General features: G+C 41.3%; 2 long non-coding RNA genes across 2 annotated transcripts; one reads left to right on the top strand and one right to left on the bottom strand.

Annotated features, from left to right (window-relative positions):
- Positions 1-47,651: 47,651 nt before the first annotated feature.
- LOC143976196 (uncharacterized) lies at positions 47,652-48,318 on the bottom strand. Its single transcript, XR_013272560.1, has 2 exons — positions 48,029-48,318; positions 47,652-47,876 (listed from the first exon to the last, which is right to left on the bottom strand). It is a non-coding gene; the product is annotated as an uncharacterized LOC143976196 (long non-coding RNA).
- A 1,791-nt stretch (positions 48,319-50,109) lies between these two features.
- On the top strand, positions 50,110-50,764 carry LOC143976195 (uncharacterized). Its single transcript, XR_013272559.1, has 2 exons — positions 50,110-50,387; positions 50,540-50,764. It is a non-coding gene; the product is annotated as an uncharacterized LOC143976195 (long non-coding RNA).
- The last annotated feature ends 21,325 nt before the right edge of the window (positions 50,765-72,089 follow it).

The raw sequence follows: 72,089 nt of genomic DNA, 5'->3' as shown, positions 1-72,089 counted from the left end.
AGAACTAGCTCTTGAGGGAGTCTATTCGACATTTTTAAAGCATCTTAACGTAAAGAAACCTTTCCGCATTTGGACATTAAATCTCTTCCTCCAGATGTAAAGAGTGCCCCCTTGTCCTCTGTGATGACCTTACAGTGAATAACTCAACATCAAGTTCACTATATGGATCCCTTCCGTATCTATACATGTTGATCAAATCCCCCCTTAATCTCCTCAAGACATAATAAATTCAGTTCCTCTAATCTTTCCTCATAGCTGACCTCCTCCATGCCTCTTATCAGCTTGGTTGCCCTTCTCTGCACTTTCTCCAGTTCCCCCGATATCCTTTTTATGAACTGGTGCTCAAAACTGAACAGCATATTCCAGATAAGGTCTTACTAATGATTTGTACAGGGGCAAAATTATATCTCTCTGCAGTCCATGCCTCTCTTAATACAGCAAAAGGACTTTGCTCTCATTGAAAACCGCAACTTGGCATTGAATGCTATTATTAAACTTCTGATCTACCAGAACACCCAGATCCTTCTCCACCATTAATTCCCCCAGTTGTACTCCCTCAAGTATGTATGATGCATGCATATTCTTAGCCCCCAAGTGCATAACTTTAAATTTATCAACATTAAACCCCATTTGCCACAAATGTGTTGGGTTTTCCCTTTCACCTTATCACTAACTAATTAAGATTTTTTTGGGCTCGACATTGCTTATAAGAAGTTTCCTTTGCTGTCTGCTAGGGAGATTTTGTTCTAGTGACCCTTGTCACAGAGAATACCTTTCACAAACCACCTTCCAAAACAGCAAAGGGCATATGGACCGTTATCGTCATGACTGTATACAATTTAAATATTTGAAATACAGCACTGATAATACAAAGAAAGAAAAAAATCTGCCATACTCAACATTGTTAGGCAGTGACTCCATTCATAATGTGTACTGATTAAAGTGCACAGGGTAGAGCCACAAAAAAAAGGAAATGCCTTGAAAATCTCAATGACCTTTTTTAACCAGCAGCTTTGAAATACTTTTGCATTATCCTTAAAATTAGCTGTGCGATATCCATCTCTCTCTATGGTGATTTGCTCTTTATAAACCCTGGATGGAGTGAAAATTCTAAACTCTTCTGCGTAATTACTTCTACGTGGATCTAAAAAGAGACTTATCTAGCGAGTTCTAACCTTTTCGCTTAAATTTGCATGTTATTTTTATGTAATTTTTACTCTATGGTTGAATTGTACTATAGATTGTCATGTTTATTAAAATCATAAAATGATAGTTTTATCTATGACTTCTATGTCTCAGTTGGAGAAAAATGAATTCTTTAGAAATGTCATCTTTGTATGTCTGCTCTGGTTTGGTATTATTAAGAATTTAAAATAGATGTAATAGACCAAATAACCATACAAATAATGTAAATGGCAGTTATTAAAATCATTAGGGAATTAGACTATGTCAACCAATTTGAAATAAGCTTGGAAGTACTAATAGTATAAAAGTTAAAGTAGAACTAATGGCAAAACTTTTTGTTTATTTTATTTTTATTTCGGATAGAGTTAGGGACCCCTGTCAGTTTATTTTATTGTTTGTTTTTTTGTTTGTTTTTGCTCTTTTTTTGGGGGGGGGAGGGGTTTCTGTCATCATTGTCCTATTGAATAAATTTACCCTCACTTCCTGTCCCATAGCCAAAATAGGAAGTTAGAAGAAATCCCTGAAAATTCAGGGAATTACACCCACCCACCCTGCACTCCCCACTTAAGGGAATTACAGAATAAATTAAATAGTTCAGCGCCTCTATACCGCACATATACTGTAGCCCAGTGGTTGCTCTCTATGGCAGGTGATAGCTTGTGCACTGTACTGGTATGGTGGAAACATTGTCAGGCCTTGCTCAGACCATAGCAGTGAAAACTTCACAAAGCTTTCTGTTTTTGTAAAAAGAAGTAATGACACAGGCAAGGCGAGAGGCATGTGGGGGGTGCTATGTACTGTGTAATACTGCTTATATTTTAAAGCAGTAGTTGTCAACGTATAAGTGTAGGGGTCTCAATAGTGTAAAAAACTATTAGATAAGCACCTGAATGACCAAAACATACAGGAATATACAATGTAATACTGACTTATAATCATACACATAGGTTGGACTTGATGGACTTGTATCTTTTTTCAACCTTACCTACTATGTAACTGCGGCCCCCGACATCATCAAAGGGCCACACATAATGTTTGGTATATTTTATGCTAGAGGGAACTGTCAGAGACATACTAGAACAGACATTCTCAATCAGAGTTCTGCGGAACCCAAGGATTTCACCAGAGGTTCCTAGGGGTTTCTTATACTGTGGCTGATTGACCTCCCTTTGCTCAGTGCCTGCATAGTTCCAGAATTATTACCATTTGGCACTGAGCAATCATCTTGACATCAAATATCTTTTTAGCTGTATGTAAAGGTGGCATTTTGACTATCATTGTAAGGGTTGCATTTGTCCAAATGACCACCAATGTAAAAGGCAGATGAATTGGTTTAATAACGTGTGATGGAGACCTAAAAACAATTTTAGGGGTTCCTTTGCAATAAAGAAGTTAAAAATTAAATGCCGATGAAATGATGGTCAGAAACTGTAGATTTGCTATAGGTGTGTTTGAAGACTGCAGAAGACAGCCAGAGACTGAGGACATGTTACATTGAGCTAGTAAACATTACTGCTATTTCCAAGGGCTGCTCAAGTACTAAATGCTTACATGTTGCCTTTCAGCTTAGAGCTTTAACATATATCCATAACCAACACTTTTGGTTGGTTCATGTCTTTATGGACCTTGCTTTGTGCACTGGTCCAAATAATTTGGTGGAGGTAGGGTTGTGGTGTGGAGTTGTTTTTCAGGGGTTAGGCGTGGCCTCTTAGTTCCAGTGAAGGGAACTCTTAAGGCATCAGCATATCAAGACGTTTTGGACAATTTCATGCTCCCAACTTTGTGGGAACAGTTTGGGTATGGCCTCTTCCTGTTCCAACATGACTGCGCACCAGTACACAAAGCAAGGCTCATAAAGACATGGATGAACGAGTTTTGGGTGGAGGAAATTGACAGGCCTGCACAGAGTCCTGATCTCAACCCTATAGAACACCTTCAGGATAAATTAGAACCGAGGCTGCGAGCCAGGCCTTCTTGTCCAACATCAGTGCTTGGCCTTAGAAATGCGCTCCTAGAAGAATGGTCAAACATTCCAAAAGAAACACTCCTAAACCTTGTGGACAGCCTTCAAAAAAGATTTGGAGTGGAAAAGACACTTCGTACCACGTGCGTCAAAAAACCAACCTCCCATCTTTATGACCATTTGATATTTGTGTCTCTCCCACCCATGGATAAACTCTGGTCCTACTGGCAAAGAGACATTCCAACTCTGGACAACAATGACTGGGATGATGTGTGGGACTTCCCCTTTAGCTCCCTGGTTTCACTAAGAGACAGACTTGTGCAATGTAAAATAGTGTATAGGGCATACTTTACACCATATGGACTTCATGAAATGAAACCCGAACACTCCACAGAATGCTGGAGGTGCTAGGTATGATTACTCTGATTGCCTCGGTTACAATACCGATGAAGATGGAAGTTTGACTTTTGGGCCTGGTAAAGACAATAGTGCCAACTGTTGCAAAAATAACTTTGATTGGGTTGTTGCTCTTTTATGCTATGCACTGCAAAAAACCTACCGTACCTTCCTTGGCTCAATGGAGATGTCTCATAAATGAGAGCCTTCCACTATACAAAGACACATACATAAATAGAGGATGCCCCCTGAAATATAATACAATTTGGCATACATGGCTTGCTGGACCAACTACGGCTTGAAGGCAGAGAGAAGAAGATTACAAATAACTTATAAATATAAGCATATTCATATAAACATACTCAAATATGTCTAAATACGGAAAGAGAGGACAGTATGCCTGAATAGGCAATAGCTGAATCCGAAACTATAATGAGACACTAGTAATCCTAGTTGCCTAGCAGCACACCAAGTAAACATAAGGGGAGCCATAAATGATTTGACAACTTTTTAACCATACAGACAACTGTTAAGCACTCAATGGTTGATGTTTATGTACGATTTTTGTAAAAATATATAAATATGGCACTCACAGTCATAATATAGGTGAAAAAATAACAAATTGTATAAATATAATGAACAAAACAAAGTCCAGATAAAGTGACCAAAAAAGTGCTCCAATCCAAGGTGAAGGAAATACAAGAAGTATTTCCTTCACCTTGGATTGGAGCACTTTTTTGGTCACTTTATCTGGACTTTATTTTGTTCATTATATTTATATTTATACAATTTGTTCTTTTTTTCACCTACTGCATATTATGATTGCAAGTGCCATATTTCTAAATTTTTTAATTTTTTAAGTGATTAGCACCTTGTGTATGTTTCGCGTTGTTTTGTATACCACTAGCACGAGTTTATATTTAGTATATTTTTTTAACGTTATTCTATGTACGTTTTTTGTTTATCTTTGTTTTTCTTTGTTTGTTTGCTCGAAAAATACAATAAAAAAAAAAAAATAATAATTTGGAGTAGTTGTAGCTCCAAAGTATGGGCCAACTCAAGACTGAGCCCTATGGACTAACGCTGGGATGCCATTAGTTAATGTGCATGTAAAGAAAGGTGTCCCAATACATTTTGTAATATAGGGTGTGTGTGTGTTAATGTGTGTGTGTATCTATCTATCTATCTATCTATCTATCTATCTATCTATCTATCTATCTATCTATCTATCTATCTATCTATCTATCTATCTATCTATCTATCTATCTATATAATGCATGTGGAATTGCCTACCCAAACTTTCCATATAAAAGACAACATAAGCTGACAGAAGGGCTCCCCAATGACATAGCAAGGAAGATCTAAGCCAGAAAAAACTTAACAGGACCAAAGAAGGAACTTCACTTGAGGATAACAGTAGTGCCCGGTTTCTTGCAATCACTTGTAGAGCAAGCCTGGAGCCTTGGTTGCCTACAGAGATCGTGAAGCTGCTATAACCTGAGCTAAGCAACTATTAGCATATTCCTATTGCATAGATAGGTAGTTGTGCTTTCTTGTTGTATGTATTTCCATGAGTCATGTATTGTATTTCTATAATTGTAATAGTTTGTATGTATAGCATTTTGTTTAGTAAAAGCACATTAATACATTACAGGGGTTTTATTGCTTCCATGGCTTTACCGCAAAGAACCTTCAGCTCAGGTTCACACTGACAGTGGGAATGAAATTGTATGAGTTCAGCTGAAATTGCACGATTTCCTACCAGCATGTCAGTCCGATTCGGGGGGGGGGGGGCAATTTCAAAGGGTTCCTGCACAGATGTCTATTGAAATTGCACCCCAATGTCGCCAAAAATAGTACAGAAACTACTTTTGGGAATCTGTGCGGCGCCACAAAGTTCAGCTGAAAACGCACAATATTATACCCACATGTCAGTCCGACTTCGGAGGGCAATTTCAGAGGGTTCCTGTACAGATGTCTATTGAAATTGCACACCAAAGTCTCCAAAAATAGTACAGAAACTACTTTCGGGAATCCATGAGGCACCGCAAAGTCAGTGTCGCACCAATTAGGACGGTGCCATTTTCGGTAATAGCGGCCGATTTGGCAAATTGCATGCCAAATTGCTGCAATGTGAATCTAGGCTAAAGGACGCAAGGGAAAACACGTGCCAATCCATTCTGCAACAGTCAGCAGCCTAAGGTAATGTCTGGCACTTTCAAGTGTTAAGGAAAGAAACATGGCTACTCTTAGCTTACATTGGGATTTTTTTCACTGCTGTTGGCTGATCAGAAAAGAGGAGTGCAAGAAAGTTAAGTATATGTTGCAGGTTCTCTTTAGATAAGATTATCACATTAAAATTATAAAATTAAATAAATAGATTGCAGATTTTCGTTAACATATTAGTCAAAGAAGATAATACTAAACTATGTATATCAAAGCCAAGCACAATAAAAATGTATGCATCTAATCCATTCCAATTAGATCTCCTAGCATCTGCTGTATCAAAAATGCTACAATGAACAGCCTTGGATTGAGAAAAACAGTGGAAATCTATGGATTTAAATATATCATTTGCATATTCAACAAAAAATTATTTTCGCAAGAATATTGTCATTGGTTTTTGTCCTGCTTTTCTGGGAAATATAATTGTTGAATGATTGATGAACATTATAGTAAGTAATTTGAACAAAATAAATATCCCCAAAAAAAAGAAAATTTGCATTTTGTATCCAAGCAACTTTATGAAAAGTGGAGTGAAAAATGGAAAAACTTGATGGAGGAAATGCAACACAGGGAGAGAGGAACTTAATCCTGAAAAGGATACAAAGAGATGATGGGAGTAGCCTTACAATGACTATCCTCATTGGTGGGAGTGACCTTGAAATGATCATCCATGTGGGCGAGAGTGGCTTTCAATGGGCTACCCTATGAGTGACAAACGAGGCAAATTAGCTCATGGGGCATTAACGCAAATAAGCTCATGGGTTAACAATTAACCACTTCCCGACTGGCGCACGCGGATGTACGTCGGCAGAATGGCACGGGCAGGCAAATGGGTGTACCTGTACGTCCCTTTAAATTTTCCACCCTGCCATCGCGAGCATGTGATTGGAGCAGAGATCAATGTTCACAAAAAGAAAGCCCAACCCCCAAGAGTTAGTAACACGCCCCTAGGAACACTTAACCCCTTCACTGCCACCCACTGGTTAACCCCTTCACTGCCAGTGTAATTTACACAGGAATCACTGCATTTGTATGGCAGTGATTGCTGTATAAATGACAATGGTCCCAAAAAAGTGTTAAAAATGTCCGATGTGTCCGCCATAATGTTGCAGTCACAATAAAAATTGCTGATCGCCTCCATTACTAGTAAAAAAAAAAATATTAATAAAAATGCCATAAAACTATCCCCTATTTTGTAAACGCTATAACTTTTGCGCAAACCAATCAATAATCGCTTATTGCAATTTTTTTTTACCAAAAATATGTAGAAGAATACGTATCGGCCTAAACTGCGGGAAAAAAATGTTTTTTTTTCATATATTTTTTGGGGGATATTTATTATAGCAAAAAATAATGTTTTTTTCAAAATTGTCGCTCTTTTTTTGTTTATAGCGCAAAAAATAAAAACCGCAGAGGTGATCAAATACCACCAAAAGAAAGCTCTATTTGTGGGGAAAAAAAGGACGTCAGTTTTGTTTGGAAGACACCTTGCACGACCGCGCAATTGTCAGTTAAAGCGTCGCAGTGCCAAATCGCAAAAAGTGGTCTGGTCTTAAGCCAGCAAAATGGTCTGGGGCTGAGTGGTTAATGGCACGAAAGCTCAACTAGTTCATTGGTGTATAAAGGTGCCCATACACTATACAATTTTTTCTATAATAAAATAGAAAGAATGAAACTTTCTTCTAAAATTCGAATTTTGAATACAATAAATTTTAATTTGAAAAGAATAGATTAGAATAGAATAGAAAATAAAATAAAAGAATAGGGGAAAAAAAGCAAATAGAATAGAATAGAATATAACCATGTTCCAGAATTCTAATGTCAAATAGAATATATTTGAATTTGAAAAGAAACAAAAACAATAGAATAGAAAAGAATAGAATTTAACATTAAATAATGGAAAAGAATAGAATAGAAAACAAAAGATTAGAATAGAAGGAATATAACTATATAACCATCTTCCGAAATGTGAATTTCGAATAGAATAAATTTCAATTCAAATAGAATAGAAAATAATAGAACAATTAAAGAGGAAGTAAACCCTGATGGGTTTTACTTCCTCTTTGTTTCCCTGCAAAGGTAAAGCATAATGGGCTATATGCATCGCATAGTAGCCCATTATGTGTCACTTACCTGAAACCGAAGCCTGGGATGTCACCGCTGTCCCCTCTTCCACGAATCGCTCATCTTCTTTCCGCTTATCATGGCTCCGGCGCTCTGATTGGCCGGAGCTGCAATGACGTCACTCCGGGTGGAGCCCCCAGTCACGGCACAATCTCCTTTAGAAACGTCACGCTCACTGGTTCTAAAGGAGTCTAAAGTGCGCCTACGCCATTGTCTACGGTGCATGCGCCGTAGACAGCGCTCATCTCATTTCTTTCTTTCTTTCTTTCTCTCTTTCTTTTCCTCTCCTTTCTCTCTTCCCCTCTCTTTTCTCTCTTTCCCTCTCTCTTCTCTCGTTTCCTCTCTCTTTCCCCTCTGCCCCTATCCAATCCCTTTCTCTTTATTCTTCTCTCCCTCTCTTTTTTTTTTCTCTCTAATTCTTTACTCTCCCCTTCCTCCTTCCTCTTCTCTCTTCTTTCTACCTCCATTCTTCTCTCTTTACACTCCGTACTTTTCTCTTTCTCGCTCTTTTTTTTTCTTCTCTGCCCTCACAATTTTTTCTCTCTCTCTCTTTTCCTCTCTGCCCCCACCCCCAAACCCTCTCTACTTCTTCTTCTTCTCTCTCTCTTTTCCTCTCTGCCCCACCCCTAAATCCCCCTCTCTCTCTTTTTTCCTGTCTGCCCCACACCCCCAAACTCTCTCTCTACTTCTTTCTTTCTTTCTTTTCCTCTCTCTTCTCTCTTTCCCTCTCTCTTCTCTATTTCCCTCTCTCTTCTCTCTTTCCCCCTCTCTTCTATCTTTTCCTTTCTCTTCCTCATCCAATCCCTTTCCCTTTATCCTTCTCTCTCTCTCTCTCTCTCTCTCTCTCTCTCTTTCTCTCTCTCCTTTTTTCTCTCTAATTCTTTACTCTCCCCTTCCTTTCTCTTCCTTCTTCTGTCTACCTCCATTCTTCTCTCTTTACACTCCTTACTTTTCTCTTTCTCGCTCTTTTTTTCTTCGTCTTATTCTCTGCCCCCCAAACCATCTCTCCCTCTTTCTTTTCTTTCTTTTGTTTCTTTTCTTGTTTTCCTTGTTTTTCTTTCTTTCCCCTCTGCCCCCATGTCATCCCTCTTTCTCTCTTTTCCTCTATCTTTTTGAAGTGAGATTATCTCAATTTCCATCTACCCAAGGGTTTTACAATTAAATGACACAGGGCCTAATCTTGCTGCAAGACAATAATAATAAAAGACTTTGGGTCTGTAGCATCATAAAATGGAATTAAAAAGTTAAGCAGCACTTAGTCATATTCAAAATGTCATCTCTGTTTAGCGTAACTGTTTGATACCTAATGCTGATAGATGACCAGCACTGACTCCGCAAGGAAAAAAAGCTTCCCTCTTTATATCAGGTTTAAAAGCTTTTAAAATATTCCTGTCAAGGCCAATTGTGTTCTCTATCAATTGTGCTCACCAGCCATTACAGTGATGAAGGGAAGGAGGGTTAGATGAATAGGGACAAAAAAATGGCGTGAGTGAACAAATGGAGGTGCTGAGTGAAGGATTCTGGGATATAAAATTACTGCATAAGGCAGAGGTCTCCAGCCTTTGCCAGTGTTTAAGCCACATATGGGTATGTTGTTTACATAAGATCTACTTATACATTATTATAGTAAAGTATAGTTTTTTTTGCTCTCCAATTAACAAGCTTAAATGAAATGTATGGTGTTACGTTTTTCATATTATATTTGTAACTAAAAAAGAACATAGTAAAAATACACATATTTCCTAATAATACTATGCAGATATCTTAACAGCCTGAAGGTGGAGCTCTAGTTTGCTTTTATTGACGTCTGGGCATATGGATGGGTCAGGAAGCAAGGTGAGATCCTCATGTCTCAAAAGGGCATATCTGAAACAAAACATCTATTCCATGGGTCGAGGTGGCCTTGGAGGCAGTTACAAAGTTTGAAATGGTTACTATTTTCCACTCTTACTTCTAGTGCAGCTGGTCAGGAACTATAGCTGGCTTCGGTGTTCTTCCCATATAGCCGCCCCTTTCTCATAAACAAGCAGGACTTCCAATACTTTATTGTCCCCAGGACATATACACAATGCTATAGTGCCTGGCTACCACACTGGGGTAGGCACGAACTGAGCACAGCAAACAGGTACTTGCGGTTGGCAGACAGTCAGTGTGGTTCAATGACAGTCCAAGTACAAGGCAGGCAAGGTTCAGAATAGTCAAAGTCAAACCATAGTCAAAAAGGCAGGCAGGGTTCAGAGAATAGTCGGACTTCCAATTTGAGGTCATAAACAGGGGGATCCAAACAGCAGAGCAGGGCAGAGAAACAGGGAGCTTGGAGCACATGTTCCAAACGCTATCACAGGCATATGACTGCAGGCTTGGCTGGCTTAAATCAGGTTTGGTCTCCATCCAGAGACTGGCCACACCTATCACCTTACAGGTGGATATGTATACAGAGAGAAAGCATCACAGCCAAAAAAAACAGGATGCTGGAATGAGACCAGCAGCTATCAAGGGGCAGGAGTGTTACATGCTCCTGACAACTATTTAGTATGACCCAGCAAAAACATTCAGGCTTGGGCAATGCAAACATGCACATTGTTTGCCAAACTCATTTTAAAGATGTTTTTATAATTCTCTGTAATTGCACTATAAAGTCCTGCCTGGAGACAATCGCCATCATCCGGGAGACTTTACCTTGGCCATAAATTCTTCCCCAAGACTGACTGGGCATTGGGTTCCTACAGAGCTTAAAGTCCACCTAAAAAAAATTATTAAAAGCCAGCAGCTACAAATACTGCAGCTGCCAACTTTTAATAAATGGACACCTACCTTTCCTGGAGTCCAGCGATGTCGGCAGTCGAAGCTAAGCAATCACTCGACTCTCGGCTGCTGTCAGCACCATTCTTGGTGAGGGAATCAGGAAGTTGTGGCTTTACTTCCCGGTTCCCTACTGTGCATGCGCGAGTTGCTCTGTGCATCGTAAGTGGTCCCTGCTATCTCCCGGGACTTGTTTGTTTCCCAGGAGACAGCAGTGGGGGGGGTGCGGGAAGGGGCGTAACTCCCGTGGGAGTCTACTCCTGGAAGTGGGTGCAGATACCTGTATTATACAGGTATCTGCACCCCTGCCCCCTCTGAAAGGTGCCAATTGTGGCACCAGAGGGGGGGGTGAATCAAATGAGCGGAAGTTCCACTTTTGGGTGGAACTCCGCTTTAAAGTAAAACTGCAACCATTGTTCACTTGGTCTGTAACTGATTGAATTGGGTAATTATCATCTCATTCCTATGGCCACCTAAAGAGACAGTGGCCTAACAGTATAAAGATGAGCCACAGGTGTCCTCTCCACCCCGGTCATCATTTGGCAAAGCACACTCGACAGCATATTTGGTAAAACAATATACCTTAATGCTAATTGCTTGTGTCCTACCCTCCAAAAACAACCTATTAATTGTTCATTGAAATGTGAAGTTTGAGAAGATAAAGTGCAGCAGAAGAAGCACATTCAGTTGTCTGAAAGTTGTACATCCTTCTGTGATTGTCTCCTTGAGAACCCTTTGACCCTTCCACAGCGCTGTTCCATTTTTTAAAATCAAATTTAATTGCGTCTTGTTTATACTCCAAGTATTCCCTCGTATAATAAAATATTAAATAATTAAAAAATAGGCAAAAAAATATATGAGATTGATTTATACCCTTTAGCTGTTCTTGCCTTCAAAATTGCTCTGTCTCTGCTTACTATTCCTGAATAGTGACATTTTGAAAGAGCAAGGTATTTAAGCAATAATGACTTCCTTCCCATAAAACGCTAAAGCCTCAATTATTTATGGTTAGCTGAATTTTTATAACCCCCCATTCTAACAAGCACTGCCTTTTATTCTCTGCTATTAAATGCACTTTTTTATTTGTAAAAAGCGTCAGCTTTGTGTGATGGAAAATAGATTTTTTTTTTTTAATGACAAAGTACAGTATGTACGTTAAGTTCTTATTTCATATCTACTGCATGCACAGTAGATAGTGTTTCAACTCATTTTGTCATTTAAAGGAATACTCTACTTTCACTAGTCTCTACAACTTGTAAAGTTGCTAAACTAGTCAGTCTGTAATATAATGTTAATAAAATTCACCTTTCCTTCTCAATCTGCATAAACTTTGATTTTTTTTTTTTTTATTACCAAAATATTCATACACTTCTTCTTTGCAACTTGAAGGTACAGAGCACCGCCACAAAACTTATTTTTTTTCTGCATATAGTTGAAAGTCTGTACTAAGATTTTAGGCGTCTGGCTGAAATAGGAGTTTAATTTGTGGGAAAAACTTTCTTCCAGTTCCTAAAGGTATGCAGACATTGCAACTTTTCTCATTACAACACTAAACCAAGTTGGTAAAATAAAGATACACCTATCCTTCCCCTATTCAGAAACAAGTCGTTAAAAGTAACAGCAATTTAAAAATAGTGAAGGGTAAAATTGTGGAAAAAGGCGTTTAATAATATCCTTGAATTATATAAAGTTTGTTTAGAGTATATTATCTTCCTAAATATTACTTAAATTACATTTGTATTCTTTTGAGCATAAATATCTTCAGAAAGCCAACATTTTCCAAATCCTAATTAGAAGATACAAAAAAAAAGATCTGTATATAATTACAGTATATGGCTCATCATATTCCAATAGGATATGAGAATCCATATAAAGATATACATCCCAAACACAAATTTCCCAGCATGCTTACTGTATTAGCTACTAGACATGTGCATTCATTTTCATCCAAATGCATTTTCGTCCAAATTTCAGGTATTTTCATTATCGTTTTTACAAACGATAACGAAAGCAGTCCGACATAACGAAAGATCCGACATAAATAAATGCTTTATTTTCGTTTTGACACAGTTCGATACAGATAGGAGATTCGACGTGACTCTAACAATAACAATCTGTGTCTATTGAACTTGTATCATAACATTCCATTCATTCACACAGAGGCAACATGACTTCCAGCACGACTTTGGGAGGCAAGGCAACTTGGACACGACTTGAGTTTGAACCACAGCGTGACTTAAAACATGACTTTAATGTAAAAAAAATGGCATGGGTTCCCCTTCAAAAGCATACTAGGCCCTTCAGGTCTGGTATGGCTATTAAGGGGAACCCCCCGCCAAAAAAAAAAAATGGCTTGGGGGTCCCCCTCAAAATCCATACCAGGCCGTTCAGTTTTTTTGTTTTTTTTTGGCACGGGGTTCCCCTTAAAATCCATGCCAGACCTGAAGGGCCTGGTATGGATTTTGAGGGGGACCCCCATGCCATTTTTTTTTTGGCACAGGGTTCCCCTTAATATCCATACCAGACCCGAAGGGCCTGGTAGGGAATTTCGGGGGACCCCCACGCATTTTTTTTCTTAATTTTTTTTTACTTAATGTTAATGCTAATGAACCTGTGTGCAATGCAAATAGCCTTCAAAAACCCATACAAGACGTACAACATTAGAACCCTACTATAGCTTGTAGTCAAAATATTCGACCGGGAATGTATGATTACATCATCATAAGTGAGTTTCATTGCTCCGTCGAATCTTCTTTAAACATTCCGACAGACACCATAAGCCTTCAATGACAGATTTGACCTTAATTCATTTGGATTTTCAGACGAATGCAATTTTTTAACGAAAAACTAAGTAAATAAAAACTAATTTCGGGAGTAACTAAATACATTTATTTTTCAGATGAAAACGAAATTCTGAATCAAAATATTTTAGTATGCACATGTCTATTAGCTACCCTGCAAACAAACCAAATTGGCCCTGTCTAAGAATTCACGTTAAAAGCAGAGTCTGCGCTGATGTCATCACGCCACCTGAGCTAGCGGTGTTTGTATTCGATGAGTTTGAGGCTATTGTACACATTCTATTTTGTGAGTAGCCTTATAAATACAGTGCCTTGAAAAAGTATTCACACCCCTTGAAGTTTTCCACATTTTGTCATGTTACAACCAAAAACGTAAATGTATTTTATGGGGATTTGATGTGACAGATCAACATAAAGTGGCACATAATTGTGAAGTGGATGGAAAATGATAAATAGTTTTCCAAAAAAAAAAAAAAAGGAAAAGTGTGGCGTGCCTTTGCCCCTAACCCCTAACTAAAATTTAGTGGGACCAATTGCCTTTAGAAGCCAGGTAATTAGTAAATAGAGTCCACCTGTGTGTAATTTAATCTCAGTACAAATACAGCTGTTCTGTGAAGCCCTCAGTGGTTTATTAGAGAACCTTAGTGATTAAACAGCCTCATGAAGGCCAAGGAACACACCAGACAGGTCAGGGATAAAGTTGTGGAGTGAAGTTTAACGCAGGGTTGGGTTATAAAAAGAAAATCCCAAGCTTTGAACATCTCACAGAGCACTGTTCAATCCATCATCAAAAAATTGAGAGTATGGCACAAGTGCAAACCTACCAAGACATGGCCGTCCACCTAAACTGACAGTCAGGCAAGGAGAGCATTAATCAGAGAAGCAGCCAAAAACACCCTTGGTAACACTGGAGGAGCTGCAGAGATCCACAGCTCAGGTAGAAGAATTTGTCCACAGGACAACTATTAGTCATTCACTCCACAAATCTGGCCTTTATGGAAGAGTGCCAAGAAGAAAGTCATTGTTGGAAGAAAGTCATAAGAAGTACTGTTTGCAGTTTGCGAGAAGCCATGTGGGGGACACAGCAAACATGTGGAAGAAGGTGCTCTGGTCAGTTGAGACCAAAACTGAAATTTTTGGCATAAAAGCAAAACGCTATGTGTGGCAGAAAACTAACACTGCACATCACCCTGAACATGCCATCCCCACTGTGAAACATGGCGGTGGCAGAATCATGTTGTGAGGATGCTTTCCTTCAGCAGGGACAGGGAAGCTGGTCAGAGTTGATGGGAAGATGAATCAAGCCAAATACAGGGCAATCTTAGAAGAAACCTGTTAGAGTCTGCAAAAGATTTGAGATTGGGGCAAAGGGTCACCTTTCCAGCCGGACAGCGACCCTAAACATTAGACATGTGCACAATGAAATATTTTGTTTCGGAATTTTGTTTTTGTCCGAAAAATACATTTATTTAGTTACTCCCGTAATTCGTTTTTATTTATTTTGTTTCGTTAAAAAAATGCATTAGTCTGAAAATCTGAAATAATTAAGGTTGAATCTGTCATTGAAGGCTAATGGTGTCTGTCGAATGTTCTAAGAAGATTCAACGGAATAGCTTGTAGGTGAAAGATTCGACGGAGCAGCTAAATTGTAGCTAAATAATTCTAAGAATTTTCAAAACTCTGGTTCAGCTGCATCTTGTGTATGCCGTCCAGTTCTGGTCACCAGTTCTCAGGAGGGATGTGCTGGGATTTGCGTGTGCATCCACAGAAGGGGAACAAAACAAATAAGTAGGCTGGAGGATTTCAGTTATGACGAACTGGTACAAACATTCATTTTATTCTCGTTAGAAAATAGATGCTTAAGAGGGGATATGATAGCAGCATACAAATATTTTAATAGTGATTCCAACATTGGGAGGAAACTATTCATTCAGTCTCAGGTCACTCAAGAAGACATGTGGCCACTCAATAAAGTTGCATGAAAACAACCTTAAAGTGACACTAACGTCTTTTTTTTTTGTTAAAAATAACAAACATTTTATACTTACCTGCTCTTTGCAGCGGATTTGCACAGAACAGCCCCAATCATCCCCTTCTCGGGTCCCTCTTTGGTGCTCTTGGCTCCTCCCTCCATTCGGACACAGAACTGCGGCCCAACCCCAACCCCTCTCTCCTCATTGGCTCACTGGCTTTGACAGCAGTGGGAGCAAATGGCACCGTGCTGCTGTCTCAGCCAATGAGGATGGAGAGTCTGGGACAGCCGAGTCTCTTGTGCAACATCGCTGGATCGAGATGGGCTCAGGTAAGTATTATTGGGGGCGGGGGGGGCTGAGGGAGGCTGCTGCACAAAGAAGTTTTTTTTTTTTAATCTTAATGCATAGAATGCATTAAGATAAAAAAAACTTCTGCTTTTACAACTCCTTTAAATGGCTTAGAGCAGTGGTCACCAACCCTGTCCTCAGGGCCCACTAACAGCCAGGTTTGAAAGATAACTGAAATACATCACAGGTGATATAATTTGCTGCTTAGTGATTGCAGTATTCTACTCTGCATCTCCCCAAAGTAATACATAAGCCCTGGCCTGTTAGTGGGCCCTGAGGAGAGGGTTGATGACCACTGACATAGAGGGTTTTTTACCATAAGAGCAGTAAGGATGCAGAACTCCCTTCCACAATCAGTGGTTTCAGCAGGAAGCATCACTAATTTAGTTTTTTTTTTTTTTCTTAGATGGGTATCTTACTGAAAACCCACACCCACACAGGTTGAACTAGATGGGCTGGAGTCTTTATTCAACCTTACCAACTATGTCTAAAAATAGTTTATATTTATTTAGCACATTGGTATTGGATGTTTTGAGTGCTTCTGTACACACGTTTTATGATTTGAACACTAAGCTCGGTTGATTTAGTTTAAATATTTCACATTCCATTCCAAGCGAGATCAGGCTTCACTCTCCACAATTACATCTCAGATATTGGCTCGGTCTGTTTCCACCAAAGCAATCAATTGTACTGGCAACAAAAATGCACTACAACGAGATGCAAAATAATATTCTTCCCTTATTAAATAGCCAATGCAATTCCACACAGCTGAAAAACAATAAGAGAGATCAGAACAATATTTCATATGTGTTTTGGTCACTTTACCTTCTGCTTACTATAGGGCTTGTGTACACAGGTGTGTGTGTGTGTGTGTGTGTGTATATATATATATATATATATATATATATATATATATATATATATATATATATATATATATATATTAATATATATATATATATATATATATTGTGACAGTACGGATCCCTATCCTAGTTATTGTCACCCAGGATTCTCAAATAGGCAGGTTAATGTCTAAACCGCTGGAAACAAAAGTGAGTACACCCCTAAGTGAAAATGTCAAAAGTGTCAATATTTTGTCTGGCCACCATTATTTTCCAACACTGCCTTAACCCTCTTGGGCATGGAGTTCACCAGAGCTTCCCAGGTTGCCACTGGAGTCCTCTTCTGCTCCTCTATGACGATATCACAGAACTGGTGGATGTTAGAGACCTTGCGCCTCTCCACCTTCTATTTGAGGATGCCCCACAGATGCTCACTGGGGTTTAGGTCTGGAGACATGCTTGGCCAGTCCATCGCCTTTACCCTCAGCTTCTTTAGTAAGGCAGTAGTCGTCTTGGAGGTGTATTTGGGGTCGTTATCATGTTGGAATACTGCCCTGTGGCCCAGTCTTCGAAGGGAAGGGATCATGCTCTGCTTCAGTATGTCACAGTACATGTTGGCATTCATGGTTCCCTCAATGAACTGTAGCTCCCCAGTGTTGGCAGGACTCATGCAGCCCCAGACCATCACACTCCCACCACCATGCTTGACTGTAGGCAAGACACACTTGTCTTTGTACTCCTCACCTGGTTGCCATGACACACGCTTGACACCATCTGAACCAAATGAGTTTATCTTGGTCTCATCAGACCACAGGACATGGTTCCAGTAATACATGCCCTTAGTCTGCATGTCTTCAGCAAAACTGTTTGCAGGGTTTCTTGTGCATCATCTTTAGAAGAGGCTTCCTTCTGGGATGACAGACATGCAGACTAATGTGATCCAATGTGCGGCGTATGGTCTGAGCACTGACAGGCTGACCCCCACCCCTTCAATCTCTACAGCAATGCTGGCAGCACTCATAGGTCAACTTCCCAAAGACAACCTCTGCATATGACGCTGAGCACGTGCACTCAACTTCTTTAGTCGACCATAGCGAGTCCTATTCTGAGTAGAACTTGTCCTGTTAAACCGATGTATGGTCTTGGCCACCGTGCTGCAGCTCAGTTTCAGGGTCTTGGCAATCTTCTTATAGCCTAGGCCATCTTTATGTAGAGAAACAATTATTTTTTTCAGATCTTTAGAGAATTCTTTGTCATGAGTTGCCATGTTAAACTTCCGGTGACCAGTATGGAAGAGTGAGAGTGATAACAGCAAATTTAACACACCTGCTCCCTATTCACACCTGAGACCTTGTAACAATAATGAGTCACATGACACCGGGGAGGTAATATTGCTAATCGGGTCCAATTTGGACATTTTCAATTAGGGGTGTACTCACTTTTGTTGCCAGCAGTTTAGACATTAATGGGTGTGTGTTGAGTTATTTTGTGGGGACAGCAAATTTGCACTTTTATACTGTCTGTACACTTACTACTTTACATTGTAGCAAAGTTTAATTTCTTAAGTGTTGTCACATTAAAAGATATAATAAAATATTTACAAAAATGTGAGGGGTGTACTCACTTTTGTGGGCAGACATGAGATTGTGAGAAAGGGCGCTAGCTTCATAGCCCGAAACGTCGACTGACAGTTGTACCTGGTACTTTTTTGATATTTCTATCTGATGTAATCCTTTTTGGAAATAAAAAAAATGTGTGCAGCAATCTGCATTGTTGCTTCTACATATCTGTCCGTGGGAAGGACTAGATTACGTGCACTTCAAGGATTGTTCAGTGCATCTTACCTTTACAATTGCGATATATATATGTATATATATATATATATATATATATATATATATATATATAAAACAAACGCATTTCAGGGGCCAAAACATTCCCCTTCAACAGTGTTCAACACAGGGTAAGACTTGCATGGACTAGGGGGAAGCAGTGACTGCAAGAGTCTATATTACAGCACAAATAAAGTCCTACATACTTACCTTAGCTCCAATGGTCTGATGCCCTCGAGGTCCCTCACTGGCGCCAGCATCTTCCCCTCGGGTTATTCCCCAGTGCTGGTCTTCAGCCATCCTGATTGGCCGGCAGAGGATGACGTAACTCCTGCGCATGAGCAGGAGTTCAGTCATTTTGGAACTGCAAGCAGGCAGGTAGATTTATTTTTTTTGCAGGAGAGACTTTGCTTGATTTTTCTGCAATAAACAGTCTGCTTACTCACAAAAATAAAAAATCAAGTCCCGCTTTAAGACTAGAATTAAACATTCCCAAACAATGTAATCAATCCTGAGTAGCGATAGGTAAGGTTGCATTTGACTTGCTTTGCTTTTGTTGTTTTTCTTTAGACACAGCAGGTCTTTATGGACCGGAACATATGGAATCAGTAAGGCGTATGCCCAATGAGTCACCAAGGCTTGTGGTGTATAAACACCAATGAGATGGATCATCTACGCCTTTAGCTTCTGGGCAGAATGGGGGACGATCCCTCCATCCCTCAGAGGGCTTAAAGTGATAATAACCGGACAATCAGGTAGTCTCAAACAAAGAGTGGACCAAGTCTTCCCCATATACACACACTGTACACTTAGGGTCCTTTCAGAGGGGGCGGATCAGTGCTGATCCGCCCCGTGGATATCCGTTTGCTCAGCGGGGATCGCCGGAGCGACATGACAGGTCCGTCTCTGCACACTGCGCAGGGACGGACCTGTCACAGCGCCGCTCTCCCCTATGGGAGATCGGGTGACGACGGACCGCAGTGTCCGTCGTCACCTGATCCGATGGCGGATGGAAAAATAGCTTTTTCCTCCGTCACACTTTTTCAGATCGGAGCAGGTCTGATATTAGCGGACTTGTCACCGCTGACATCCGACGCTCCATAGACCTCTATGGAGCATCCGTTCAGGTCCGTCTGAAAAACTGACAGGCGGACCTGAACGGATCGTCCATGTGAAAGGGGCCTTACTGGAACTTACTGAGTCCATAAGCTCTGGTAAGACATTCTCAAAGTTTTTGGTGGTTGTCTTCTATATTCACGTGATTCCTGAGATTTACTGATACCTTAAGGACTGAACCTCCTTGTCTGGATCAACTTCAACACTTGTTTGTCACTCTGTGGACTGTTTATTTGTCACTACTAATTATCATCACTTTTATATGGACACATTCACTTTTGTCAAATTTTTTACATGGTTAATGTTCATTCATTATTAATGTGAAATGGTCATTCATGTCGCCTTCTAGAAATAAGTCTTTTTGGTACAGTATATTGTTTTCATTGTCACTTATATTGTCCTGTAGCCATAGTTACATTGGTCCAAGCTGGACCACCATAACTATTTATAAAATATCCATACCTGGAATTCGTCTTTAACTATTGTTTAGCAGATAGGATACGGGAGTGGGAGGGCTTTTAAGAGCTCATAAGTGGAACCAAAGAAAATAGCACAGCCACAAGGAGGAAAACATGTCTATTCTCTACAACTAGCAAAATGCAGAAGGCGAGTAGAGCATACCCAATGCCCTTTCCATCCCCCCCATTAATGTGAGGTTAACATTGTTTTTCTTCCTGGTAATGTAATCTCAAATGAAGACACACTGACCTGTTCTGATTACCCTTAAATTGTTCTTGAGGGCTGAAAAGACTAATTTATGGCACAATAAAGTGGCCCCGCTTTTCACGATTCCCCGTAGCTCTTTTCTCTCACTTTGTAAAACGACACGCTCGCTTTTCCTGGCAGATCTCCATCCCGTTACATATGGCTGCATTTGCTCACTTCATTATCACTTGTAAAGCTATTACCTACTCTTAAACAGCCATACTTCTCGGTGGCACTATGGAAATATTATCAAACATGTTTATTTTCAAACTAGCACTCTGCAGTCTGGACTGAACAGAAATGCGTGGCTCAAATTTAAAGAGAGCATAGTTTAACACGGTAATTGAACTGTACCAGAAAGTAAATCACAACAAGGCTTTTTACAGCATATTGGAACAAGTTTGCGTTTCAATATTTTGACTATTATCTGGCATTGTATAAATATCCCCCTAGTACACTCCTCTCCCCTCGTATAATTTACAAGTGTTCATGGGACAAAAAAAAAAGTTTTATAAATGAATAAAGTTCAAATAAATGATTATGTTTTACGTTGTTTTTTTTTTTTTTTTGGGGGGGGGGGGACTTGTGATTTTTTTGAGAACAACAGTAAAGGAACTTCAGTGAAACAAAACAAAGAAATCCAGTGGACAAGTGGCTTGAGTTCTTCCCTTACTTTCTACATTCTTGTTGAGGGCCAGTTTCTCAAAAACAATTGGATTGTTGGTGGACTTGCTCGTCCCTCTTGTTTGAACTGCTTGGGACGTTCCATGGTTACTGAAACCATTCCCGTGTGTCTTAATGAACCATAGAGAAAATAGAAATGTTGTACTTTCGCATAAAATACCTTTCTTTGGGTCCATTGAAGGACACAGGAAATTATTCACTAAGCAGGAGTATTTAAAGCCAAAACATCCAAAGTAGGTCCGGTAAAGAGACATCCAAATGTAGTTGATACAAGAGGGGCAGGCAAGCCAACCAACCAACAGACCTGGCATCAGATCAACTCATTTACCCAAAAACAAGACCTGAAACCATATCCCACAATGTGTACACCTGAGCAATAGACATCCCGAGAAAAATAGAACAGCAGATTTGGTGACACCAACGGGACCCCAGAAACAATTGGGAATTTGATTACCTGAAAAAATGTATGACAGATAACCAGCATGCCATGAAAGGAAATGTGACAGAGTATACTAGAAATTAAGCCAGCAATCAGAAGCAACAAGTTAGGCAAACATAGAATGACGCCAGTCACCATAAGCAACAGATGGAACCTGTGAGGAATAAGGCCACCTGTCAGTAGCAACAGATTGTGTGTTCCTGGAGTAATGCCAGCAAGAGTGACAGAAGGAATGTACCAGGAATGATGCCAGTGGTCTTTAGCGACAAAAGGAAGGTGTGGAGAAAGATGACAGTGGTCAGGTGACACAGGAAGAGCCAGGGCTGCCATCAGGGAGGGACAGCTCATACCCGGGCCCCAACCAAAGAGTTGTTTATTTACTCTATAGTAACAGCCAGGGCTTTTATTCTGTTGAAATGTTCCAGAACAGTGTTCTGGCACCCCTACGAGAGACAGTGTGGGAGAGGCACTCTCTGTATACTATTGCTTGAGTAGGGCAGCCACTGAGTGAGCCAATGCAGCTTACTTAGTTCTGGCTGCAGCCTGAGAAAGGGGAAGGTAGAGTGATATCATCTGCACTCCGCCTCTCCTTGTAGGCTGGATTCTGGTTTGGGCGTCAGTCACAGCTCAGCTGTGTGGAAGTGCTGAACTGCATGTAGCCTGCTTGACTGCTCACTGTGGATTGAAGACAAGTTGTTAGACATCACATTTTTGGTAAATTGATTGACAATGTTTCTGGATGTGGGCCTGTGTGGTGACTGTCTCTTTGTTGGATTGAGCTGTCTCTTTGCTTGATTGTGATGTCTCTGCTGAATTGGGCTGTCTCTTTGCTGAACATATGGATAGGCCTCTTTTTTGGATGGGGATCTCCCTGCTGGATTGGATTGCCTCTTTGCTATATGGGGATGTTTCTTTGCTGGAATGGGCTGGAATTTTTTCTGAACTGGGATGTCTCTTTGCTGAATATATGGAGGTGTCTCTTCTGGATTGGGCTATCTTTTTCGCTGAATATATGGGGATGTCTCTTTGTTGAATATATGGGGCTGTTGGATTCAATGGTATGGCCAGTGAGTGGTCAAGCCTGGGGGAGCCTAAAGCTGTGTAAGCCCCACATATTCTGATGGCTGCCCTGCAAAGAGCACATCTGGAGTAGCAACTCTGTTGACCCATTGGTAGTTCTGGAAGCGCATGGAGGCCATGAACAGTCTTAGAAATATATGTGGGAGGTCTGTGTCATGAGGACAAACTTTACATGTACATGTGCATGTACATGTACAGAAAACAGCCCTTTAAGATGACAGTAATGTGGTCCAATGTGACCACCAATGTGACATAGGCACACTTGTTTGGCCATGGCTGCAACACCCAGGCTAAAACCTAGAAGTGATCTCAGCTGTGAGGTCTGGAAGATTCTCCACTGGCATGGGTAAGATATATGAACTAACCCAGTGATACACTGGTGGTACTTCTAAAACCTTGAACAGCAGAGCTGGAAGGAAGCATCTATTTACCTAGGGCACTAAACTAAAAACGATGCATGCTTGGTAGGGAAGGGTGAACTAGGCCAGTGTTTCTAAACTCCAGTCCTCGAGGCACCCCGTCAGGTCATGGTTTCAAGCTTTCCATTATTTTGCACAGGTGATTTGATCAGTTTCACTGCCTTAGTAATTACCACATCCTTTTCATCCGAGAGAAACCCTGAAAACATGACCCGTTGGGGTGCCTTGAGGACTGGAGTTGAGAAACACTGAAATTGGCTATAAGTAATGGATTACAATTTTGTTGCCTATTATACAGTTCACCTGCCATAGAGACTATATAAACATGGCTATTGAATCAGTGGCCTTCAAAAGACAATAGAGAGATATTGAAGTCAGAGATTCTCTCAGTACACTTCTTTTATGCTAATTGTTTCAGTTTGCCTGGAATATAGCTTTAAGAATGAGTCTGCAAACATATATATCTGAAAATAATAATTTCTCCACATTCTCTATTCATTAAAATGTTTTCTACAGTTAGCACTTTTATGGAGTGGCTTTTAACTATTAAACACTTCATAAAAACAGCTTTTAAATTGTGCAAAATGCTTTCAGAAACATTATTTACTCCCTAAAGGACACGCTTTTCCCTTCCATCCCCATTATTTGTTACAACTCCATATATTGAACTCACATCCGGGGAGCGATATCAAGACAGACTTTGAAACTTCCTGCTTATTATTAATTCATAACCACCAATTCGCAACCTGGAATATCACATTTTGTTTGAAGCCTATCCCACGTGAGCCCTTTAATAGGAAACTAATAACAAAAGTGAAGTTTTTGAAGGTGTTGAGATATGCTATAGAGATAGAAATGACCTAATTAGTTGTGTGGGTTTATTAATTTATGCAGAAAAAAGAATAATATTTGTTTGGAACGTTGAGTAATGTTTTACTTATGATCACATAATAATTTCGTTGTCATCCCTCTTTTTTGTAAGCCCTTGTACACACGGTCGGACATTCCGACAACAAAATCTGTCGGATTTTGTCCAAAACTGGTGTTGCATACACACGGACGGACAAAGTTGTCGGAAAATTTGATCGCTCGTAACGTGATGACGCTATTTCGTTACGACGGGACTACGTTCAGGCTAGTAGCCAATAGCTTTGGTCTAGGAATTTGATCTGATCATGCCTGGCACTTTGTCCGATCGGAATTCTCTACAAACGATCAAACAAAGTCCGATCAGATCATGTTGTCGGAAAATTTTATAGCCCAGCTCTAAAGCTTTGTCAGTCGGATATTCCGACGGAAACAGTCTGATGGAGCCCACACACGGTCGGATTAACCGACAACACGTTCCGATCGGACATTTTCCATCAGAATGAAAAAATTTGCCAAAACTGGTTGATTGTGTTCACATTGGAATTAAGCTTTTGAATGTGTTTTCTATGTATTAGGATTTTTTTCTTATATTTTATTACCAACAAACAACCAAGTTATAGCAGCTCAACCCCAGTTGGCCATAAAAACAAATTAACATAAATTTAAATTTTGGTACATATACAGTGCCTTGAAAAAGTATTCATACCCCTTGAAATGTTCCACATTTTGTCATCTTACAACCAAAAATGGAAATGTGTTTTATTGGGATTTTATGTGACATAATTGTGAAGCGGAAGGAAAATTATAAATGGTTCTCAAAATGTTTTACAGATAAATATCGGAAAAGTGTAGCATGCATTTGCATTCAGCCCCCCTTTACTCTGATACCCCTAACTAAAATCTAGTGAAACCAATTGCCTTTAGAAGTCACTTAATTAGTAAATAGAGTCCACCTGTGTGTAATTTAATCTCAGTATAAATACAGCTGTTCTGTGAAGCCCTTCGAGGTTTGTTAGAGAATGTCAGTGAATACAGCTGTTCTGTGAAGCCCTTCGAGGTTTGTTAGAGAACCTTAGTGAACAAATAGCATTATGAAGGCCAAGGAACACACCAGACAGGTCAGGGATAAAGTTGTGGAGAAGTTTAACCACTTCAATACCAGGCACTTAGACACCTTCCCGCCCAGGCCAATTTTCAGCTATCAGCGCTGTCGCAATTTGAATGACAATTGCGCAGTCATGCCACACTGTACCCAAACAAATTTTTTTATCATTTCCCACAAATAGAGTTTTCTTTTGGCAGTATTTGATCACCTCTGCGATTTTTGCGCAACAAATAAAAGAAAGACCGTTAATTTTGAAAAAAAAAAAAAATTCTGTTAATTTTTTTGTAAATAAGTATGTTTTCTTCTTCAATGACGGGCACTGATATGGTTACACTGACAAGCACTGATAAGGCGGCACTGATGGGCACTGATGAGGTGGCACCAATGAGGTGGCACTGATGATGAGCACTGATAGGTGGCACTGATGGGCACTGATAGGTGGCACTGGTATGCGGCACTGATGGACACTCATAGGTAGCACTGATGGGCACTCATAGGTGGCACTGATGGGCACTCGTAGGCAGCACTGATGGGTACTTATGGGTGGCACTGGTGGGTACTTATGAGTGGCACTGATAGGTGGCACGGATGGGCACTGATAGGTGGCACTGGTGGACACTGATGGGTGGCACTGATGACACTGATGGGTAGCATTGCTGGGCATTAGTCATTGAATCTGTTACTTTATGGTGCCAGTCAGTGCCAATCTGTGGGCACTGATTGTCATAGATTGCGCATATTGGGCACATGTGGATGGCCATGGGGTACATACCTGGCCATCCACATGTGGCCCATTTCCCTGGTGGTCCTGGTGGCTTCCCTGGTGGTCCAGTGGGGGCATCTGAGGGGGGGCTGCGCTGATAAACAATCAGCGCAAACCCCCCCCCGTCAGGAGAGCCGCCGATCGGCTCTCCTCTACTCGCATCTGTCAGACGCGAGTGAGGAAAAGCCGATCAACGGCTTTTCCTGTTTATATTTTCTTGTCATATTTTTCATTTATTATATTTTACTGTTAAAGGGAAATTCCACTTTTTTATCCAAAAACAAAAATATTAGTTCTCAACACCCTCCACACTCCTCCAGTTCTTGCTGCACTTATTTGCTTTTTAGCAAGTTTACTCCCACGTCTGCCAATTTACCAATCCATGTCTCATTCTACATACAGTCCCAGGAACAATGCCTGAAAATGGTGAACGGTGATTGGTCAGTGCAGTCAAAAAAGTATCCTCTAGTGGTCAACAAGTTAAGGATATATTCATGAATAGTATTCTTTATTTTTAAACTAAAGTTTGGTGTCACTTTAAGGCAGCCATTCTCAGACATAGTTCAGTGGAACCCTAGGGTTCTTCTAGAGGTGGGTAGAGGTTCCTTCAGCTGTGGCTAACTGTCCTTCAATGTGATGGTGCCTGCATAGTTCCAGGTCTAACATGGAATAGCCTGAGGCATGACTGTAAAGCCATGGAATTTTGTTTGAAGGGTGTTGGCTCCAACTTGTCTTGCATACACACGGTCACACAAATGTTGGCCAACAATTACAAATGTAGTGACGTACAAGACGATATCTCCATTATGAACACTAGTTTTACAAGACCAAGCGCTTCTGGATTGTTCTTGATTCCGAGCATGCGTGTTTGTACTTTGGACTTTTGTCCGACAGACTTGTGTATACACGACCGGAAAGTCCGACAACACACATTTGTTGGCGGAAAATTTGAGAACATGCTAGCCAACATTTGTTGGTGGAAAGTCCAACAATAATTGTCCGATTGAGTATATACAAGGTCGGACTTGCCGCCAACAAGCTCACATCCATTTGCCAATCTGATTGTGTGTACACGGCATTATAGTGACATTCTGACCACTACTGGAAGGGGAACATTCTTCCCACTTACCACCACCAATGTAAGGGTAATATTCTTAATTACTACCAATGGACTAATCTTACCAGGTCTTCCCCTGAGACCTAAACATTATTACAAGGGTTCATTTGGGGTAAAAAAACAAAACAAAAAAACACATACTGTAGAAAAGCTCCTTTAAGGTTTGTTTTACCATAGTCATTAAGAGGTTAAACTCTACTGGGTTTGTAATTGCAGGTGTTACCTCCTTCCCATGACCACATGGCTGTAAAATGACCATTGCCATAAAGGTGACATTTGAACACTGACATTATACATCCCTGACAGTTGCCTGGGCATGTGAAAAACTGAAAATGCTCACACAATCTTCCCATCTATCAATCTTAAACCATTATAAATAGAAGAATTTTTTTTTATTATTTATAGCCCGGGATAGGCAGGCACTGTCACATGCGGCTGTCAAGTCAACAGGAAGAGTTGAGCATTTTAAAAGTATCCTGACAACTGCAAGACGGATCGAACATAAACTTTTTCCATTACCTTGAATGGCACGCAGAGTAAGTCTGGAAATGTTCCTCAAACTTCGAAAACTGAAAGGCGTTCAGCTTGATCGACACCATTTAGTGCAGTTGTGTATTTCATAGAAATAAACAACATATTTTTGAATACAGCTCGGAAAGGTATCCAAAAATGTCCTTATTTTAGTTTCCTGTGTTCTCTTATTATTATTACAGGTACTTATTATATAGTGCTGACAATTTACTCAGCGCTTTACACATATATTGTGTATTCACATCAGTCCCTGTCCATAAGGAGTTTACAATCTAAGGTCCCTAACATACATTCATACATATACATATTAGGACCAATTTTGAAAGGAGCCAATTAACTTACCGGCATGTCTTTGGAGTGTTGGAGGACACCGGAGCACCGGGAGGAAACCCACACAGGCACAGGGAAAATGTGAAAACTCCAGGTAGGTAGTGTCATGGTTGGGACTTGAATCAGTAACCCTAGGCTGCTAGACAGAAGTTCTTACCACTTAGGACTCTTTCACACAGCCATTGAATCTTAAAGCAGCCTTTAATACACAATCTATAGCGTTAATGAATGCTATGGACAGGTTGCACTGTATCATGAGAAGGTCGTAAAATACCCTCTGAGATTTGAAACGATCACTTTTTCTAATTCAAAACTGCACCTAACACTAAAGCCCCGTACACACGATCAGAATTTCGGCCAGTAAAAGACCGATGAGAGCTTTTGGTCGGAAAATGCGACTGTGTTTATGATCCATCGGACTTTTGCTGCCCGAATTCCCGCCAGCGAAAGATTGAGAGCAGGTTCTCAATTTTTCGGTCGGAAAAAGCTTTGACCGGGAATTTCCGATCGTCTGTACCAATTCCGACGCGCACAATTCCTACGCATGCTCGGAAACATTTTGACGCATGCTCGGAAGCTTTGACCTTGATTTCCACGGCTCGTCGTAGTGTTGTAGGTCAACGCGTTCTTGGCGGTCATGACCGTGTGTATGCAAGCCAAGATTGAGCTCATGTGTACGCGGCATTACAGTGCATTTATTGTGTGCTTGTGGCATGCTTCAGTAAAAGTGCTTTGCAGGCTGTGTTGAGACACTTTTGAACTGGTGGCCAGGAGGCACCGGCTATTGAGATCAATGGGGCTGCGCTGTAACCATGAGACACAACACTTGGCTTGGTGTTATGGCATGGACCTCAATTTAAAATTGGCAATTGAAAAAAGTTGAAAATGTAAAATCTGTCCATTAAAAACTAAAAAAAACAGGCATCAGAAGGCTGCAGTAGTGCCTCGTGAATGTCTGCCAGCTATTGCAGTCTGAAAAGTGATCTATCACAATCAAATGCTTGTCTTACAGTTGCGTCATGGTCTCGCGATGTAAACAAAAGAAAAAAAACAGATGTCAGGAGTGGGCGGTAGCACCTCCTGAACACCTGCCAGCCCCTGCTATATTGCCTTCTGAAAATAATTTCACCATCACTTATCAGAGGGTGGTAAGCTAACTGCCAATGTGGAAGAGTCCTAAGTTTTGCCATGCTGCAATGCCAATGTTGCACTGTGTACACCTCCAATCGTCCCCATTATAACAATTTTGGAGTGATGTTGATAGGTGGTAATGGTAAAAATGCAACCTGAATGCCTAATTTTAGTGCCAGTGTGAAGATCCCTTTCACAGGAGCACTAACAATGTGAGAGGGAGAGGAAATGAATGTCACCCATTGCAAAGATAAGATAACCACAAAAGTACCATCATGTTAGCCCTTGGGGCCACAGAGAAAGAAAACTGCTTTAGAAAGGGAACAATATTGAAAGACATTTTCCTAGAAGCTTATGTGTAAGCCTAAGTAATGTCTTGTCACATATGTGTTGGCCTTCTGCATGGTCAGCAGAGCACATTTTTGAGGCCAGCAATAATGTTAATGCAAACAAAGGTACAGTGCAACCAAATTAGTATATAAACTGATGGGGGTTTGCATTCAAGTGTTGTTTTTTCCATGAAATGGCCCTGAATACAGCAACTGATGTGGAATAAATACTCTATAATAAGTTAGAACTCTTTATTTATTAGACGTATTTTAACTCATCCCTTTTGACATAAGACAGTCAGGAATGATTTCCTTTATGTTGTCAGTCTAACGCTGCAAACATGGATTGTAGCTTTTCCTTTAATAAGATATGTTCTTTAAAGCTGAACTCCAGGCACACTTATTTTATTTACCGTATTTATCGGCGTATAGTATGTCCGGGCGTATAACACGCACCCCAAGTTTAGGACGGAATTTTAAGGAAAAAACTTTTAGGAGGGACGTTTAAGGGAAAAAAAACGTACATTTAAATGCCCATCAATGCAGCATTATTAGTGTCCATCTGCATCCTTGTCCATCATTGCACCCTTGTCAGTGTCATATGCAGCTTTGTCAGTGTCATATGCTGCTTTGTCATGCAGCCTTGTCCATCGTTGCACCCTTGTCAGTGTCATTTGCCGCCTTGTCAGTTTCATTTGCAGCTTTGCCTTTTAAAAATGGTGGCTTTCGGGCGTTCTTGGCAGCTTTCGCCCGCTCTCGGGGGCTTCGGGCCGCTCTCTGCCATTCTCGGCGGCTTTGAGCCGAAAGCCACCGAGAACACCCGAAGTCGGCCAAAAGCCGCCAAGAACGTCCGAAAGCTGACAAGAACGGCCAAAGGTGGCCAAAAGCCGCCGAGAAGGGCCGAAGGTGGCTGAAAGCCGCCCAAAGGCTCACAACGGTGGGGGATCAGCGTATAACACGCACCCACGATTTCCCCCTGATTTTAAGGGGAAAAAAGTGCATGTTATACACCGATAAATATGGTAAATATATTACTCAATAGCCAGAAAGGATATAAATCCATGTTATGTGCGCCAAATAGGGATGAGCCGAACACCCCCCGGTTCGGTTCGCACCAGAACTTGCGAACGACCCCCGCGTTCGGCACGAACGTTAGAACCCCATTGAAGTCTATGGGACTCGAACGTTCGAATTGGAAAGTGCTAATTTTAACGGCTAATATGCAAGATAGTGTGCTAAAAAGGGTTTGGCGATCTGCCTCCTGCCTCAGGGGACATGGGTCACTGCAAAAAAAAGTTTTAAAAACGACTGTTTTGGCGGGAGCACTGATTTTAATGACGATTAAAGTGAAAAAAAAAAAGTGAAATATTCCTTTAAATATGGTGCCTGGGGGGTGTCTATAGTATGCCTGTGAAGTGCCACGTGTTTCCCGTGTTTAGAACAGTCCCTGCACAAAATGACATTAAACGGAAATAACACCATTTAAAACTGCTTGCGGTTTTAATGTTATATCTGGTTCCTGTAATATGGTTGAAAATCATTCAGAAAAATGGCATGGGTAGCCCTCCCTGCCCATTACCAGCCTATTTGGGTCTTGTACGCATATTAAGGGGAATCCCGTACCCATATTAAAAAAAGGAAATGCGTGTGGCCCCCAGGCCCTATATACTCAGAACAGCAGTATACAGGCGGTGCAAACAAGACAGGGACTGTGTAGGTTTGTTGTGTTAAGTTGAATCTGTTTGTCATTTTCAAGCGGTACATTTTTAAAGTGTAGCTCCAGTCAAAAAAAATATCTTTAAGCTTTTTGGAAAACATAGGGAAGGGTTATCACCCCTGTATAATTTGTTTTGTCGTCCATCTTTTTTCATCTCACTTGCTGTTGTCTCCTTCCGTTTGCAAGTAGGAGATGTTTGTAAATTGGATGTTTGAAAGTAGGGGCCTGCCCTATATGCTCTGCAGAAATGGCGGAACAAGGTGTTGGTTTTGCAACAACATTGTAAGCCCTCAAAGTGACTCTTGGTGGCCGCTGGAGCGCCCTGCTGTGAACGATTATATCAAGAATTGTAATTACATGCCATTGTTGAACAGTGGTAGAAAAATTGACCTTTGGTGGTTGTGGTGCTGGTGCCACAACACTATAAGTCCTCACAGTTACTCTGGGTGGGCACAGGAAGGGGCCCTCCTGTGAAATATTATATCAAGAATTGTAATTACATGTCCCTGTTAAACAGGGGCAGAAAAATTGGGCCTTAGGCACTGGTGCCATCACACTGCAACCTCTGCCATACACTCTAGTTTTATTGCAGGAATTAGCCCTGCTGCAAAGCATTGCATCAAAAATTGTACTTAAACGCCCCTGGTAAACAGGGGCAGAAAAATTGGGCCTTAGGCACTGGTGCCATCACACTGCAACCTCTGCCATACACTCTAGTTTTTTTGCAGGAATTAGCCCTGCTGCAAAGCATTGCATCAAAAATTGTACTTAAACGCCCCTGTTAAACAGGGGCAGAAAAATTGGGCCTTAGGCACTGGTGCCATCACACTGCAACCTCTGCCATACACTCTAGTTTTTTTGCAGGAATTAGCCCTGCTGCAAAGCATTGCATCAAAAATTGTACTTAAACACCCCTGTTAAACAGGGGCAGAAAAATTGGGCTGCTGGCATCACCCAGAACCAAAAATGTTCTTCCAACATATCAGCGGAGGAGGAAGAGGATAGACAATCAACATAACAGGACAGTCACTCAGCATCAGCATAGGCAGTCTTGAAGGGATGTGGTATTTCAAAAAAAATTATTCGGTTACATCAGCTTCAGGTGCTTGGTAGCTGTGGGTGATCCAAGACTGATTCATCTTGATGAAGGTCAGTCGATCAACTGATTCGGTGGACAGGCGCACCCTGTGATCGGTAACGAAGCCACCAGCAGCACTGAAGGTGCGTTCCGAAAGAACGCTGGATGCAGGACAGGCCAGGAGCTCAATTGCATACTGTGCAAGCTCTGGCCAGTGATCCATCCTCAAGACCCAGTAAGCCAGAGGATTTTCAGTGGGAAAGGTGTCCAAGTCTGACCTTGCCCCTAGGTATTCCTGCACCATGTAAATTAGACGCTGGCGATGGGTGCTGGAACCAATCATACCTTGGGGCTGCGGACTAAAAAATTGTCTGAACGCATCAGTCAGACGGCCACCTTCTCCACCGCTCCTTCTGACTGATGCCTCAGCAACACGTTGTCCAGGACCAGGAGTTTGTGACCTCCCAGTCTCTGGGAACGCGTTGCACAGAGCTTTCTGCAAGGCCTCCCGGAGATGTCTCATCCTCTGCTCCCTCTGCGATGGCAAGATAAGGTCGGCAACCTTACCCTTGTACCGTGGATCAAGGAGAGTGGCCAGCCAGTAATGGTCCCTCTCCTTGATCCGAAGAATACGAGGATCCTTCCGCAGGCTTTGCAGGATCAGGGAGGCCATGCAGCGTAGGTTAGCTGAGGCATTCGGTCCGGAGTCCTCTGGGTCACTAAGGACAACATGATCCGCAGCTACCTCCTCCCAGCCACGTACAAGTCCACGTGTTTCTTGGGACTGTAAATCATCCCTATAAGACTGCTGCTGCTGATGCTGAGTGCCAGCCTCCACCTCCATGCTGACACAATCATCCTCCTCCTCCTCTTCCTCCTCCTCACCCTCTTCCTGTGTGATGGGTGGCACAGCAGGAACACTGTCTGGATAAAGGGGGCCTTGAGAGGCAAGGAAGTCCTCCTCTTCCTGCCTCTGTTCTGCCTCAAGTGCCCTGTCCATTATTCCACGCAGCGTATGCTCCAAGAGGTGGACAAGAGGTATAGTGTCACTGATGCATGCACTGTCACTGCTCACCATCCTTGTGGCCTCCTCAAACGGTGACAGGACAGTGCATGCATCCCTGATCATGCCCCACTGGCGTGGTGAGAAAAAACCAAGCTCTCCTGACCCTGTCCTGGTGCCGTAGTCGCACGGGTACTCATTGATGGCCCTCTGCTGCGTGTGCAGCCGCTGCAGCATGGCCAATGTTGAGTTCCATCTGGTGGGCATGTCACATATAAGGCGGTTCTTGGGCAGGTTCAACTCCTTTTGGAGCTCAGCCAGCCGAGCACAGGCATTAAATGATCGGCGGAAATGCACACAGACTCTCCTGGCCTGTTTCAGGACATCCTGTAAGCCGGGGTACCTGCCCAAGAACCGCTGCACCACCAGGTTAAGGACGTGAGCTACACAGGGCACATGGGTCAGTTGTCCCTGTCGGAGGGCGGAGAGGAGGTTGGTGCCATTGTCGCAAACCACCATTCCTGGCTTAAGCTGGCGTGGCGTCAACCACCTCTCGGCCTGCCCCTGCAGAGCTGACAAAACATCCGCCCCAGTGTGGCTCCTGTCCCCCAAAAAAACCAGCGCAAGCACGGCATGGCATCGTTTTGCCTGCGTACTTGCGTAGCCCCTGCAACGCCTACGGAGCACCGCTGGTTCTGAGGACAGAGCACTGGAAGAGGCCGTGGAGGAAGAAGAAGAGGAGGGGGTGGAGGAGAGAGGTGTGTCACAACCAATAGTAGCATTTTGGAGGCGTGGTGGCGGAACAACCTCCAATACTACTGCACCTTGTCCTGCATCCTTCCCAGCAGCCAGAAGAGTGACCCAATGGGCCGTGAAAGACAGGTAACGTCCCTGTCCATGCCTGCTGGACCATGAGTCAGCGGTAATATGCACCTTACCGCTGACCGCCCTGTCCAGCGAGGCAAGGACATTGCCTTCCACATGCCGGTAGAGAGCCGGAATTGCCTTCCGTGAGAAAAAGTGGCATTTGGGGACCTGCCACTGAGGAACCGCACATTGTACAAACTCACGGAAGGGGGCCGAATCTACCAACTGAAAAGGCAGCAGTTGAAGTGCTAGCAATTTAGCCAAGCTAGCATTCAACCGCTGGGCATGTGGATGGCTGGGAGTAAATTTCTTCCGCCGGTCCAGCAGCTGGGGCAGGGACATTTGTCTGCTATAATCGGACGTGGATGTACCACTAGCAGAGTTCCCGGAAGCACTTGGCTGTGACACACCTAATTCTACACCTTCATTCCTCTCAGAGCAGGTTTCAGAGAGGACTGAAGGTCTAGTGGGGTTGGAGATGCCAGCTGATGAGGAGCAAGGAGAGGTCCGCTTTGTTCTTTGGTGTGGGTCTTTGAGGTATGCTTGCCAACGAGCTGCATGGCAGGTCAACATATGTCTGGTCAAGCATGTGGTGCCCAAGCGGCTGATGTTTTGGCCACGTGAGATACGCTTGAGACATATGTTGCAAATAGCAGCGGTGCGATCTGATGCACTCGTCTCAAAAAAGGCCCACACCAAAGAACTTTTAGAATAACGCGCAGAGGAAGCGCTCTGCGCAGAGGAAGCGCTCTGCGCAGGCGGAGCTCTGCGGTGTGATTCAGTCGGTGTGCTGCCCCTAAGCTGGCCCCCGGAGGGCATCCTGCCTCGTTGGACATGTGCCTCCTCCTCCTCCTCCTCCTCCTCCCTCCTTCCAGGCACCCACGTGGAGTCAGTTCCCTCATCATCCCCTCCCTCTTCATCGCTGTAGCAAACCTGGCAGTATGCTGCAGCTTGTGGAACATTACTGCCAGATTGCTGTCCTTCTTGAGCATCCCCTCTCTCTGTGCTCACGCTACTGCCTTCCTCTAGCTGAGTGTCATCATCAGAGCCCACCAAACACTGGGCATCCTCCTGGAGCATGTACCCAACACTGTGCTCAAAGAGTTCAGGAGACTCCTCAGGAGGACGTGGTGGGTCTAGGGAAGGAGTCACTGATGATGACATTGAGAGGAGGGACGACGATGTGTTGGCAGCTGCTTTTCTACTACCCTGAGACTGGGTGAGAGAGGATGAGGAGGATGAAGAGGGCTTGGTCATCCACTCTACCAAGTCGTTGGCATGTTGCGGTTCAACATGTCCAGCTGCAGAAAAGAAGGACAAGCATGTCCCATGGCCACGTGCTGATGACAATGCACCGCGTCCCCGACCAGCACTGTTGTCTCTAGACACAGAGCCTGCTTGCCCTCTTTTATCGGCTCGCGCCTGTCTGCCTCTCCTTGCTGGCCTTCCAGACATGGTAATGGCCTGAAGGGAGTTGGGTAAAACAGTAGTTGGGTAGTTTATATTGTGCTGGAGGCACACAACACCCACTAACTCCTGCAGATGCCTTTTTTATAGAACAGCAGAGTTAAAGGGGTATATACAGATGTATACTGTGCTGTGCTGGAAGCACACACAACTTCCAATAACTCCAGCAGATGCCAATCGGGCCCAAATACAGAACAGCTATGTAGGTGGATAATAGCGGTATGTACTGGGTACAGAGCAGGCACACAGCACGCACTATCTCCTGAGTGACACTGCTGACTGCAAGCTCTATTGTTAAAGATGGACCACTAGCTATATAGGTGAGGTGAATATCACGGTGTATACTGCGGTCAGGGCACGCAGACAATAACAAGAAAACAGCAGAGTTAAAGGGGTATATACAGCTGTATACTGTGCTGTGCTGGAGGCACACACAACTTCCAATAACTCCAGCAGATGTCAATCGGGCCCAAATAGAGAACAGCTATGTAGGTGGATAATAGCGGTATGTACTGGGTACAGAGCAGGCACACAGCACGCACTATCTCCTGAGTGACACTGCTGACTGCAAGCTCTATTGTTAAAGATGGACCACTAGCTATATAGGTGAGGTGAATATCACGGTGTATACTGCGGTCAGGGCACGCAGACAATAACAAGAAAACAGCAGAGTTAAAGGGGCATATACAGCTGTATACTGTGCTGTGCTGGAGGCACACACAACTTCCAATAACTCCAGCAAATGACAATCGGGCTCAAATAGAGAACAGCTATGTAGGTGTATATAGTGGTATGTACTGGGTACAGAGCACGCAGACAGCACGCACTAACACTACTGACTGCAAGCTCTATTATTAAAGCTAGATCACTAGCTATATAGGTGAGGTGAATATAGTGGTGTATACTGCGGTCAGGGCACAGACAGTAACCACTACACAAGAGCAAAATAGTAAATCAGCCAAAAACGATTGGTGTGTAACTGTGTTGAAGGTACACAGAACACCCACTGCTTCAGATGCTAACAAACACTACACGAGGCCGCCTGAAAGGCAGCTTTATATAGTGTGGGGCGTGCACTACACTGTCTGAGCTATGATTGGCCACAGGCAGGATGCCTGTGACCAACCATTGCTCTTCCCGCTACTGGCGCTGCGATTGGCCAAGCATGCGGGGTCACAGTGCATGCTTGGCCAATCGTGAGACAGCAATGCATTGCGCCATCGCAGTGCATTGTGGGCCACACAAATTTTGCCGCGAACGGCCCAAACGTTCGGAATTCGGCGAACGCACGAACGACCGATGTTCGAGTCGAACATGCGTTCGACTCGAACACGAAGCTCATCCCTAGCGCCAAATGTCTTTACAAACCCAAATATTACAAGATAAAAGTACCATTGACCTCATTACTGTGCTATAAAGAGCAGTGGGCAGAGCTGTCTGAGGGGCCCAGCAGACTCCACCTACTACAGGCTTCCTGCAGAAAACTACAGGAGGGGCAGGGACCAGACCAGTCACCCTGCACAAGGAGAGAGAGCAGCAGTGACTGGTCTTTATTACAGCTGCTCCACAGTGACAATGTTTCATTATTGTACAGATCTGGAAGAAATACAAAAAGCACACCAGGATTCAAATAAGAATACACAGCTCTCAATATTTGTCGAAAGATGGCTATACTAAGGGCAAGAATTACACATCTCTTAGTAGGTAAAAAAAATATAAAATGACAAGAGCAAGACTATAAACTATTTGAGAATTTCAGAATTAGAAGTCCCTTAGTAGGTGGAAAAAAACAATATATACAGTATATATATATATATATATATAGAGAGAGAGAGAGAGAGAGAGAGAGAGAGAGAGAGAGAGAGAGAGACACACACACATGTGCCCATATTAGGTAAATTTTTGTCATGAGACATAGTTGACCTAAATTATTGCCTGCAGCCCACTGGCCCAACAATGACAGCTAAGGCTTGAGTTCCAATGAACGTGGGCTCAAACCAAAATCAAGCCAGAACCCATCATTTGTCACAAGTTTGGAAGTGCACAACTGTCTAAGCCCCTGTATACACGGTCAGAAATTCCGACGGAAACGATCCGACCGGATTATATTGTGGGAAAATCCGATCAAGTGTGGGCTCTATTGGACTTTTTCCGTCGGAAGCAGGATCTCAAATTTTCCGACAACAAAATCCGAACTGACTTTTTCCGATCGTTTGTAGACAATTCCGATCGGACAAAGTGCCACGCATGCTCAGATCAAAGTACGAGAGCAAAGCTATTGGCTACTAGGCTGAACGTAGTCCCGTTGGAATGAACGAACGTCATCAAGCTCCGAACGATCGGATATATGACCGTGTGTATGCAACACCAGTTTTGGACAAAATCCGTCTGAAAAAATCCGACGGATTTTGTGGTCGGAATTTCCGACCATGTGTACAGGGGGTAAGATGTCTTTGTATGCTGTAGTATTGAAATGGGCAAATTCAAAAGTATGAAGGGTTGTCTACATACTTTTGGTCTTTTACTATATAATAGTTTCTATTTTATACATTATTCTTAATTATATTTAGCTTGGTTTGATCATGTCTCTGCATCTATAAAACTTAAATAGAAACCTGCAAGTGCAATTAGAAAAAAAATATTATATACTATACATAACCCCCTAGGAATAAAATGCACTACCTGTAAGTGGTGTTGAATGGCTGAATCAGCCTTTTATTAGGCATAAGCTTTTAAATAACAAAACATAATAATAAACATATCAATCTAGATAACAATGGTTCCAGGTCCTTGACAGTACAATATAATCAAAACTTTGTGTCTTTAACACCAGAAAGCTAAGTTATGAACCCAGTCACCAAACACCACCTCGGGGACTAAAGAGGTTGTAAACTCGATCAAACAAATTAAATAAAAAAACCTTTAAGACATAGGCATAATGAGCTAGTATGCATTGCATGTTCCGATAAATGCCAGAAAATCTAAAGGGCTAATATCAGATATGTAAAAGTATATAATGGGAGCAGAACAGGAAGGAGAGGTGGAACCTGGTAACAGGGGGGGTAAATAGGAGAAGGATGTGGGGATAATAACAGAGGAGCAATGGAAGAGGGTCTTGGCATTAGGACCTAAGGTCTCGCTCTCCCCCTCGCAAACCATGTGCCATTTATACCTGGTACATAGGTCTTATTATACACCAGCAAAGCTGTCTTTGTATGGAAAGAATGTCAAAGGTGCGGCGATAGGAGGGGAGACCTGGTGCATATGATCTGGCGATGTCCCAAGTTAGGTATTGGAGAGGAATAATGGAAAAAATAAACTCTGTGTTTGGGACATCATTGGACACGGAGGTCAGGGTGTGCATTTTGGGCCTAACAGAAGAGGATGGTGTATCGGGACCCACACAGATAGCACTAATTAGATGTTTTTTTCAAGGAAGGAAACTGATAGCATATAAATGGCAGGAAAAAAATCCCCCAATGGTAGTAGAATGGGTGAAAGTGGTAAAAGATATGATTGGGAAAGAGAAATATATATATATAAGAAAAAATATGGAAGCAATGGTTGGAGTGGGAACACCCTGGAATATATGGATGTGACTAAGGGATGAGAGGATGAAGGGGTGTATAAGTGAGATGAATGAGAGGTATGCATGGGATGAGGGGAGAGAAGGGGAAGGGGTGGGGAGATAATGGAGAAAGTATGGTTTGTTTCTTTATTTTTTCTTTTCTTCTGCTCTTCTTATTATGAAATGTACATGTTTTAAGTAATGTTGTTATAAGAATGGAAAACAAATGTATTTTCTTAATTTAAAAAAACTGTAAAAAAAAAATGAATATTCCCCTACCGGTCATCAGTAGAACACCTTTGACATAAGGCAGCAAAGCCCTGCCTCTTTCCAAGATGGCCACTGTCGCAAAGAGACACCATACAGAATAAGGCATGGTAAGTCTATAACTGGAGGGAAAATAAGCTATAGGGGTACTACAGATAATACTGTTGACTAGTTCTTTGCCTTTATGGGGGGCAAAGCCTCCACAGTTTAGTTCTTTAAATGGGAATTCCACTTTTAATAAAATAAAAATTGGATGTGTGTGTGTATATATATATATATATATATATATATATATATATATATATATATATATATATATATATATATATATATATATATATACAGATATATTTTTTATTTTTTACATTTTTATTTTCAAATTACAAAAAAATCTTCAATTTGAGGCCACTGAAATTTTCTGTTTTCTAAAGCTGTCAAAGAAATGAAATGCAATATGACAAATTGTACATGGTTGTTTTACAGAATGCCCCTAGAAATGTAATTTCTGCTTCTGTAATCGTGACTGATTTTTCGCAGACCTCTGCACTGAGATACAAGTAAACTTTTTGGCATCCTCTGCAATTGAAATTACATTTTGGTGACATAAAAACTGAAACTGTACCAGATGGTTATAATGAGTGCAGACCCTCCCATTCAGGAATCAGACTTGAAAGGACACAGTGGCACAAACAGCTTTTTCTTCTTTTTTCTTTTTTTCGCTTTTTCTTAACACAAGTGGAGTTACACTTTAAGTGGAAAACTGTCACAAGTACAATAATAAATCTGGTGCAGATGTTTACAAAACTTTCATAGTTGGCGCCAGGAGTCACAAACACACAAGAAAGTCTTTGCTAGAGCTTCTTAATTTGTACCAGATTGGCCCCTGATTCTGTCAATGACTTGCTTAATAAACGTATTACAATCAGGATTTTTTGAATAGTGCAAGTTTCCCTGCAGTAGAAATTTTATTGCAAAAAGAGTGTAGCTATTTACACAGCAAAGTTACTACTGACATTTTTATTGAGTTGAGGTTCTCTTTGAGCGTAAAAAGAAAAATCTAAACAGCATTTACAGAATCCAGTTTGCTTTAGACTATTACCGGGCTGCCTAAATAAATTCTCTGAAGCCTAAGCTGGTATAAAGGATTAATATCATTATGACTGTCTTGTGTGGTTCGGCTTTAGACGTTCATTTAAATACCCACCGAGGCATCAAGAGAAAGTCAAGAGACAGAGAGGAAAAAAAAAAGGCCGTGGTTCACTTCAGGTGAAACCTTCATTTCAGAAAGCTACAGAAATAGCCAGTTAGCGAGACAAGCTGCATTTGGCGAGGTGCTTGCAGAGGAAAGCACTGTAAAACTAGCTGAATATGTTATGTTACAGCGTGACAAATGAGTACGATCTTTCAGCATGAAACCTGTCTCCCTCTGTCCAACGTTATAAAGGATATTTAGCTGTCCCGGCTAAAATATTGTCACTCCAGTGCCGACGCAGCAGGGAATATTTGGCTCAAATGTCTCTGAAACTTTGTAAAGCACAACACAAGTGTGTGATATTTACTGGAAAGAAAGCAGAATTTTGGTCATTAGTATATAAAAGTTGGCAAACCCACCCAACTCCGGGAACACAGTAGTTATCGGGAAAATGAAAGTTCAAGGAGATAATCCTTCTATCGCAAGCAAGCGGTAAATGGAAGAACTGCTTTTCTGCCAGTCTAAGTGCTGATCTTCCCTTTCAGCGGATATCACATGGCTAAATGCCTAGGCTTTTGGTCAAACAACAGCATAACAGTGAGCCTGGAGCAGAAAAGGTCCTTCAGCCCTTCTGTTACTTAGCCATCCAGAAATTCTGTTATCATAGCTTTAAAATGGAAGCAAAGAATACATTCAAAAGTTGAAATGTGAGATTTGTCTTATCTACCAGAAAGTTGTAGTTTTCTTCAAGCCTCTTACCTTTAATCTGGTCCAAATGTAAAACCCAGCAGGTACAAAAACTTGGTTGGCTTAACTCTTCCAGTTCTGACACATTGTATAGGGCTACTAACAGCTACTGGCTTGGTAACCCAACAGGTACAAAAACGTACTAAAGAGGCCAACTCCTTTCATCAACCAGCTACCTGTTGACTATTCAATATAGTAAAAGCTGGTTGGCTTGCTACCGCTTCGCTTCCTCTTGCAGTCTGAGTCAAGCTCAAACCCAGCAGGTACAAAAACCAGAAGGTATTAGGATGGACAAATATATCTCTAATTTAGACATCCATGCCTGAACTATGATCCCTCTTGGCCAAGCATCACCCTTGACACTTACTGGATGGTAAAGGATCAGCAGTGCACTGAAGAGGCCAACTCCCATCATCAACCAGTTTGTATATTATGCCATATAGTAGGCTTGATACCACTACTTCTAGTCCTGCCACATTTCATAGAGCCACTGACAGCTAATAACTGTGAAATCCAGCACGTACAGAAACCAGTAGGTATTAGGATGGTCAGATATATCTCTAATTCAGACATCCATGCCTGCATTAGCAATCCATCTTTGTCAAAGATCACTCCTACCTTTCACTGTATAGCAAAGGTGCAGCAACTCACTGAAGAGGCAAACTCCTTTCATCAACCGGCTACTTGTGGACTATGCAATAAAATAAAACCTGTTTGGCTGGCTACCACTCTCTCTTGCAGTCAGAGTCCAGCTACATTTCCTAGGGCTACTAACAGCTACTACCTCCAAAACCCATTGGGTAAAAAAGCCAGGTATTAGGATGGAAATATACGTCTCTAATTCAGAAATCCATGCACGGACTAGCAATTAATCTTGGGCAAGGATCACCCATAAATCTGACTGGATGATAAAGGAGCAGCAGCACACTGAAAATGCCAACTCCTATTATCAACCAGTTTGTGTATTATGCAATATGGAAAAACCTGGTTGGCTCAATACTACTATCTCTTCCAGTCATGCCACATTTCATAGAGATACTACCTGTGAAATCCAGTAGTTACAAAAACCAGTAGGTATTAAGATAGACAGATATACCTTTAATTCAGACATCCATGCCTGCATTAGCAACCCATCTTGGTCAAGGAATTCCCTACCTTTCACTGTATAGCAAAGGGGCAGCAACTCACTGAAGAGGCCAACTCCTTTCGTCAGACAGCTATTTGTGGGCTATGCAATATAGTAAAACCTAGTTAGCTTGCTGGTTAGCTACATTTCAGGACATCTGGATTACGGCCAAGCTGCAGCAACATAATCATACGTCTCTAAGGTCAGAGTCCTCAGTAATTGGAATCCTTCCAGTAGTCAGGGCAGAGCTCTACTGGATGGTTACCCTGCACAAATGTATTGTCACTCCATTGCTAAGTTCCTCTCACATCCTATTGCATCTTCGGCAAAAGAACTTATATCTCCACAATGGGACAGAGAAAGCAAAAAATAAACAGACAGGGCTTTTAATACTTCACTACACTACTCAAAACGTAAACTAAACTCCTCGTTGATTACACTTCTACTAAATCTAACCTAAAAGGCTAACCTCTAGTCCTAATTTTGACACAGCCTTTTAGAAAAGTTCAACAAGCTCAACAATGCCTGGCAGGTAATGTAACAGTGGGAATGAGGCAAAGTGCGGACACTTTTACGCACACTATGCATACAACACATTCCATTATCTATCTTGGGAGTGAGCAAGAAAGGGTGGCTGCATTTCTACATACAATGGGACCATGGGAAATGAACATAACCACCCTCTAAAAGGAAGTCAAATCACAGCAGCAGGAACTCACCCCTTTGAGTTAAGAATACTTCTTGAATAGATTTTTTTAAAAACAAATTTAGTGTCACTTTAATATCTTTTTTAGCTAGTGAGGGATATATTTCTATTAATGCTTTTGTGTCTGAAGCTTTCACTAATTTTACAAGTCTAGCAAATTGCTGACATGTCCTTATATAAAGTAATGGTATAATTTAAAAAATTTGTAATTGTTATAATTAAAAGCTGTCATTGAGCTCCAAAGTTTTATTTCCTAGACTGGGATGATGACATCAGTCTGCTGCAGTCAGAAGAAAGCATTCCCTTAGTCTCTTCTTCTCCTCGAGTGATCTGAGTAGGAGAGTGAAAGAGTGTACTAAAGGGTTATTTTTATTTTTTTAAATATAAACCCTATAGTTATTTTATGTACAGTATGTAATATCAATTATTTTCAAGGCATTCATACAGATATCTGTCAGATTGTATTTGCACTTATCTAATATTTCTCTTTTTTTGAATAGTTCCATTATTATAAAAGAAAATGCTGCAGCCAGTGTGGTGAAAATCAAACTCTAAATCTAAAATTGAAATATGAAGCAATGTTTGCAAACAATTTGGCTGTCCGTGCAAAACTGAAATTTGTAAAAACTTCAAACTTCAGGAACTCTGTCAAATAAATCTTGTGGACTGAAACTTTTTTCAAATACACATGATTTAATCTTGTCAGATCTGCTGACAGGGAGTTTCAAAACATTTCAAGATGTACTCATAGTGTCTCTGATATCCTTCCATAGAAAATAATTTTACTGCCTAGCAAACCTAACTAAGATGCGTTAAAATACATTATTCACAACTTTTTTTGTACTTTATTTTCTTATTACTCCTTGATATATATCTACAAACTACTCTAAATGTGCTTGTGAGAGATTGGCTCTTCAGACAGCTTCTATGGTTCAGCTTGGAGGCTGATTATTTTACATGGGTTACTGCCAGGGGAGAGAACATGCGGTAGGTTAGAGTAGCCTTTCTCAACCTGTTTACCCTACCCTGGTCATTGAACAGAATACCCCTCATAAAGTGGTTGTCAGAATTACACCCTTAGGGCTAGTTTATACTTGCTTCAAAACATAGCTTCAGACACGCTTTTTTAAAGCTCTCTGAATGCCAGTCAAAGCCCCTGTCACTAAATAAAATGGTTAGGGGGCGTGGCTTTTCACATGGAGCAGTAAGACATGCAGTGTCTCAGCTCCTGGTACCCGAGGCTCTACAGGGCTCCTACACAATGCAAAACTTTGTTCAGATTGCACCCATGGAGAAGGATACGTACAAAGACCAGAGGGGGACTGGGGGGTCTCAAAAGGGAGGTGATTTGGGGCATTTTTTTACCCAATCTTTGGCCGTGGACCAGCACCAGTCTGGATTCAAGATGGCACCAGCATCTCCATCCCCGGCCTGCTCTTAGTGCGCTCTGTCACATACACAGGCCAGCCATCCACCCCTGGAGACCAGGATCGATCCACTAGACGATCCAGGAGCAACTCCAACACCTCCCTGGGATCTGAGGATGGATGGGACATAGAATGCCAAATGAAATCCCTGCATAGCTATATGCACTCTCTCCTCACAAAAAACTACTTTGAGCAGTATGTAAAATGGATCGAAAAGACCTACAAGTGGGAGATCTCTTAACTTAAAAAAGGCATTGGTGCCCGCTTTGAGTATATAGAAAACACCACACAGGAACTCCATGCAGCTGTGCAGTCCCATGAAGAAGTCCTCAACACTCACACGGTCATGCTGCAGCACCTCTCTAACCAACAGGATGACACTGAGAATAGAAATAGGTGCAATAATATCTGCGTCCTTGGAATACCTGAGTTCATAGAACCCAAACATCTCCCTCAGCCCATGTCATCCATTTTTAATCTGCTATTACACCTGCCCAAGGACAATCAGCTTTAACATAGAACATCTGGCCCCAGAGAACCTGATCCCTCATTTGTGTGTGATACTCTCTGCAGGGTTCACTTTTGCAACCCTGGGGTAAAACCTTCCAGGGCTGAAGTGGTTAAATAGTATATAAGGCTAAAAATGGACAGACATTAGGTGAATGTCTTATAAAATCAATAATAAATGCCCCTTATGATTTTAGTCTTCAATTGGAAGTCCATGCAAAAATCTAAAATCTCTGCATCTATAGAAACCACGGATCTAACACTAACTTCTATATCCCTGTAAAGAAAAGTGGAGTCCACTTACCTTTTTGAAAGCTGATCTGACCCGCTCTGACCCGATCTCCAGTGCCAGAAGGTCTGCAGAAGACACGGAGGACAACGGCTATAAAATGAATGGGAAGTGACATCACCCATAGACTTACTATGGGGCATTCGTTGTCATCCGTCTCCTCTGCACCTGCCTCTACAGTGAAGCTGCGGCTGACAGCTCAGCATGGGATCCAGTCGGAATGTGTCAGAGGGGCTTCCAAAAAGGTATGTATACTCATTCTTTCTTTACAGGGATAAACAGGTTAGTGTTAGATATGTGGTATCTATAGATGCAGAGATTTTAGATTTGCATGGACTTACACTTTAATGTATATAACATCCATGTATCCAGGGTGTCAAGAAAGACCCCAAAAACCTCTAAGACATAGTTTATTTAAAATTGGTTTATAGGCCTTATCTTTTCTTAAATTGATATATAAATCCCTATAAAGTTTAACCGCTTCAGACCCGGAAGATTTGGCTGCTCAAAGACCGGGCCATTTTTTGCGATTCAGCACTGCGTCGCTTTAGCTGACAATTACACAGTCGTGCAACGTTGCACCCAAACAAAATTGATATCTTTTTTTTCCCACAAATAGAGCTTTCTTTTGGTGGTATTTTATCGCCACAATATCTTTTACTTTTTGCTATAATAAATATCCCACAAAAAATCTTTTTTTCCTCAGTTTAGGCCAATATGTATTCTTCCATATATTTTTGGTAAAAAAAAAAAAAGCAATAAGCATATATTGATTGGGTTGTGCAAAAGTTATAGTGTCTACAAAATAGGGAATAGATTTGTGGCATTTTATCTTTTTTTTTTACTAGCAATAGTGACGATCTGCGATTTTTATCGGGACTGCGACATTATGGTGGACACATCGGATACTTTTAACACATTTTTGAAACCACTGACAATTATACAGTGATCAGTGCTATAAAATGAGTACTGGGAAAATGTCAATGGCAGGGAAGGGCTTAACACTAGGGGGCGCTCAAGGGGTTCATTTTGTTCACTAGTGTGTGTTCTAACTGTGGGGGGGATGGGACTGACTGAGAGGAGGCAGAGATCGGTGTTCATACATAGTATGAACACACAATCTGTCTCCTCTCCCCTGAAAGAACCAGGACCTGTGTGTTTACACACACACACACACATTCTGGTTCTCACTCTGTCACGAGCAATCGCGGGAGACCGTTGGTCATCGCGCCTGCCGGGCACTCGCATTGGGGTTGGGTACATGTTGCACGTGCGCCCCATAGCGGCCAAAAGGCGAAGCGAGGTAACATAACATCATTTCGCCCAGCCGTGCCATTCTGTCGCAGTAAAATGCAACGTAAAATGGTTGGCAAGCGGTTAAGTAAGAGAGAGATAGAGAGTCTGAAAGAAAAACGTTTTTGCTGTGCTCGAACTTTTTTTTATCTTAGAAAACTTAATTAAGAAATAGAGATTACACATTACAGATCAAAAAATATCACTTGCAGACAGGGTTCAACTGCATCATACATCAAACAAATATAAAGCAGAGTAAATGACAGACCATTCGAGCAAGAAATGCAAGCATCAGCGCCAAGAGATATAGATGTTATATACCACCCCAAGGAGACATTTGACAGGATGACAACTAGCAAATGACAATATAGTAGGTGTTCTATAATGAGATCCACTGAAGGTAGGCCTAAGGTGTCTACCCATGGAGCCCATAACTTATTACATTTGCTGTAACACCCCCTGTACTGATAAATATAGCACTCAAGCCTTAAGGTGTCACCCATTTGGGATAGCCATGGATCAGTTGACTTCCAGTATTTTACAATATATTTATGGACCTGGGAAAGAACCTTAGCTGTGCTTTTTCTTTAGAAATCCATGTTGTTCAGTGACACAAGTATGATGGGTATGCCATTTTTTAAGGAATATTTTATAAAAATAGTATAAATAAATAAAGCTAAAACATCAACACTTGCACAAGTAAAAAAAAAAAATACCCATAACCCATTTAGCCTAATTTTGAATGCTTAATGCTCTGTGTATATATATATATATATATATATATATATATATATATATATATATATATATATATATATATATATTAATTTTTTTAATTATTTGTTATTGCTATAGATTCCAGTGTATCTATTTGAGACTACATAATGTGAGCCATTTACATATGATGTATTTTTTATTCTATCTGATCATGAATGGAAGGATTGTGGAATGTATGACCAGTCACAGAGAAATAAAGTAATGGAAAATCAAACATTTTTGAGGTTGTCAGAAGAGCAAGAGGTGAGAAAACAGGGGGTCACCTGTAGCTGTGAAAACTCTCTGAAATTAAATTTCAGTTTCCTGAAGGGAAATCTCCCCAGCAGTGCACAGGCAGCAACAATAATAATAACCCAATGGGATTGTAAGTGCTCCCTTTATGGCTTAAAATTATTGAATACAAAAAACGAAAGTATCCCCAGAGTGGGGTTTTTTAACAGCGTAAATTACCTGTGGAGGCTAGTTTATGTATATATGGAAATAAATACTGACATGTGGCAAAAAAATAATAATACAAATGTTTATTAGTAAAAAAGAGGATTGAACAGGTGACACAGTGGTCAGGGACTGAGCTCCACTAAGTGAATAAAAATATATGATATTACATGGATAAACAGAATACAATTATAATGCCTAGACCATAATACCACTGTAGATACAGTAAAAAATAGATAATGTGGACCCTTTACGCGTTTCGACCCTATCGGGGGTCTTCTTCAGAAGGTTTTTATCTATTGTAAAAGAAGGAAGACAAACATAAATACATATCCATACATGGTGCACTGTACTGTACTAGAAATAATCTGCTGTAAGCAGAATATACACCAAACATTGCATGGTTACATAATTAACAGTCAATTGGTATACATTGCATAATAGATACCTATATCATTCACGTAGGAGATCCTCTTTGAAAGACAGAAATAAGCTCCGCCATTTCTCCCATATCCTTCACAGATGCGCCAAACTTGCATAGTTGAAGTTGGTCGCTATGCTCTACCGAAAAGGGAGAGCAAGGGAACGGAGTTCAAGGGATAAATGACTTACAGGGGATCACATCGCTATTGCTACCTCCAATATAAAATAGTGGAGGAGGGTATAGGTATAGGTAGACAGAAGTCGGGAGGGGGACAACCTACAATAAAAACAAAAGAAGATATAAGGATGTATATATATATATATGAAAAACTCTAATCGTATATGGCATGCTACACTCAAGTAGTATGGCTTACCTCTATACTTATATACCCGTCATATTACATGTGGGTATATTTTCTGTCCCCCTATACAGGGGGGACAGCCCCTGAATAGGGATTTTTCATATATATACAGTGGTGTGAAAAAGTGTTTGCCCCCTTCCTCATTTCCTGTTCCTTTGCATGTTTGTCACACTTAAGTGTTTCGGAACATCAAACCAATTTAAACAATAGTCAAGGACAACACAAGTAAACACAAAATGCAATTTGTAAATGAAGGTGTTTATTATTAAAGGTGAAAAAAAATCCAAACCATCATGGCCCTGTGTGAAAAAGTGATTGCCCCCTAAACCTAATAACTGGTTGGGCCACCCTTAGCAGCAACAACTGCAACCAAGCGTTTGCGATAACGTGCAATGAGGCTTTTACAGCGTCCTGGAGGAATTTTGGCCCACTCATCTTTGCAGAATTGTCCTAATTCAGTTACATTAGAGGGTTTTCGAGCATGAACGGCCTTTTTAAGGTCACACCACAACATCTCAATAGGATTCAGGTCAGGACTTTGGCTAGGCCACTCCAAAGTCTTCATTTTGTTTTTCTTTAGCCATTCGGTGGTGGACTTGCTGGTGTGTTTAGGATCATTGTCCTGCTGCAGAACCCAAGTTCGTTTCAGCTTGAGTACACGAACAGATGGTCGGACATTCTCCTTCAGGATCTCTTGGTAGACAGCAGAATTCATAGTTCCTTTTATCACGGCAAGTCTTCCAGGTCCTGAAGCAGCAAAACAGCCCCAGACCATCACACTACCACCACCATATTTTACTGTTGGTATAATGTTCTTTTTATGAAATGCAGTGTTCCTTCTACGCCAGATATACTTGGACACACACCTTCCAAAGAGTTCCACTTTTGTCTCATCGGTCCACAGAATGTTGTCCCAAAAGTCTTGGGGATCATCAAGATGTGTTGTGGAGAAATTGAGACGAGCTTTGATGTTCTTTTTGCTCAGCAGTGGTTTTCTCCTTGGAACTCTGCCATGCAGGCCATTTTTGCCCAGTCTTTTCCTGATGGTGGAGGCATGAACGCTGACCTTAACTGAGGCAAGTGAGGCCTGCAGTTCCTTGGACGTTGTTGTGGGGTCTTTTGTGACCTCTTGGATGAGTCGTCGCTGCGCTCTTGGGGTAATTTTGGGCGGCCGGCCACTCCTGGGAAGGTTCACCACTGTTCCATGTCTTCGCCATTTGTGGATAATGGCTCTCACTGTGGTTCGCTGGATTCCCAAAGCTTTGGAAATGGCTTTATAACCCTTTCCAGACTGATAGATCTCAATTACTTTCTTTCTCAATTGTTCCTGAATTTCTTTGGGTCTCGGCATGATGTGTAGCTTTTAAGGATCTTCTGGTGGACCTTACTGTGTCAAGCAGCTCCTATTTAAGTGATGCCTTGATTGTGAACAGGTGTGGCAATAATCAGGCCTGGGTCTGGCTAGAGAAATTGAACTCAGGTGTGGACAACCACAGTTATAGTATGTTTTAACAAGGGGGGCAATCACTTTTTCACACAGGGCCATGATGGTTTGGATTTTTTTTCACCTTTAATAATAAACACCTTCATTTACAAATTGCATTTTGTGTTTACTTGTGTTGTCCTTGACTATTGTTTAAATTGGTTTGATGTTCCGAAACACTTAAGTGTGACAAACATGCAAAGGAACAGGAAAGGAGGAAGGGGGCAAACACTTTTTCACACCACTGTATATATACATCCTTATATCTTCTTTTGTTTTTATTGTAGGTTGTCCCCCTCCCGACTTCTGTCTACCTATACCTATACCCTCCTCCACTATTTTATATTGGAGGTAGCAATAGCGATGTGATCCCCTGTAAGTCATTTATCCCTTGAACTCCGTTCCCTTGCTCTCCCTTTTCGGTAGAGCATAGCGACCAACTTCAACTATGCAAGTTTGGCGCATCTGTGAAGGATATGGGAGAAATGGCGGAGCTTATTTCTGTCTTTCAAAGAGGATCTCCTACGTGAATGATATAGGTATCTATTATGCAATGTATACCAATTGACTGTTAATTATGTAACCATGCAATGTTTGGTGTATATTCTGCTTACAGCAGATTATTTCTAGTACAGTACAGTGCACCATGTATGGATATGTATTTATGTTTGTCTTCCTTCTTTTACAATAGATAAAAACCTTCTGAAGAAGACCCCCGATAGGGTCGAAACGCGTAAAGGGTCCACATTATCTATTTTTTACTGTATCTACAGTGGTATTATGGTCTAGGCATTATAATTGTATTCTGTTTATCCATGTAATATCATATATTTTTATTCACTTAGTGGAGCTCAGTCCCTGACCACTGTGTCACCTGTTCAATCCTCTTTTTTACTAATAAACATTTGTATTATTATTTTTTTGCCACATGTCAGTATTTATTTCCATATATACATAAACTAGCCTCCACAGGTAATTTACGCTGTTAAAAAACCCCACTCTGGGGATACTTTCGTTTTTTGTTTTCAACATACCAGGGGTGATCAGCGCCCTCTGACCCTGCATTGGGGTGTTACCGTCCATTTTTTCCATTTTTTCTAAAATTATTGAATAATTAAAAAATGATATATTTTTTAATTTTTTAATTTTTTTTAATTTTTTTCTACAGAACTGTTTTTGATATATTTCTCTCCATACCCCAATGAAAGTTCTGCAATTGCACAAACTGGAAACGCGTTGGGTTTGGGTTATTTTGAGAGTTATTTTGTAACATGCTTTCTATGTATAGCTGTTCGTTATTTTATTAGAGATACCATGTGTCTGTAAGTTTCTCTTTTTTTATAAAATTATTTATTTTATTGAATTTTGGTGGTATTGGTGGTCCATTTAAAGGAGGAAAAAGGGGGATTTTCTTTGTCTAATGGGATTTTAAGTGCTCCCTTTATGGCTCTAAAAATACAAATACAGTAAAACCTTAGTTTGAGAGTAACTTGGTTTAAAAGTGTTTTGTAAGAGAAGCAACATTTTTAAATACATTTTGACTTGATATAACAAGCGATGTCTTGATATACAAGTAACGTCATGTCACAACTAGGTATGAAACAGAAGAGAGGCGCCTCTAAGTGTAGCAATATGGTTACATTTAATGAAGGTACAACATTTAGCAAGTCACATGGTTGATGTTTAAAAGAGGCACATCTAAGTATGCAGGCATCCGGGGTAAAGATGTCCACATAGACCATCCTCCTCACCGCCATCGATGTCATCCCTTCCACCCTGCATCCACGAGTGGTTTAAGCCTCACTTTCAGATTGCTCTACTGCAGGGTAGTCTTCCTGGTCAGGATTGCAGACTGACATCGGTGAGAGCCGGCGGTGCGGAGGAGGGTCTTTGTGGACAGCTTTACCCCGAATGCCTGCATACTTAGATGTGCTTCTTTTAACCATCAACCATGTCAGTTGAAAAATGTTGTACCTTCATTAAATGTAACCATATTGCTACACTTATTCCGTGTACACATGAGCGGAGTGTCCGACAGAAAAACTCAGATGGGAGCTTTTCATCGTATATTCCAATCGTGTGTATTCCCCATCTGACTTTTTACGTTGAAAATTCTGACGGACCTGGAAAGAGAACATGTTTTAAATTTTTCATACGAAAAACCAATTCCTATCGGGAAAATCACTCGTCTGTATGCTGACGTACCAAAAACAACGCATGCTCTGAAGCAAGTACGAGATGGAAGCTATTGGCTACTGGCTATTGAACTTCCTTTTTCTAGTCCCGTCCTATGTGTTGTACGTCACCGTGTTCTTGACGGTTGGACTTTGGTGTGATTTTGGTGTGATCCGTTGGAATTCCATCTGAAAAACCTTCAGAGCTTATTCCGACGGGAAAACCAGTCGTGTGTACAGGGCATAAGTGGCGCCTCTCTTCTCTTTTATACTCTGTAGCTCCTGATGGATTTTGCTTCTAATACCCTTGTGGAGGCTTCCATTTGTGGATGGATATTTTATGGTTACACAACCTATCACACTGCTATAATCTTTTTATATGGATTATAAACTGAAGGACCTATGAATAAATGGTTGTGGAACGAATCATTTGAGTTTTCATTATTTCTTAAGGGGAAATTCACTTCGATATACAAGTGCTTTGGATTCCAAGCATGTTTCTGGAACAAATTATACTTTTTACTGTATAAAAAGTTTTGACTTTACATACACTAAGTTTCATTACAAAAATTTTCATCTCATGACCCAACAGTTTGAGTAGCGACAGCCATCCATCTTGCAGAACGAATTTAACAGAAAACTATATTTTTTTTCCCAGACTGTGCTTTATTGCTAAGAGAGCAGAGCTTGGACGTGGTTAAATTGAGGCAGTGAATCACTCCAGCCTTGGAATTAAATCTAAATGAATGAATTTAGAGGTAATGTGTATTTGGCCTAATGATGAATCTAGCTTTGCAGAGAGCTGCCAAGCATTGTAGAACTAATACGTTCCATTACTTAGGTATTCCTGCAGGAAATAATGCAGTTTACAAATGTTTATCCAGCATTACACGAGCCATAGACTACACCTTTTACGTATTAGCCTTTAATTGATGTCTTTATTGATAAAATTAAATAGCGCCCTTTATTTTCTTGCTGAGCTTGCAGATATCCTTTAAAAGAAAAGTTCTACCTTTAACCCCATTTCCATAATCCTTCTTCAGTTAGTTCCCCAATCAATGTAGGGTCCTCACCATTTGTAGTGGTTCTCCGAACCTTTTTTTTTATGGTTTGAGAAAATGTAACTATTTGTATAGGCAAGACACAAATTTTCTATTTAACCTCCCTTTGCCCCTCCAGATGATGTCCAAGCATTAAAGCAGTATTAAACCCAAGAACAAAAATGTATTCAATTTCAGTTTACCAATTCTTAGATGTAGTGGCTGCATTTAGTTTTCTTCTTTTTTTAATTTATTTTCATTTGGTAATCCTGCCAGTAAGTCTGTTGTTTTTCAACTTCCTTTAACCACTTGAGCTCTCGAAGGTTTTACCTCCTTCATGGCAAGGGCGTTTTTTTGTTTTTTTGCTAATCACCATTGCGCTACTTTAACTGCCATTTATTCAGTTATGCAACAATGTATGCAAATTAAATTTGTATCATTTGTTTTACACACATAGAGGTTTCTTTTGGTGGCATTTGATCACCAATATGTTTGTTTGTTTTTTGCTATATAAACAAAAAAACAGAACACCTATACAATAGATAAAGGTATTATTATGTTTTATTTTTTAATCCAATTTTTTTTTTTTTAACTCATATGTTCTCTGGGTTAAAGTCATATTCCAACATATGTACAAAATCACCCATATGAACCCATAAAAGGAAAAAAAAAAAGCAATACAAAAGCCTGTGATATTGTTAAAGGGGTTGTAAAGGTTTGTTTTTTTATTTTCTAAATAGGTTCCTTTAAGCTAGTGCATTGTTGGTTCACTTACCTTTTCTTTTGATTTCCCTTCTAAATATTTTTTTTTGTTTTTCTTTGTCTGAATTTCTCACTTCCTGTTCCTCCTCAGTAAGCTGTTCAGTAAGCTGTTCTGGCTGACTAAACACCACTCGGATGATGGTGTGAAGTATACAGAGGAGAAACAGGAAGTGAGAGATTCAGACAAAGAAAAAAAAACATTTAGAAGGGAAATCGAAGGAAAAGGTAAGTGAACCAACAATGCACTAGCTTAAAGGACCCTATTTAGAAAATAAAAAACAAAGCTTTACAACCCCTTTAATACTTAACCCGTTCCCGACCAGCGCACGCCGATGTACGTCGGCAGAATGGCACGGGCAGGCATATTGGTGTACAGGTACATCCAATCTTCAATGCCGCCCTGCCATCATGAGTGCGGCGCCGGCGGCGCACTCGCGTGCCGGTCGGGACCTCCGTGAGTCTGGTCGCGGGTCCCGCAGACTCGATCGCCGCGGGCATACCTGCGATCGTCTCACAGGACGGCTGAATGGAGGAAATGCTGTGTAAACAGCATTTCTCCATTCTGCCTAGCAACTAGTGACGCTGATCTCTGCTCCATGTGATTGGAGCAGAAATCAGTGTTCACTAAATGAAAGCCCAACCCCCCCACAGTTAGTAACACACCCCTAGGAACACTTAACCCCTACACTGCCACCCACTGGTTAACCCCTTCACTGCCAGTGTCATTTACACAGGAATCACTGCATTTATATAGCAGTGATTACTGTATAAATGACAATGGTCCCAAAAATGTGTCAAAAATGTCCGATGTGTCCGCCACAATGTCGCAGTTACAATAAAAATCGCTGATCGCCGCCATTACTAGTAAAAAAAAATAATAATAAAAAAGTATTAATAAAAATGCCATAAAACTATCCATATTTTGTAAACGCTATAACTTTTGCGCAAACCAATCAATCGCTTATTGCGATTTTCTTTACCAAAAATATGTAGAAGAATACGTATCGGCCTAAACTGAGGGAAAAAATGTTTTTTTATATATTTTTGGGGGATATTTATTATAACAAAAAGTAAAAAATAATGCGTTTTTTTCAAAATTGTCGTTCTATTTTTGTTTATAGCGCACAGGGGTGATCAAATACCACCAAAAGAAAGCTCTATTTGTGGGAAAAAAAGGACGTCAATTTTGTTTGGGAGCCACGTCGCACGACCGCGCAATTGTCAGTTAAAGCGACACAGTGCCGAATCGCAAAAAGTGGCCTGGTCTTTGACCAGCAAAATGGTCCGGTCTGTAAGTGGTTAAAGAGGAACTGCAGTCTGCTCACATAATTTGTAATAAAAACATCTTTGCTATTCTGAAGCTTCCCTCCAACCACTTTGCATATTCTTTTTTATATACTGTTATTCTGTACTTGCCAAATATGCTGCAGAAATCTCCCTCTACTAAGTCTGGCTGCATCCATTTTAACTGTGGGCAGCTGAACCTGCTGCCTCTTCACTTCCGGGATTTACACCGACACACACCTTCAGCTCTACAGCTCTCATTGGTTCTTTTATGACCCCCCACTTCCTGGCAAACTCTCACAAGAGTCAGAGCGAGAGCTGTGCATGATGTCATAATCCTAGGCTTTTTTCCAGACAATAAACAGGAAGTGGGCTGTATAAGGTATTTACTGGCAGAAGAAAAAAAAATGTTTTACTATCCAAAGTTAAAGAGGAAGTAAACCTTGATGGGTTTACTTCCTCTTTCATTCCCTGCAAAGGCAAAGCATAATGGACTACTATGCATCGCATAGTAGCCCATTATGTGTCACTTACCTGACACAGGAGCCAGCGAAGTCACCGCTGTCCCCTGTAGTCCAGCGCATCCATCTTCTCGGTGGGGTCTCGCAGCTCCGCCGCTGTCATTCGGTGGAGCCGCGATGACGTCACTCCCGCGCATGCGCACGGGAGCCGACACGCGCGGCAGCTCCATTGTTGGAAATGCTGCACTCAGTGCGCCTGCGCGCCGCTGTCTACGGCGCATGCGACGTAGACAGCGGTGCCTGTCTTCGGGCAAATATCTCCTAAACCGTATAGGTTTAGGAGATATTTCTTGGACCTACAGGTAAGCCTTAATCTAGACTTACCTGTAGGTCAAAGTGGTTTGTAAGGGTTTACAACCACTTTAACACAACAAGGGCAGAAGATTTAATAGATGGAAAGATGAAAAAATGACTAAATTTCAAATGTGTCAAAAATAAACTGGAACTACTTGAAGTTGTTCTTCCCTACACACCAAAAGGCCACTTATCTAAAAAACGTATCCTTTAATATAAATCATAAAAGGTGCCAATTGGTACCAATTGGTATTGGTGAGTAAACCCTGAGTTTACATATCCTCTAAATAGCCTGAAGCCTTTATATTGAATGTAAGAGGATATAATAACCCTCATATTATCTATATGTGTATATCAAGAGAAGCGTCACCAAGTAACTTGGTAGATGTAAATATATTAATAAATATCTATATTACCACATAGATATAGAACCTTGGTTCATATAGAGTGGCATTGACCTCACCCTATAGGGATACCTGTTATGGACATTTACATACAGAGGGGAAACAAATTATTTGATCCCCTGCAGATTTTGTAAATTTTCCCACTTACAAAGAAATTAAGGGTCTATAATTGTTATCATAGGTGTATTTTAAATGAAAGAGATGGAATATCAACCAAAAATCCAGAAAAAAACACATCATACAAATGTTATAAATTGAGTTGCAGTTCAGCGAGTAAAATAAGTATTTGATCCCCTACCAACCAACAATAATTCTGCTTCCCACAGCCTGGCAACAGTATATGCTCATGTGGTACACAGATTAGTCCTGTAAATTTAAGAAGGTGTACTTAAATTCAACTCGTTATGTGTATAAAAGACACCTGTCCACAGAATCTCTTTCTTCCATTCAAACCTCTCCATCATGGGCAAGACCAAAGAGCTGCCAAAGGACGTCAGTGACAAGATTGTAGATCTGCACAAGGCTGGAATGGGCTACAAGACCATCAGCAAGAAGCTTGGTGAGAAGGAGACAACTGTTGGAGTAATTATACAAAATACAAAATGATCATCAGTCCCCCTCAGTTTGGAGCTCCATGCAAGATTCTGCCTCATGGGGTAAGGATGATCACCAGAGGGGCCAACCCAGAACTACACGGGAGGAGCTTGTAAATGATCTCAAGGTAGTTGTGCCCACAAAATATTTGTATTGTGTTTTTTATAGATTTTTGGTTGATATTCTGTCTCTATAATTTAAAATACACCTATAACAAAAATAATAAATTTAATTTTCTTGTAAGTGGGCAAACTTAAAAAATCTGCAGTGGATCCAAAATGTATATTTCCCCACTGTTCCTTTTACGATTTATAATAAAGGTAAGGTCTTAAATAAGTGGCCTTTTGGTGCGTAGGGAAGCGCACCCTCGTCTAGTTCTAGTTTCCCACTTGCAGAGACTCTTTTATAACCTTTTTTTTTTTTTCAAATAGCTCTGTGCTGAAAAATAATCGAAATAAATAAATAAATAAAAAGAGACCCATCACCCTCCCCTCGACTATTAAATACATCAACATCTTAACCAATGAACAGGCTGCTAGCAACCTAGCATGTTTTTCAAATGAGTTCCATGCATGCATCCTGTAGCAAATGTTTATTTGTAAATTATTTTACAAAATAATAAAACTATATGCAAAAATAAAATAGAATAATCTAAAAACGATTTTACTTTTCCTTTAAACTGTAAATTATACAGGAACAATTAGGCTTTCTGAGCTTTAAAAAGGTCCTTCAATAAAACTTGCCAAGGGCCACAAAGTTTTGATAAGAAGGCAGCATTAAAAAAAAAAAAAAAGATCTGGCTACTGTTCAGAATGTGCCATTTAATTTATAGATTTTGAAGATTTCATTGTTTTTTAATGCCTTTAAATGATGTTTTCTGCTTTCCCTAAACAGTGTTGCCCTAGGCCACTGCCTCCATTATCTTTTACAGCTGAAACATTGCTGAACTACAATGATTAGGTTGTCAGAGACTACAAGATACCGCAGGTTCCCCTGTTGAGTGACACCTAACATAAAGGCAATTTGCTTGCACTTATTATTGTAATTTCTGGCATATATCTATAGATTTATATCTTTGACCTCTCCTGTTAGAGCAGACGGCGTCATTGTTGAAATGAGCACTCCTCGCCACCATTCGGAACGTGTAATGTATTTCTTTCTCCACAGACGTGTGACATTGTCTGACTTCTGGGCAGAGCGGTGCAATCACTCTATCTGTTTATTGACAAGGTGTCCGAGGTTAAGATGATGAAATAATACATTGTTGCTGATGGACAAAGTGATCATATATAGCTGGACTTGGCCATGTTGCAGGGATTCCATGTCCTGCAGGGCTTTGGTTGCTCTGAGATGGATGATTATCTTTAGGATAATGACAAAGATGACTGAAGATCCCAAAAGAAGCCTCATTTGCAGATAGAGATTAGCTTTAAAGGACAAGTACACCTCAAATAAAGGTTGTCTTTTTCAAAATGCTGCTTATCACAGTGATGGCCATTTGTGAGGCTAGTATTTGTGGCTTAGTGAAGCATAAATAATACAGATGTTGCATAGCTCCCAACTGTCCCTTATTTCGAGGGACTGTCCCTGATTTGGAGCAATGTCCCTCTGTCCCTCTTTCCTCCTCATTTGTCCCTCATTTTGGTCTGATCCATATAGTTGTATATAAAATGCACTTTTTATCTTTAAAAAAGTGTTTCCCAATGCTAAACCTTTCATCCAATTTCTAAATTGCTGCATTTGTACATTTTAAAAGCCAATATAAAGGACATGTAGTAGTAAAAAAAAAGTAATTGTAGATTTATTTAACCTTTTTTTTTTTGGGTTAATTCTCCTTTAAGGGGGTGTGGCAGGAGGCGTGTCCTATGCCTACATATGTTTGTTAGTAGGTGCCTCTCATTCCCATCTCATAATATTGGGAGGCGTGGATGTTGCAGTGTCTCTGCTCATCAACTAGGCCGGATATTCTGCATTAGTGCTTGGGAATTTCTATGACCATTCAAGATATGCTAAAATGTGTATGGGAGTTGGATGCCCCTAGACCACTATCAAGGAGGGAGAACCTGGTAAATGTTAAAGTGGCCCATCTGAACCTATGTGAGTGGAGGAGGTCTGGTGAAAGCTGTGGATCCTGGGCTACAGGGCTGTCTTATGCCGCGTACACACGAGCGGACTGTATGGCCTACTTAGTCCGCCGAAACACATTTCAGCGGACAGTCTGCTCGTGTGTGGGCTTCAGCTGACTTTTTCAGCGTGCAGTCTGGCGTACTAAGTATTTCGGATTTTTGGAAATTCTGTCCGTCGTACTTTGGTTTCAGCGGACAATCCGCTCGTCAGTAGGCTAGTTAGACGGACTAAGAATGGCGCATGCTCAGAAAGGATTTACACGGCGGAAAGGTGCTTTGCTGTGTATTGGACTTCCTATTTCTAGTCCCGTCGTACGTGCTGTACACGTCATCGCGCAAGCTTTCGTCGGACTGTTTGGCTATCCGTGTGTGGTCAAGTCCGTTCAGTGGAAAGTATGACGGACTGTCCGTCGGATTGTATGACGGACTAAGTACGCCATACAATCCGCTCGTGTGTACGCGGCATTAGTAGCATCATGGGCCCCTGGGCAAACGTAATGCACTGGGGCCCCTACCAGCCTATCCCAATTTACGTACCTTCTCTCAAGAATTAAAGTATAAGTAGTTGATAGAATGAAACATATATTTATTAGTACTTTCAATAAAATCATTTTTAAACTATAAGAAATTATGCTTTAAAACAAAGGGTACAGTACAGATAAGGAGGCAGAAAGGCACAGTATGGGGGAGGGGGTCAGGAGGGCACAGTACTGAATGGGTACAGGTTCCAGGATGCTGCCTTGGACACGGCCATCCCAGAACATCTTAGTAAAAAAGTGTGACTATCCCGGCAAATCCAGGACAGTTGACAAGTACAATGTAATGCAGGATTAGGGCATTGCCCAGGGGTGCCCATGCATTAAGACAGACCTGGTGAGCTAAACAAGTGTCCTGAAAACTTTTGATAAACAGACGCTATTTGACCGCTCTGTAGAGGGACAATACATTCTGGTAAGAGGCTTTGCATAGTCACTGGTAGTGGAAGATTGTAATACTAACACCACAGTTTTTCTTTCAAACACAATAGAGGTGTTCACAAACTTTGGACTTTCTATTGGGACCTTTACTTATCTGTATTTTGAGCGCTGCACTTTATTTATTGTATCTTGTTTTAATTTGTTGTCAGCAAATTGTGTAAGCTGCTATTGATTTAAAAGGTTCAAGCTTGGGTGTAATTATATATATTTTTTAGTTCCATTGTATAATATTAGTAGCTTCCTCGTCGCCTCATCCCATGCTCATTTCTAGGACTTCTCCTTAGACTCTCCCAATCCTGTAGAAGTCCCTTCTTTAAAGTGATATTAAAGACTTGTTTTTTTTTTCTTAACAATATTATACTTACCTGCTCTGTGCAGTGGTTTTTCGCAGAGCAGCCCGGATCCTGCTCTGCTCAGGGTCCCCGCTGGTGCTCTTGGCCCCTCCCTCCTGCCAAGTGCACACAGAGCAAGCAACTTGCTCTGGAGGCACCCAAGCAGGCTTGCTCCTGAGCCACGGCTCTGCGTGTCCATTCACACACAGAACCGTAGCTTGGCCTCACCCCTCCCTCTCCTGATTGGCTCGCTGGCTTTGATTGACAATGGTTCCCGATGATGCCTCAGCTAACAAGGAGTGAGAGTCCCCCAAGACCCAGCGCTCTAGTGAACATCGCTGGATTACAATGGGGCTCAGATAAGTATTAGAGGGGAGCTGCTGTGCACAGAAGGTTTTTACCTTCATGCATAGAACCTTGAGAGCCTTTAGAACCACTTTAACTTGTATGACTATATTCTATTCTTTATGCCTTTAGGTGTTCCCTGGAAACTAATCCTCTCAGAGAAGCCGATCCCACTTCCACCTAATGAACTGAATTGTTAATTTATTCTTTAACTCATCTCCGTACAGTTATTACATTTTGTATCACTTGCCTCTCCCTTTTAGGGTGTACTCATACTGGGAATGGGTGCCGAGATTGATTGCCCCCCCCCCCTCCTCCTCCTTCTTATTTCTCCACTGGTCTTCACTCACACAGGGCTATAAGTAGGTGTTCCTGGGCACACTTACATCTTCACCTCCGCCAACCAGATCGTAGTGATCCCTGCTTCTTTGCCCAGTCATCTATGGAGAGTTCTGTACTCAGGCACGGTTTACACTCACATTGAAACAATCTGTATAGGACCACAAGTGAACCGTGCCCAGGACCACCTCTTCCAATTGATTCCAGGCACGATAAATAGTTATATAGTTAGTCTTGTTTAAAAAATACACAAGTTCATCTAGTTTAACCAATAAAAAATGATATAATTCTATATACACAATCCTATACCTACAGTTGATCCAGAGGTTGATTACCAGAGATGTTGGACTCGACTATCATAAGACAACGAGTCAATCGAGCATGAATGCACCCATGGGACAGGTCCACGATAACTGTATATCCGATGTCAGGAAATTCCCGGATTGGCCTTACTCCAACTTCACATGGTATCGACCATGGATATAATGGATACTGCAGGCTTTTAATAGGTAAAAACCAATGTACAAAAAAACGTATAAAAATATATAAAGACAATCACATGTGATAAAAACAATATGGGGAATAGAGTACCTCTCCGATGCGTTTCGTCCAATACAGAGTTCTAATTGGGTATCTGCCCCATGTGATTGTTTTTATACGTTTTATATGTTTTTTCTACATTGGTTTTCACCTATTAAATGCCGTCTTTTGACCTGCACTATCGGAGCCCCCCCCCTTTTTTTTTTATGTGTACCGATGCAAGTGATGCTGAGCTTCACCATTTGGTTCCAGCACCCTTATTAGGGTTGGTTTTGGTCATTCATTTGCCATCACTGGAGTTCCTGTCCTGGTACCGCCTGCAGTATCCATTATATCCATGGTCGATACCGTGTGAAGTTGGAGTAAGGCCAATCCGGGAATTTCCTGACATCGGATATACTGTCATCGTGGACCTGTCCTATGGGTGCATTCATGCTCGATTGACTCGTTGTCTTATGATAGTCGAGTTCAACATCTCTGGTAAGCGTATATGAACCTTGAAGTTTATTTTGAAGCTGCCTACAGTTTGATGACTCTCGGGGCTGTGTGACATCCTGTGTATTCACCTACATGTCTAGATGGACATTTGGTGTTTCATTTACCTCTATGTGGACTTTTTCTCACTTATTTTTTGTCTGATTAATCTCACTCACAAGTTTGCACTGTTTATATGTTTGGTTTAGCGCTATATATTCACCACTAAAAAAAAAATAGAAGCATGTGGGCTGATAAAATAAACATGTTTACTACCTTTAACAAACATTTACTGTACTGTATCTACACATTTTTCCTATTTACACCTCTTTCTTACTATAATTGTTTTAGTCATATATGTTACTTCAGCATGAATTTTAATTACCTCCATCTCCCATATGTGACTATAATACAAATCTCGGTCCAGCATATGCATATTACTAAGAAAGCAGAGAATACAGTTTCTGCTGTGAATCCATGTAAAGATATGCTAACCAAAACAGACAGCTTTCAATAAATACAGTATGCTGTTTTTTTTCCAACTTTTGTTAAACAATTTATATAACATACAATATATAATTGTAACACAAGATGTTTTAACATTTAAAGTGGAACTCCTCCCTTTAAGCCATGGAAGTTGCCATCATAGTCTCTGTTTAACCTGCAGTTGCCATGGTGCTGCCCATGTGATCAGTTATGACGCAGGCCATTTGATGGCTTGACAGTTTGGTTAGGGGCACAAGCAACTGTGGTAGTTACCAGTTAAGCTGTGTCTTGATTGTAACTATTTTAACAGTTAAAGCGGAGCTCCACCCAAAAATGGAAGCTTTGTTTGTTCTCACCCTCCCACTGCCACTTCTTTGGGGGGGGGGATACCTATCAAAACCAGGTACCTGCTCCCTCTTCTGGGTAAGATCTATGACATCTCCGGCCCCTCCACCCCCCCCCCCCCCCCGCCTTCTGGGAGAAACACAGGTCCCAGAAGACAGCGGGACCATTCAGTAAGCACATCACAACTCGCGCATGTGCAGAAGGAAACAGGCTTCACTTCCTGTCTTCCTTAGTGAAGGTGCCAGCGCCTGTGTCCAAAGCCAATTGACAAATTGGCTAGGGGTGTGGACTTTGTGTGATACCTGGACAGGTAAATGTCCTTATATTAAAAGTCAGCAGCTACAGTATTTGTAGCTGCTGACTTTTTAATTTTTTTACAGGCTGTAACTCCTCTTTAAAATGTTACTAAACCCACAACAGTAAAATCAGTCTGTATATGCAGTAAAGCATGCTTGTTATACTCACTGTGGAACCTAAGGGGTTAATTCTCAGCATTGTGTAAAAAGGCTGTTTGATTCTGTCTTCTCTGATCCTCCCCTTCTTTTACTTTCCTGAAACTATCTCTTTTTTTTTTTTTTTTTTCTGTTTTCCACTTTGTTGATACACTAACATATACACATTATTAATATAATTTTATTTTTCAATTATTTTCACTTAGGCTCCCCTTTGGGATTTTCATTCACACTTCACACATGCACATTTTCACTTTGGAGGTGCCTGTGGTGGGTGTTATCGCCCATGCTGGCCTTTGTGGTGACCAGAGGTTTTGCTCTGCAATGTTGTGGCGATCCTCGATGCTAATCTGCTGGTGTGTGAGTGCAGATGTGAGTTGGATGCATAGCCCTCATTAATTATAAAATTATACTTCTCTTCCTCTTATATTTCGTATTCAATCTTTGTTATTTTATTTATTTATTTATTTTATCTTTTGTTCATTTTTTATTTTATTTTTTTAGATTTACTCCATGATTTTGCTCCTGATGAGCGGTTGTCGTGCCGCGAAACGCGTCGAGCCTTTATCATTTTTTATTTCTACTTTAATCATGGAACAATACGACATCATTTGATTTTATGTGTATTCAATATAATTTATTATGACTCTGTGTACTATATGCATTAATTGTCATTGCTGCTTTTTTCAAATGTTAAGATCTATCGGATTGTGATAAATTTTTATACATTGTATGTTTATTTAAGATCCACCTTATAGAGGTTTGATGCCCAAAATGTTTGTTAGAGGCTTGATGCCCAAAATGTTTTATGGTGGATTATGGATTATGAAATATGAATAAATGTCATTTTCTAGTCGCTTGACCAACTTTTTTACTTGCTGTGTGCTTCATCTAAAGTCCCACCCTCTTCCCTTTTCCCCCCTCCCCCCATTTTTAATATCTCTTGATAGAATCCATCTCTTGACATGCTGAGTTTGGTGTCTATTGCTAGGGAGTTTTTTTTTTTTTTTTTTGAGGGTGCATGTGATCAGCATAGGGCCAATTTTCCACATTTTGTCATGTTACAAACAAAAACATAAATGTATTTTATTGGGATTTTATGTCATGGACCAACACAATGTGGCACATAATTGTCAAGTGGAAGGAAAATGATAAATGGTGTTTTTTTTACAAATAAATATCTGAAAAGTGTGGCGTGCATTTGCATTCAGCCCCCTTTACTCTGATACCCCTAACTAAAATCTAGTGGAACCAATTTCCTTCAGCCGTCACCTAATTAGTAAATAGAGTACACCTGTGTGTAATTTAATCTTAGTGTAAAAACAGCTGTGCTGTGAAGCCCTCAGTAGTTTGTTATAATCTTAGTAAACAAACAGCATCATGAAGGTCAAGGAATACAACAGACAGGTCAGGGATAAAGTTAGGGAGAAGTTTAAAGCAGAGTTAGGTTATAAAAAAATATCCCAAGCTTTGAAATTCTCATGAAGCACTGTTCAATCCATCATCCGAAAATAGAAAGAGTATGGCACAACTGCAAAGTGCAAACCTACCAAGTAATGGCCGTCAACCTAAACTGACAGGCCGGCAAAGGAGAGCATTAATCAGAGAAGCAACCAAGAGGCCCATGGTAACTCTGGAGAAGCTGCAGAGATATACAGCTCAGGTGGAAGAATTCAATCACAGGACAACGTTTAGTTGTGGGCCTTTATGGAAGAGTGGCAAGAAGAAAGCCATTGTTGAAAGAAAGCCATACGAAGTCCCATTTGCAGAAGTCATGTGGGGGACAGAGCAGACGTGGAAGAAGGTGTTCTGATCAGATGAGACCAAAATTGTACTTTTTGGCCTAAAATCAAAACGCTATTTGTGGCAGAAAACTAACACTGCACATCAACCTGAACACACCATCCCCACCGTGAAGCATGATGGTGGCAGCATCATGTTGTGGGGATGATTTTCTTCAGCAGGGACAGAAGCTACTCAGAGTTGATGGGAAGATGGATGGAGCCAAATACATGGCAATCTTAGAAGAAAACCTGTTAGAGTCTGCAAAAAACACTTGAGACTGGGGTGGAGGTTCACCTTCCAGCAGGACAACGACCCTAAACATACAGCCAGAGCTACAATGGAAAGGTTTAGATCAAAGCATATTCATGTGTTAGAATGGCCCAGTCAAAGTCCAGACCTAAATCCAATTCAGAATCTGGGGCAAGGCGTGAAAATTGCTGTTAACAGACGCTCTCCATCCAGTCTGACAGAGCTTGGGCTATTTTGCAAAGAAGAATGGGCAAAAATGTCACTCTCTAGATGTGCAAAGCTGGTAGAGACATCCCCAAAAAAGACTTGCAGCTGTAATTTGAAAGGTGGTTCTACAAAGTATTGACTCCCTTGGGGCTGAATAAGGGCTGAACTGGGACAAAAATTTGGCCCAGGACTTCTCCACTTTAATTTTGAGCATCTCCATCAGCCCCCCTTACATCAGAGTGTCCTCAACAGTATCCCCCTTACATCAGAGTGTCCCCATCAGCAGCCCCCTTCACATCAGTGTGTCCCCATCAGCAGCCCCCTTCACATCAGTGTGTCCTCCCTCTCCTCCCCCTCCCACGTGTACTCACAGTTTTGGAGGCAGCTTCTCATTCCTCTCTCCAGTCATGTGATAACAAGTGGTTAGGGGAGAGAGGAAGGAACGTCTGCCGGCTGTCTATCGCCCCCTGCAGGCTGGAGGGAGCAGAAAGCCTAACGCTCTCTCCAGCAAGTGACGACAGCTGCTCCTCCTGACAGGAGTAAAATTGCAATCACTCACTGTCAGAGAGGAGCGGCTCCAGGACTGGACCTGACCAGCTCACTGAACCATCGGCCCACCGGGAAACTCCCGGTAGACTAGATGGCCAGTACATGCCTGGGCTGAATACAAATGCACCCCACACTTTTCACATATTTATTTGTAAAAAAAATTGAAACCATTTATCATTTTCCTTCCACTTCACAATTATGTGCCACTTTGTGTTGGTCTATCACACATTTCAAGGGGTATACTTTTTCAAGGCACTGTAAACATGTGTGTGACTATGATTCAATATCACTGCATAACAGCCCTTCATAAAATCCCAATAAAATACATTTTTGTTTTTGGTTGTAACATGACAAAATGTGGAAAATTGTAGGGAGTATACATACTTTATAAAGGCACTGAATAACTGTTAAAGTGGGCACTGGTAACAATCTTCAACACAATGTGACACAATCTCAGAAGCTCGACTCATACTTCAGCATTTGTCATGTAACCTAGTGGTGTCCTGATCCTTGAATTGCCTTTTTATTTAATATCAAATAGAATGATGCAACCAATGTTCTACAAAGTTTTTTGACAACATGATAAAAATAGTTTAAATTACTTGCTCTGAAACTGTACCAATTAGTGTGTGGCTGAGAGTAAGAAGCATTTACATATATTGTAAAATAGTCGCAAAAGGGAAATGTTAATCAAGTACAACTTAAAGTGGTTGCAAACCCCCTACCTATACAGTATCTCACAAAAGTGAGTACACCTCTGACATTTTTGTAAATATTGTTTTTTTCATGTGACAACACTGGAGAAATGACACTTTGCTACAATGTAAAGTAGTGAGTGTACAGCTTGTATAACAGTGTAAATTTGCTGTCCCCTCAATATAACCCAACACACAGCCATTAATGTCTAAACCTCTGGCAACAAAAGTGAGTACACCCCCTAAGTGAAAATGTCCAAATTGGGCCCAATTAGCCATTTTCCCTCTCCAGTGTCATGTGACTCGCTAGAGTTACAAGGTCTCAGGTGTGAATGCAGGTGTGTAAAATTTTGTGTTATCGCTCTCACTCTCTCATACTGATCGCTGGAAGTTCAACATGGCGCCTCATGGCAAAGAACTCTCTGAGGATCTGAAAAAAAGAATTGTTGCTCTACACAAATATGTCCTAGGCTATAAAAAGATTGGCAGTACCCTGAAACTGAGCTGCAGCACAGTGGCCAAGACCATACAGCGGTTTAACAGGACAGGTTCCACTCAGAACAGGCCTCACCATGGTCAACCAAAGAAGTTGAGTGCATGTGCTCAGCGTCATATCCAGAGGTTGTCTTTGGAAAATAGACCTATGAGTGCTGCCAGCATTGCTGCAGAGGTTGAAGGGGTGGGGGGTCAGCCTGTCGGTGCACAGACCATACGCCGAACACTGCATCAAACTGGTCTGCATGGCTGTTGTCCCAGAAGTAAGCCTCTTCTAAAGATGATGCACAAGAAAGCCCACAAACAGTTTGCTGAAGACAAGCAGACTAAGGGCATGGGGGGGAAGGGGGGTGTTAGCCTTACATCAAAGGATTTTGTGATTTGGTGATGTCAGCGTAACCCAGTGTTGGCAACCTACCAGATTACAGTTTACTGACATAACACCCACAATTTACTGGCATAGCCAAGTTTTTATTGACATTTCCAAAAGTTACAAAATTACAGTTTTAATTGCAAATTTCAGTATTTAGGTTACAACAAACCAGTACAATATGCAATTGTGAATGTCATTAAAGGTAAAAAACATATTTCTTATTTTATTCTCAATATAGTAAGTAAGTAGCTCAGGGACAGGACATGGAATGGGCAGGCACACACATGAAACTGATTCTCACAGTGACACTGACAGCAGTGTACAGAATCACAGATGATTATGACACTTCACTGACATCTCATGTCCCCTCCTGAGTCAAGGTGAGAGTTTCTCTCTACGCCAGGTGGTCACTTCAGTCCACTTCAGTCCAAACAGCATTGACAGTCCCACTCCTGGCTTGCCTTGTTCCCCTCCTGCAGACCCGCACACGAGGCTCCGGCCACTACAGTCGGCTCCCTTGCACTATGACATCACACGAAATGCTCAAGCACCGCCTCCACCATGCCCACTGCCCAAACACACTGTAGCAAGCTCCGAACTAGAACTGCACATGCGCAGTTCCGAGCCATATTTTTTACTGGAAACCTTTTTCGTTCACTGGCATTTACTGGCAGGAGAAAAGTGGCCTTTTTTACTGGCTGCCAGTAAAAATGCTGACAGTTGGCAACACTGGCATAACCTGTCAAATGTGACTCATACAGATAACAGAGGGAGGAGAGAGCAGACAGAAATCACACTGTGTTTGGGATTTAGGCAAGTACCCACTATAGAAGGATATGCTCTGTTCATTTTTAATTTCAAAGGTTTACAACCAATCCACCCCATGGACCCCCATCCCCCAAAGAAATTCTGCTGCCATAAATTTTTTTAAAAACCCTACTTAAATGCCCCTTTAAACTGGTTCTAAAAGCTGAAGGTTTTCTACCTTCATGTATTCTATGCAAGAAGGTAAAAAACCTTCTATGTGCAGTGGCCCTTCCAGCCCCCCAATCCAGCGATGTTTACGATAGCCTCGGCAGTATGGGGATTCTCCTTCCTCATTGGCTGAGGCAGCAGTGGTGTCCTTCTCTGAGCTGGCAGCTCAGCTATTGGTTAATTGCCAGCTCCTATCTCTCCACAGTTACTCAGCTGTTGATGATATCCTGTTCGTCAGTCCTGCTTACTTAGGCCGTCCAGCCCAGAAGATCTCCGCCTTCACCTTGGTCAACATCACAGAGTCTCCTGCATTCCTGTTAAAAGACTTGCTTGGCTGACATCCCTTCTGGCTCCAGATCCTGGCTATGTTTTGACTACGTTTATTCTATTTACTTTTATTATTAAACAAGTGTGATTTAACTGTACTTCTGTCTTGGTCTGATTCCATGGTTTCTGACAAGTTGGAGCCAATCACAGTGAGTGAATCAATGAGGAGAGAGAAGAGGGTGAGACCTCTATCTGTCTTATGGACACATAGAGCAGTGACTCGGGAGTGAGCACTCAGTGGTGCCCTCAGAGCAAGCGGCTTTCTCTTGAGGTCATTGCTCAAGGGGGAGGAGCCTGAAGTGGCAGCGGGTAGACCCGAAAAGAAGAGAATCAGAGTTTCTCTGCGCAAAACAACTGCACAGAGCAGGTAAGTATCACATGTTTGTTATTTAAAAAAACAAATTAAAAACAAAGCTTTAATATCACATTAACTTACCTAAATCTGTGGTCCCATGAGATTGCATTCTCAAGTCTTCTCTCTCCTTCTGTGTACAGGAGCATATTGGATGTCCAGTGGCACGTCTACTTAGGATCCAGAAGAGGAATTCCAAAGATGACATCAGCCAACCAGCATTGGTACATTTTCAGCTCTGGATTACCCTGCCCCAGCACCCGGAAAGAGCATCACCAAGGGACCAGGACAGCTGATTTAAACTTTTCTTCAATAGGTATTAAAAAAAAAAAAACAGGAAGGGTGAGAGAGCGATGGCAGGATTTTTTTTCAATAGCTTGGCTTAAAAAATCCTTTAGCATCTTAGTTCATTCATGGCAAAAAGTTTTAACTGAGAAAATAAAAAAAAATCCTGACTTATAGGGGTCAACAAATTCCTAGATCCAAATTCCACTTTAAGAAATGCAGATGAACTGGTTGCTTAAATATACTGTCAGTATTTTCATTATTTTATGGGAGATTTTAGTGATTTTCTAATGCACTTCTTATTCATTTAAAGGTTAAATACACCCTTTCACAAAAAAATAAAAGGGGAACTAACTCCCAACACCATCTCTCCCCGATCCCCGCACTTGCACTTGCCTGATGTGATGACCATCTCCAGCTGTTCATGCTTGCCAATGTAATGATCCAAATAATTGAAAACTTCAATACATGGCCCCAAAGGCTCTGTAACATCATAATACTTGCAGTGGCCAGTGGTCATTAATCATTGTGGCCACATGATCACACTGATCAATGAGAATCTCTTCTGAGTCTTCTGGGATTAAAGAAGAAAGGTCAACGGCAACTGAGGATTGGAGAAGGCAATCTTTTCAATATTTTTTTTTTTTTTTTTGTGAAAAGGTGAACTTAGCCTTTAATGTTTCCACATTTTCACAGCTTACAGTAAAGAATCCTTTCTGCTACTGCAGACTCAATTTCTAAAAATGCAAATACTGTATATGAACTGTTTTATCAGCAAAAGAAACTGTTAAGCCGCGTACACACGGGCGGACTGTCTGTCCAACTTAGTCCGCCGAAACACATTTCAGCGGACAGTCCGCTCGTGTGTGGGCTTCAGCGGACTTTTTCAGCATGCAGTCTGGCGGACTAAGTATTTTGGAATTTCCGTAATATTGTCCGTCCAACTTTGGTTTCAGCGGACAGTCCGCTCGTGAGTAGGCTAGTTGGACGGACTAAGTATGGCGCATGCTCAGAAAGGATTTAAAGGGCGGAAGGTTGCATTGCTGTGTATTGGACGTCCTATTTCTAGTCCCGTCGTACGTGCTGTACACGTCATCACGCAAGCTTTCAACGGACTGTTTGTTCATCGTGTGTGGTCAAGTCCGTTCATTCGAAAGTAGGACGGACTGTCCGTCGGATTGTCTGACGGACTAAGTTGGCCATACAGTCCACCCGTGTGTACGCGGCTTTAGGCCAAACAGACATGTGTAACCAATGCAAACAGTATACCCATGTGCAGGGCTGGACTTACCATTGGGCTTGACTGGGCTCAAGCCCATGGGCCCCACCCAATAGGGGGCCCGCGGGCCCCACAGAGATACATAGCCGAGTGTACTCGGCTCGGCTCACAGTCATGCCCAGTCCCGCCCTATGATGGACATAACACAGGGATTGGGCGTGAACCCGAGAGCCATTTTTAAATTTCAAGACTGCAATAACAAGGCTGCAAATGAGAAGGCTACACTGACAAGGCTACAATGGATGGGCAAGGCTGCAGATGGACACTGATAAGGCTGCATCGATTGGCATTTAAATGTAATTTTTTTCCTTAAACTTCCCTCCTAAAAGTTTTTTCCCTTAAAATTCCCTCCTAAACTTGGGGTGCGTGTTATACGCCAATAAATACGGTAATGTATAGAAGGTAGGGCCTGAAAGTGACTCAAGCCCAGGGGCCCACACCACCCTAAGTCCTGCCCTGCCCATGTGAAGGACCATCTTGGCCTGCACGGGATGTGCAGGTGTTTTGTGGATCTGCATGCAGGCAGCCTCATTCATGTCCATTGGGACTCCTTGCATGTGGATGCATGGAACACCTGTGCATCCCATGCGGTTGAAGATGGCCATTTGCATGGGTTTATGCAAAGAGACGTCCATTTGAACAGGGCCTTTGTGCTTCCAGTCTTGACATCTAGGTATCTACAGGCATCTACAGCATAGCCAGTGACTTCACTTTGCTAAACAATAAAGTTTGGTCATCAACCTGCCCCTATTCTTTGAATGGACAATCTGGAAGAAGCAGCAAAATGATGAGATCATCACTCACCTGTAGGCAAAGTCATAATGTAGGCTCACTCAACCATGCAAACTAACACGGCCCGAATGAGTCAGAGTCCCATTCCTTTCTTTGCTAACAACGTCCAACAGTGCAGGGGATTACATTAAGATGATATCAAGACAGAATCTGGTATTTATGCTCATTCTGTGTAAAAACAGATTTTATTATTCCTATGAATGAATACATAATTAGCTTCCATGGTATATTTATTTCTGCCTTGATTGCTATGGTTCCCCCTTGATAAGATGACGCTTGGCCTCTTAGCTCCCCGCTGTTGACATGAATTTACAAGGTTGATGTCCTTGCCGAGTGCTCTGCATGCCATTTGCCCAGAGTGCAAAGTGGGTGTGCAAATAAATGCCCCT

This window comes from Lithobates pipiens, unplaced genomic scaffold, assembly GCF_037356315.1.
Source record: "Lithobates pipiens isolate NorthernLeopardFrog02 unplaced genomic scaffold, aLitPip1_a1.2 Scaffold_13, whole genome shotgun sequence".
Taxonomy (NCBI): domain Eukaryota; kingdom Metazoa; phylum Chordata; class Amphibia; order Anura; family Ranidae; genus Lithobates; species Lithobates pipiens.
The sequence above is the reverse complement of the archived record's forward strand: the minus strand, read 5'-3'. Positions and strand labels throughout refer to the sequence as shown.